Source organism: Pelobates fuscus, chromosome 4 (assembly GCF_036172605.1).
Source record: "Pelobates fuscus isolate aPelFus1 chromosome 4, aPelFus1.pri, whole genome shotgun sequence".
NCBI lineage: Eukaryota > Metazoa > Chordata > Amphibia > Anura > Pelobatidae > Pelobates > Pelobates fuscus.
Genome location: NC_086320.1, coordinates 66,231,506 through 66,303,594, shown reverse-complemented (window position 1 = coordinate 66,303,594; position 72,089 = coordinate 66,231,506). Strand labels below are relative to the sequence as shown.

Below are 72,089 nucleotides of genomic sequence, written 5' to 3'. Positions count from 1 at the left end.
GAGATTCCTGGCAGAAGTGCCGTTAATTGTTAGTACTAATAAATGTTAGAGTGACTCATGCCTCCTATCATATGGTGATTCATGCACTGTTTTAAAGGTCAGGTATAGCTATTAACTGGCACATCCCCGGTGGGATTGTAGTTTCAGTGTCTGCAAATTGGGGCAGTGAACATTCACCAATGGCTTAACTAATAAATGTGCAAGAAAGGTTTAGAATGACTTCAAAGTCAACATACTAGTCCAATAGTAGGATTTTCAACAAAAGGGGTTACCAATCCATGGTACTCGTACCCCCAAGGGCACAATCCAGTGGTAGAGGTGCACCTACACGTAAGGGTGCCACCCTGCAGCCCTCTTAGCTGCATGTATATATTTGGGAGTGAAGGAAAAACTCCTTGGTTTTGCACCCCTCCCTGTCACAGGTCCCTCCCTGTCATTGTTTGTGCCTAGGTGAGGTGTTTTTAAATAAAACTATTACATTCTGTAAGACTTGAAATTGCTGTTTAGTGAATGAGTGAGTGCTCTGGATTCTATATTTTGTTTGGTTATAAATTGGTCCCATCAGCACCCTTACAAGTATGCATGTTCATATGAGTGCAGCCCTCTGGGTTTCATGTGTATATATGTATGTGTGTGAGTGTGTGTATCTGTATGTGTCTGTGTGCCTGTACTTGTGTGTCTGTGTATCTGTTGTGTTTGTATGTGTCAATGTGTATATCTGTATCTGTACTCCTTTATGTGTGTATCTGTATGTGTGTCAGCTTGTATGCATATCTGTATCTATGAGTGTCATTGTTTGTATGTGTGTCTGTTTTTACTGCATGTGTGGCACTGTTTGTATCTGTGTGTCTGTACCTCTGTATGTGTCTTTGTGTGTATCTGCATGTGTGTCTGTGCAACTGTATCAGTGTTTGCATCTCTGTCTGTGTATCTGCGTGTTTGGAAGTGTTTGTATTTGTGTGTCAGTGTGTGTATCTGTATGTATATCTGTGTGTCTGTATCTGTATGTGTGTCAGTGTCTCTATCTGTGTATCTGCATATGTGGCAGTATTTGTATCTGCATGTCTGTACATTTGTATGTGTGTCAGTGTGTATATCTGTATATGTGTCAGTATGTGAATCTGTGTGGATGTGTCAATGTTTCTATCTGTGTGTGTGTATATCTACATGTGTGACAGTATTTGTATATGTTTATCTGTACATATGTATGTGTTTCAGTGTGTGTATCTGTATGTATGTCAGTGTCTGTGCAGCTGTATGTGTGTTTGTCTTTGAATCTGTATATGTGAGTATTTGCATCTGCATGTGTCGGTGTTTGTATCTGTGTATATGCATGTCTATGCAACTGTATGTGTGTCAGTTTTTGCATCTGTGTGTCTGTATATCAGCATGTGTGGCAGTGTTTGTATCTGTGTATCTGCATGTGTGGGAGTGTTGCCATCTGTGTGTCTGTGTATCTGCATGTGTGGGAGTGTGTATCTGTATGTGTGTCAGTGTTTGCATTTGTTTCTGTATATCTGCATGTGTGTCAGGATGTGGATCTGTATATCTGTATCTGTGAGTGTGCCATGTGTAAAAGCAGGGAAAGCCTCGGGCAGAGACATAGGGGAAGCCTGGGGTGGAGGAGAAACAGGGGACATGGGCAGAGAAACTGTGGACATGGGAAGAGAAAAGGGGGAGATGGGGCAGAGAAAAAGGGGAGATGGGGCAGAGAAAATAACAAATTTGAAAAAAACCAAAAACATTTTTGCTAATATGAGGGCTACACTTTATGGAAATGAGCTACCAAGTGGTACTCCAGTGAAAAAAGGTTGGGAACCACTGCTCTACAAAGCTAAGTAGAGATTACAAGAACCCCTATAGCTGGTAAACAGAATATGTAGCACACTTTGGGAGATATATATTTTAAAGTCTAATTTAAAAAAAAAAAAATCATCTGGGTGAGTGGATACAGGGCTGCCATCAGAAATGTTGGGGCCCCTGCCATAGCTCAAGGTTTGGGCGCCCACCCTGAATCTGCCAACAGTGACCGCCCCCGAGTCCGCCTACAACTATTTAGTGTGTTTATGTAGTAGGATACAGTGTGTTTGTGTAGTAGGATACAGTGTGTGTGTTTGTGTGTAGGTTTTCCTCTAGACTAATTTCTTTTAGATTTAGCACTATATTGTGCAATATAATATATTGTGTGGAACTGATATATACAGTGAGGGGAAAAAGTATTTGATCCCCTACTGATTTTGAATGTTTGCCCACTGACAAAGAAATGATCAGTCTATAATTTTAATGGTAGGTTTATTTTTAACAGTGGGAGACAGAATAACAAAACAAAATCTGGAAAAACGCATGTCGAAAAAGTTATACATTGATTTGCATGTCAATGAGTGAAATAAGTGTTTGACCCCTTCGACTTAGTACTTAGTGGCAAAACCCTTGTTGGCAATCGCAGAGGTCAGATGTTTCTTGTAGTTGGCCATCAGGTTTGCACACATCTCAGGAGTCATTATGATTTCGAGTCTGACGTTTCGCAACTCAAACCTTCAGCTACCTCTACAGATTTTCTATGGGTAGGCGACACCAGGACCTTAATGTGCTTTTTCTTGAGCCACTCCTTTGTTGCCTTGGCTGTGTGTTTTGGGTCATTGTCATGCTGGAGTACCCATCCACGACCCATTTCCAATGCTTTGGCTGAGGGAAGGAGGTTCTCCCCCAAAATTTGACAGTACATGGGCCCCTCCATTGTCACTTTGATGCGGTGCAGTTGTCCTGTCCCCTTAGCATAAAAACACCCCCAAAGCATGATGTTTCCACCTCCATGTTTGACAGTGGGGATGGTGTTCTTAGGGTCATAGGCAGCATTCCTCCTGCTCCAAACACAGTGAGTTGAGGCCAAAGAGCTTGATTTTGGTCACATCTGACCACAACACTTTCACCCAGTTCTCCTCTGAATCATTCAGATGTTCATTGGCAAGCTTCAGACAGGCCTGTACATGTGCTGCCTTGAGCAGGGGGACCTTGTGGTTGCTGCAGGATTTTAGTCCTTCACGGCTTAGTGTGTTACCAATTGTTTTCTTGGTGAGTGACTACGGTCCCAGCTGCATTGAGATCATTAACAATATCCTCCAGTGTAATTCTGGGCTGATTCCTCATCGTTCTCATGATCATTGAAACTCCACAAGGTGAGATCTTGCATGTAGCACCAGACCGAGGAAGACTGACAGTTATTTTGTGTTTCTTACATTTGCGAATAATCGCACAAATTGTTGTCACCTTCTCACCAAGCTGCTTGGCGATGGTCTTGTAGCCCATTCCAGCCTTCTGTAGGTCTACAATCTTGTCCCTGACAGCTCTATGGTCTTGGCCAGGGTGGAGAGTTTGGAATCTGATTGATTGATTTGCTTCTGTGGACAGGTGTCTTTTATACAGGTAACGAGCTGAGATTAGGAGCACTCCCTTTAAGAGAGTGCTCCTAATCTCGGCTCGTTACCTGTATAAAAGACAACTGGGAGCCATAAATTTTGCTGATTGATAGGGGATCAAATACTTATTTCACTCATTGATATGCAAATCAATTCATAACTTTTTTGACATGCATTTTTCTGTATTTTATTTTTTTGTTATTCTGTCTCTCACTGTTAAAATACACCAATAAAAACAAATGTTTTTGTTAAATCTCTTTTTCTTTAATTATTGCAGACATGAATAAGATTGAGTTATAGGCACGCATGCTTCAAGAAATGCACACACATTTATATGGCACACATATACATCTAATGCAAGTCCAGACAGATTTTCGTATTTTCCATGGTTGCTGATGTTTTTGTTTTTTTGGTTGTTTTTTTTTTCACCAATACAAGACAATTATGGTAGTATAAAATGCATAACATACCTACCATTAAAATTATAGACTGATCATTTCTTTGTCAGTGGGCAAACGTTCAAAATCAGCAGGGGATCAAATACTTTTTTCCCCTCACTGTATATGTGCAAATTTGGAATATGGGCCCCAGGGTGCCTGACAACCGTCATGCTTGCCATCTCTGATGGCAACCCTGGGTGGATAAATAGATAATTGATTGTTAGTTAGAATTAGCACTTTGCCAAATCTAGCTCTCTGCAACTAATTTCAAAGTGCTAAACTCATGTTGAAGGTTATGTGCCTGGTTCAATCACAACATGACAGCGCCTCATGATTGCGAGAGCCTGGGAACATACTGTGGCGAAACCAACTTCGCCACTGTGAACTGGAGAAGCCTGGTTGCTAGCCTCCTGCCCTGCGACTATGGCCCCTGGACATATTGCACTGTAAAAACTATATTTGGGCATGTAATAGTTTATATTACTGCTACTGGGCCTTTAAGGGCCATCCGTGGACCTATTGGGACTTTTGGGATACTGTACCTTTAAGACTGTGGAGCATATTACAGTAATACTGCCTTTAGTCCTTTAATATCATGTATGCATTTATGTGTTCAGTTAACCTGGGTTATATGTATGCAGCATTCATCTGATTGTTCGGTAGAATCACTCCATTCAGTATATTGAGTGAGACTACCAAACAACCAGACCACCCAGGAATAAGTGTGCCTCCAATTACCGTTTGCAACAATGTTGCAAACGGGTAATTGGCAATCAGTGTAATGTATTCTTTGTCCTCTGGGTGGCCGCCATTCGGGAAATGAACACGTGGCGGCGGCCATCTTAAACTCCCGAACAGCGGTGTTTTGCCGTCGAGTGTCTGGAACTAAAATCGGACACTCGACTAGGCAAACACCGCTGAGACCTCCATACTTCCAGAAATTCGTATAGAAATTACCGAATGGCCCGCCGTTCGGTAGAAAGAACCCCACAAACAAGGGAATTCATTCAAACCCTCTCCAGGCTCTATAACACAGGCAATTCGTCTGTTTTCATTCCCTTGTCTGTGACCGACCGCAGGGCCAAAATGCATGGAACTGTTTTCGGATACTTTACCCATGCGGTCGGTCAAATCTTTGGAACCCTATATCTCCCGAACCGTTTATCCGAATGAACTGATTTTTGGATATGTTGTCCCCCTGAATAAGGGCTATCCAGCATCGCTGGTGGTTTAAAGGTGTAACCCCTGTTTTTGGGGTACATCCAGAACTTGGTTAAAAATGTGTACTGTATAATTGGGTTTACTGTTATCTGAGGGGAGGGGATGTGTGGGCTGAACCATGTATGTGATTGGTTATTTTATGCCTCCCCCTGGGTGTGGCCTGTAAGTGTACAAGTGTAATAAAAGCCAGGCTGGATGAGCCAGTCGATAGTTCCTGTTTTACCCTCAAAGTGAAGTATCGTCTCATTATTGGGGGAAGGATTTATTGCATGCTGTTCCAGTTGACTGCTAGGAGTGTAAGCCTATTCGTATGGTTCCTATTCAACGGTCTACAGCATTCCTCTGCTTAAGAAGATTCATATGCTGCATCGGTTCGGTGATTGTGGTGTCTGCCAGAGTGCTTGGAGTCCTCAGGAAGCACTAGGAGCATCCTTTGACGGAGGTACCAAGTCGGGGTGCCAGGCGATCCGTTACACATACCAGAGACACAAATGCCTTGTTGTGAGTAAAATCATTATCTCTATGAAATCTGCTGAACATATTGCTAGAATATCCAGGCGAATGTGGAGTTAAAAGGGACTCTGAAGGCAATTCAAGAAAAATACTTTAATGCTTCTGTCCTAACATATCAAACCTATCACAAATATTATTATTGGACCTGACGTCTATCCATTAAACATACATAAGACTCCCACCAGCCTGAGCCACCACTGGAGCCACCACTGGACCACAGGGAATGTCACCCTCCTGCACCTAAAAGGTAGGAAACAGGAGGGTGACATAAATATTTTGTATATATGTGTGTGTGTGTGTTTATATGTATGTGTGTCTGTCTGTATCTGTGTCTGTATGTATGTGTGTATGTATGTGTGTGTGTCTATGTGAGTGCCTTTGTATGTGTGTGTATGTCTTTGTATGTATGTGTGTCTGTCTGTGTGTATGTGTCTGTATGTATCGGTCTGTCTGTGTTTATGTATGTGTGTGTGTCTGTCAGGGGGAGAAAGGGGAGGTAGGGAAGGGAGCATAGGAGGGGGAGACCCATGGATCAGTTTCGCACGGGGGCCCCATGGATTGTATGTATGCCACTGGCTTCAGAGGAGTCTCAATGAGAAGCCTTTGGTAGTCACTTCCAGGGAATAACTGGAGGTATTGCAAAGGTGGCAGAACTGCAACTTTTGAAAGAAGATATACTCTAAGTGAATACATGTTAGAAAAATGCATATATCTAGTCATTGGGGTAAATCTAGTAAATAGTGATTTTTTGTGTGGAGTGTTTTAGTGTGGAGTGGTACTTTAACTTTGGTGACCTTATTCTTTATCTGTAAGCTTGCAAGACCTTACTCAAGATCCACGACCAAGCATACAGCTTTGTATTCCTGACGCAATAATATTCCTTTAAACAACAGGTTTAAAAGAAACATGCTAAAAAATATATTAATAGCAATATCACCATAACTCTATGTAAATGTACATAAACCCATAGAAAAGCAGTGATACTGTTTGTCCATTTATTTTATTCTATCAGAATATTGGGTGTCTGGGGGCGGGGGGGGGGGGGGGGGGACAAAACACATACTTAACACTTTGTCATGAAGACATTAGTAAAGATTTGAACATTATTGAACATACAAACATGCTGGAAAATGGCCAGTTGCTGCTTATAGTACGTCTCTCAACAAGGCAAACTCCTGCCACCAAGTGTTCATAAGTGTCATTGCACCTGTCTTTCACAAGCTTAACCCCTTAAGGACACATGACGTGTGACATGTCATGATTCCCTTTTATTCCAGAAGTTTGGTCCTTAAGGGGTTAAAGGCATTTCCGATAGTGATATTGATATCGCTACATATTATATATTATATTTCATATGTCAAATGTCATTGAACGCTTTTAATACAAGTGTCATTGTACAGGCACCATTTGCATGACTAGTTCCAATGTAAATTTACTAAGGCACATGATCACAACAAAAACAGACATTAGGTGAAACTGTGCAAAATGTTTGTGTTCTAATCTTAATGCATAATTTATTCCATGTAAACATCCCATATTATTCCATCGTAAACCTGAAAAATGGGCTTTCATCGCTTGGCTTTGCAGAAGCAATATTAACCCCTTAAGGACACATGACGTGTGTGACATGTCATGATTTCCTTTTATTCCAGAAGTTTGGTCCTTAAGGGGTTAAACAACCTCATTGAGAGTAAGTGACCTTCCATGCCTGATAATACCAGGTACTTAGTCAGTACCGTTTAAAATACCTAAAAATGTAACTATCTAAAACCAGGAAAAGATGCAAGTGTTTGGCAGGATTGGGAGATTGTACTGTCCTCAGGGACCCGAGTAAGCAGTTCACAGAGGGCCAGGACATCCACACCAAGGTCCCCGTGGGGAACTATTTGCAAAGTATTACATTAATTTATAGCTCCTACAAGTAAAAAATCTTAAGGATACTATTTACTCTATCATATATATAAAAAAAAAAGAATAATAATTTGCTGTATGTCCCTATAAACTGACATATGTTTCTGTGTTATACATATTAACATGATAATATGCCTTGATACACTGCTTGACTTACAATCTTAATACAAAAATGATTGTGAAATAATAATGTATAGCTCCTAAACTACTGCCACAAATACAGGATAATAAGTGTAGCCGTTATTAAACCTTATAGTGCTCCGTCATTAGAATAAAATGTAATAAAAAAAAAATCTATATTAATAAAGCTGGTAAAATTATTTCCAGCTCATATTTGCTTTGTATAGTACACATTGTATCACAGTTTAATGAATGTTTGCCTTTTCCTGCGCAGTGCAATGTCTGCTGGTGGCACTCCAACTTTTTAAAAAAAATTAGAAATAACTCCCTGAGTGTTTTAAAGGGGACACTATATGTACCAAAACAACTTTAGGTAAATTAATCAGTTTTTTGTGTATAGATCATGTTTGTGAAGTCTCACTGCTCAATGGTCTGCCATTTAGGAGTTAAATCACTTTTGTTTATGTTCGTGCAGACCTAGCTATACCTCCCCTGGCTGTGACTGACACAGCCTGCATGGAAAAAAAGTTTTATTTTTCAATTATTTTAACGGGACATACTTAACAGAATGCTGGGATGATGGGATGATTGGCTGCAATGCTCAGTACTTTAATTAGATGTCACTATACTTTCCACGAAAGAAGAAAGGACCACAGGCACTCCAAATTGAAACCGTATGCAGATTTATTAGGAAAAAATGCAACGCCAAGCAACGTTTCGACCAACAAAGGTCTTTTTCAAGCTGACACCACACAGTGAAAAATGTGCTTATATAGCAAACAAATAACAAACAGGAAATCAATCCATGATTTAATTAACTAATTAACAAAAGTTGTTAATTGATACAGCCAAGAGATTTTTTTAAAAAAAACATCTATCAGAAAAATATATAAAGCAAACACAAGGGAAAATTCTTTATATCAAATACAAGATACATTAATATGTCAAACACCAATTTAAAAAATCAATTGCATAATTGTATAAATAGCTAGGGATAGTATGAGGTATGTATAAGTAAAGAGAAAACCCATGGAAACATCGAAGGTAAATGATTGTACCCAGATGTCTGCCCAGGTGGCTTACCCATAAGTGCCCAGGAGTAGAGGAGAAAAGGAACAGCCTCAAAGTAAACAAAAAAACGAAACAAACGGAAAAAAATAATGTATTGGAGCCACTATCTTCTGGTTGCAGCTCACTTCCGGGTCTGTGGAACGCAAATGACGTCACTGGAACGCAAACGCGGCAGTTCCTTGAAAACGGATCGGCATTAGGTCCAAAATAGTGTGACTTTGTGTCAAAACATATACACAGCACATAGGTAATGTGCAGGACCTGTCACAAGGACTCCATGTGATCCCTAGATCACTAAACAATGAACTTAAAAATATAATCATACATAATGCCTCATTCCAGCAGTTAAAGTATGAGTAAATAAATCTAATAAGAACAAAATGCAAAATAAATAATAAAATAATAATAAATGTAAAATAAATAAATAAATAGATAAATAAAATAAATAATAAAAAGAAATAAAAAATAAAAAAATACAAAATAAAATAAAAATAATAATACTAAATATAAATAAAAATAACAATAATAATAAATAATATAAAAATTAATAAATGAATACAAAAACTAAAGTATGAAAATAAAAATAAAAAATAATAAAATTAAAAATAAAATAAAATAAAGTTAAAAATAAATAAAAATAAAAAATAAAAAAAAATTATAAAAAATAATAAAAAATAAAAAATAAAATAAAATAAAAATAATAATAAATAATAATAAGTAAATAAAAAAGAAAACAAATAAAAATAAATATAAAAATAAAAGTAAAAATAAGAAAGAGGACATGTTCTCATCCTCCTAGGCACAAAGGGGCAAAATATATAGTCAACTATTTATCCCAGCGAAAACACACTAAAAAAATATACATCCAAAAAATTTTTTACATCAAAAAAAATACCGAAGAAGAAATAACCCATTAGTGTACATTCATCGGATATAAATCAATCTTACCTATATAGGAAACCGGGACAAAGTGAATATCTAATGTGCAAATACATATGTATTAAATGCTAGAGTACAATTAAAATCACTAGCATATTATAAGTGTACTTAAAAGTTATAAGTGTACTTAAATAAAGTGCAGATGAGCAAACATAAAGTGCAAGTGCCTGCAGTGAAAAAATATAAGAAATAAAAAAATATAGTAATCATACTGTGTATCAATAAAATACAGTAACACCATAATTATATACATATATGAAAAGTGTTGGTAATTATACACAACTATAGTGAAAGGTGTTAATTAAATGTAAGCAAACTACAGTGCCATGACAGAAGAATAACTTCAGTCCATATTTAAGTAGTCCCTGAAAGTTCCAAGGTTTCATGCCATGTAACAACGGAAAAAGAAGGGTGTCAAAGAGACCAGCACCAATTATCTAAAGAGTCCTGAAAGACAAAAAAATATTTTTTAAAAATTAAAAACATACAATATAAAAACAAACAAACATTCCCTATATGAGCATAGATAAATCATATTCACAATTCAAGCCCCTTGGGTATAATGTGTCAAGTTCCCGTATCCAAAAAGCCTCACGTAGTAGAAGTCTCCTGTTCCTGTCTCCCCTCCTGGGTGGTTCAATAATTTGTTCCAAAATTTGGAATCTAAGTTGTGAAACACCATGTCTCGCCTCAACAAAGTGCAACGGTATGGGCAAATCAGTCAGTCCAGTCCGAATAGTGGATTTATGTTTAGAAAATCTCATCTTAAATTTCTGACTGGTTTGTCCAACATATAGAAGGCCACAAGGGCACTTCAGTACATAAACCACAAAATCAGTGTTGCAAGTCAAATGTTGTCTAATCGGATACTTTTTACCACTGTATGGGTGATAAATAACATCACCCTTAATCATAGAATGACAAGAGACACAGTTATAGCAGGGAAAATTTCCTTGTCTCCCAGCAATTGGACCACTCTTAGGTTGAGGGACCAGAGTTTTAACTAACCTATCTTTAAGTGACGTGCCTCTTTTGTAGGCAAACATCGGCTTTTGGGAGAATTCCACTATATTGGGGTGGCACTGAGAAAGAACATGCCAATGTTTATATATGATCCTCTGCAGATCATCTGAGTACCTCCCAAATTTGGATACAAATTTTAACCTCTTATCATTTCGTTGGTGTTTATGAGAATGAAGAAAGTATTCCCTGTTCTGATCCTTGATCTGGTTAAGTTGATCATTCAACAGTGACAAAGGATAACCCCGTTCCATAAATCTAGTGGTCATCTCATTCAGACGTCTCCCAACCATGTGCTCGTCAGAAACAAGTCTCCGAACACGTGTGTATTGACTCTTAGGGAGGGCTTTAAAGATAGCTGGAGGATGAGCACTAGAGAAATGAAGAAGTGTATTTTTGTCCATTGTCTTCCTATATAGATCAGTAGCAAGTCTACCCTCATGCTTTTTAATCAAAATGTCTAAGAATGGTATTTCAACCATATCATAGGTCATCGTGAATTTGATATCCTCAGAGCATGTGTTCAGAAACGTAAAGAATTCTCTAAGGGACTCCAATGTGCCAACCCACAGCAGCAGCACATCATCAATATAGCGCCATCACCTAGTGGCAAACTGTTGAAATAAAGCGTGTGGGTAAATAAGTTTTTCTTCCATCTCAGACATGAAAATGCTAGCATATGTGGGTGCCACATTGGAGCCCATCGAGGTACCCTTCAATTGCAAGAAGAATTGATCTTGAAACAAAAAGTAATTCTCTTTCATAACAAACTCCAACAATACCATCAGAAAATTCAAGACATACTATACTATATATACTTTCTTTCCACACACATACCTGGTAATGATGTAACTCAAAGAATGTTGGTAACTGCTGCTCCTGTGCTTGATACAAAGTAGCAAATCGTAGTTGCAAATGTTTAAAGTCTGGATTTAAAGTGACAGCCACTAGAGGCGCTTCCGCAATTCTCACTATGAAAATCACAGTGAGAAGACGCTGGACGTCCATAGGAAAGCATTGAGTAATGCTTTCCTATGGGCGGTTTGAATGTGCGCCTAACCCCTTCAGCCCAGCGGGAGGGGGGCCACGAGGGTGGGGCGGGACCTAATAACCTTTATATGGGGATTATGGATGGAATATCATGTTTACACATGCCAATGAACATATTTAACCTGTTTCTGATGTAATCATAGGTGTAATTAGTTTTCTAAGGGTATTATAGGTGAAATATCATATCATGTGTACACATGCCAATGAACATATTTAACCTGTTTTAATGGAATCATGGGTATAATAATTATTTTATAATGGGATTATGGGTGGAATATCATGTTTACACGTGTCAAGGAACATATTTAACCTGTTTTATTGGAATCATGGGTATAATAATTATTTTATAATGGGATTATGGGTGGAATATCATGTTTACACGTGTCAAGGAACATATTTAACATGTTTCTGCTGGAATCATATGTATAAAAAAATTCTATAAGGGGTTATGGGTGGAATATCAGGTTTACATATGCCAAGTAGCATATTTAACGTGTTTGTGATAGAATCATAGGTGTAATTATTTTTCTATAAGGGGATTATGGGTGGAATATCAGCTATCAGAAGTTTACACATGCCAAGGAACATATTTAACCCCATCCCGACCTCGGACGTACTTCCGACAAAAAACGGTCCTTAGGGACAGCGGACGTACCTGATACGTCCACGGCTTATTAGAGCACTGGAAGCGATCATGATCACTTCCAGAAGCTCTAACTGTTTTGCAGCGATACCTCGATGTCAAGGCATCCTGCAATATCCACCCTCACTGGTGGGCCACCGGGTAATCGCTCCCCTAGCGCGATCACTTCCGGGTTTCCCGGCAGTACGGCAGTTTTTTTCCACCTCCTCTATTTATTTGGTGACTTACTTGGGTGCAAGCATACCCCTAGCCCATGGGGTGTTCAATGTCTCAATCCATGGATGCCTCAGGACACCTTAGCGACCATGGAGTTACGTTGCAGTGACCCTATAGTTAGCAGCTGGATGTGCCAGACCTCCCTGAGCTGATAATTCTCATGTAAGGTATGTCTACCTGATTGTGGAGTCCTGGGGTATCTTGGCTTTCCCATCCATGTTGGCTGTCATAGAGAAAAGGAGTACCATTGACATTGTAATATAAAAAAGCTTGTTGCATTTTATTACCCTTTTATAGGCCTGCTGCTGGCCTCCTTTCCTTTTATTCCTCTTTTTAAATTTGTGTTTGTGCTTTTTGTGCTTTGTTCCATAGCGTTGGAATGCATGCCAATATTCGTGCATGTGTGCCGACGATCTTCTGGTCTCTCCTATTTATGGTTCCCGAAGTTCTGGCCTATCTTGGCTTTTGCTCTGGTTGTGGAACTCAAGTAGAATGAATGCCAGACCAAGGTTTGCAGGTTGGATTGTTCTGGTTTTCCAAACTTTCAATTCATTATTTCAAGAACTGTCTTGGCTCCTTAGGGCTCTTGAATTTTACAATGAAGACACAACAAGCACCTTAAATGTATAGTGGTCTTCTAATTTCCTGCAGTATTTTGTATCTTTGTCCTTTGGCTGCAAGTAAGTGTTTTATTTTATCTTTCAATTTAACCTCCCTTCTTGCTGTTAATATTTTATTCTTCTATTTCCTCCAGGGATTTTTTTCATAATTTGAACTTTTAGAATGAAGTTCTGGTATGCATTGCTAAATTATTGCATATAGCCTTTGGATCATTATTAAATTCTTTCTGGTGGTTATTTTTTGTGTGTATTTCCCTTTCTGGACATGGAAGCTAGAAATGGTCTTTTCATTTTCTAGCTGCCCATTTCAAGATGCAGTCCCCTGGCCATTCTTCAAAAAAGGTCGCAATCACTTGTGCTGCTGCATATATACACACAAGACTTGCAAGCTGTTACGTACAATTGATCTCCCTTACTTGCTGCTGAGCGCTCATATCATGACCCTATGGCTTTGACAATCTTTTCGCTCAACGCTAAAGGATTAAATTCGCCCCATAAAAGGAGACTGGCTCTAGAGGAAGCCAAAAAATCGAAAGCGATGGTGGCCTTCTTTCAAGAAACTCACTTCTTGAACTCCAAGCTGCCCAAATTCTGGTCCAAATACTACCCAACAGGCTTTCATTCTGGCTACACCAAAAAAAAAAAGAGGGGTCTCAATACTAATCCACAAAGATGTAACCTTCTCATTTCACAAGAAACTAAGAGACAAAGATGGCAGATTTCTGCTTCTTCAATGCCTCATTAATAACGAACAATATACTTTTATAAACATATATGGCCCGCATGACAACCAGATATCCTTTCTTAATAAGATCCTAGCCCTAGCTGACAACCACAAATTTGGCCACCTGATTATTGGGGGCGATACAAACTTCATACTGGATAGCACCTCAGACACTTCCTCCACTTTACAGGTCTCCCGCAAAACATCCAACAGACGTAACATCTCCTCCGGCGCCATTAGAAAAGCGCTACATGACTCGGGTTACGTGGACATCTGGAGAATCCTCCACCCCACTGAAAAAGACTTCACATTTCATTCACAAGCACATAACTCCTATTCAAGAACAGATAGATTTCTCGTACACACGTCCCAAATAACTAAAGTTCAAACCGCACACATAGGTCTTATACAATGGTCGGATCATGCACCAATCACCCTTACTATATCGACCCACTTCCCTACTAAAGGCCGAGGCTCCTGGCGATTAAACGAATCGTTGCTAAAGGATCCCCAGATCATAGCACAAATTAAAAGTGAACTAGAAACATACTTTCTTATCAATACCACAGAAGATACATCTATAGAAACCATTTGGCAAGCTCATAAAGCGGTAATTCGCGGCCTACTAATCAAACATGCCAGCTATGCCAAGAAATTAAGGACACAAGCGTACAATGATTTAATCTGCCAGATCACGACACTCACACACTCTAACAAAAATAACCCTTCTCCTGAACGATACGACAAGCTGAGGGCCCTACATGCCGCACTTAAGGAACTGGAACTAGATAAAACCAATTATATCCTGCAGAGGTTTCAGCATAAGTTCTTTGCTCACGGGAACAGAGCAGGATCCCTGTTAGCATCCAAATTGAAGGCACGCATGACCAACTCTAGAGTTGCGTTCCTTCTCAAACCAGACAACACGAAAATTATGAATCCACAAGACATAGCGGAAACATTTGCACACTATTACAGTTCTCTCTATAACCTCGGGAGCGACCCTACCTCACCCCCACCATCTAAACCACAAATACAGGAATTTCTGAACACTGTAACCCTCCCAACCTTGACCCAATCAGAACTAGACTCCATCACCAAACCATTCACAACAGACGAAATAAGCAAAACAATCGCACACCTACCCCCACACAAATCACCAGGCCCAGATGGTTTTACGAATCTCTATTACCAGACCTTTTCTGACACACTTAGCCCAAACTTTACAATACTTCTTAATAAATGCTTTAACGTCGGGGAAATGCCATCTGATATGTTACAAGCCCACATTTCCACACTCCCGAAACCGGGCAAATCACCAACAACCTGCCAAAATTTCAGGCCGATCTCGCTACTTAATTGCGACACAAAGATTTATGCCAAGATCCTGGCAAATCGCCTTACACAGATATTATCTCGAATTATACACAATGACCAGTCAGGTTTTGTCAAACACAGACAAGGTTCTGACAACACGAGGAAAGTCTTAAATATATTGGCACATATGGAAACACATCAAATGGAGGGCCTTCTTTTAGCGCTGGACGCGGAGAAGGCCTTCGACAGGCTCAATTGGGTCTATATGCAACAAGTACTGCTCAAATTTGGCTTCCCCGACAGCTTTGTAAAAGGCATAATGGCACTATATTCCAAACCATCCGCTAAGGTTACAAGCGCAGGGTTTATCTCACAACCTTTTTCAATCACTAACGGCACACGCCAAGGTTGCCCACTCTCGCCCCTTTTATTTATCCTTTCGTTAGAACCCCTCGCATATAAAATTCGGAACCACGCAGATATAAAAGGAGTTCACATTAATAACACTGAATATACACTGTCAATGTTTGCAGATGACATCCTTATTTCCATAACGCAACCACACCGCTCCCTACCACATCTCATTTCTACCCTAGAGGAATACAGTAAAATTTCATATTATAAATTAAATCAAGCAAAAACCCAGGCGTTACCGATACGACTACCTAGGGCGGACGTCATAACACTTAGGAAAGAACACTCCTTTGACTGGAGACAATCGTACATTACATATCTAGGAGTAAAAATAGCGGCCACATATAGGAGTATTAACAATCTTAACTTAGCCACCCTACCGCAGATGTGCAAACAAACACTACATAAATGGAAGGATGTCTTGTTGTCATGGCTCGGCAAAATCAATGCCGTAAAAATGATTATTCTCCCGAAGCTGCTCTATATTTTTCGAATGCTCCCGATACCCCTCTCACCCACACTGAGCAAACAAATCCAGACTATGATCTCCAAATTCGTCTGGGAAAATAAGAGACCTAGACTCCCTATATCTCTCCTCCAATCTCCCACCAAAGACAGAGGCTTGGGACTACCCAATGTGGCAACCTATCAAAGAGCGGCACTCCTCGAAAACGCGACTAAACTACACGCACCAAAACACACACTGCAATGGGTGGATATTGAAAATGAATATGACCCACACAACTCCGTGATAAACTATATGTGGACACCCAAACATTTGAGAGACAAACGAATGATACTGTTACCACTCACTAAATTCACAGTACAGTCCTGGGACTATCTCCACCGCTTCCAGGCAAATAACTCAACCTTTTCCACTTGGGCACCCATAACAGCCCTTAACTCTATTTCCCCATGGCTGTCCCTGCATAAATGGAAGGATCTAGGGATTTCCTATATTAAAGATATTTGCTATCAAGGAAACATTTTATCTTTCCCGGAATTGCAAGACAGATTCCGGCTACCACCAGCCTTTATTTTCCCATACCTCCAATTAAAGAGTCTGATTTCACACAGGGTATCGGGCCCCCTGTCATCCACACGTGTCTCACACCCCAACCTTCTACTCCTATATAACCGCTGCCACCACGCACCAATGAAGAACAAATCCCTATCTGTCTGCTATAACATACTGAGAAATCAGACGATGCCTTTAGACTACACATATCGCACGCAATGGACAAGAGAGAGTTCCTACGCGCCCACAAATACTCAATGGTTAACTTCACTTCAAGCTCTAAAGGGCATCACAACATGCTACTCTCACACTGAAGCTCACAAGAAACTAATTTTTAGATGGTACTACACACCTGCCAGACTCCACAGAATATACCCTCAAACTACCTCTGACTGTTGGAGATGTGGGGAAAACAAGGGAACGATGTCACACATATGGTGGGAATGCCCAATTATTAACCCACTGTGGAAAGAAACACAATTGATCTGGGAGCTTTTGGGGATAGCACTACCACCGATTACACCCACACTAGGCCTATTTTTACTCTTCCCAGATACGCTCTCTCATGCAGATAGACAGTTGACAATTTTATCAACCTTGGCAACAAGGAGTGTTATTGCATGTCATTGGAAACAAAAGGAGTGTCCGCCGACTACAATGGTATGGCACAAGACTAGGCAATTTCTTAGATACGAACTGCTCTCTATTACTTCCGAAAAACACACCGCTACCACTAGATATAATTGGCAACGGTGGTCCGAACTAGACAGTAACAGGGATGTAACCCCTGACATTTAGACACGACACGTCACTTACCAATTGACCTGCCTGCATCCCCTCATCTCGAGACGCTCGCTCAGGGGAGATGCGAATACACAGGCTGAACAACCATGCAACCACGTAGATTCCACCGCTTAATATATAAGACGCGACTACTGTGGTACCAAGATCACCATATAGCTACATTAGCTATCGCAATATCAGTAAATGTGACAACTCTTTTCTGTATTCTTTAGACACAAATTACCGACAAATATCACCCCAAAATTGAACGACACTAGATGCACCAACATAGCACAGTACAAAACCTACACATACCGTATTACCGTATAATGCTATTGGGATATAACGTTGTATAAATGTGTGTTGACATGTTATGGAAACGCTGAATAACTCCATGTTGAAAACATGGAGAACACGCCTAGATTGTCTATACCACAGCCGTTGTATATAACTTATTTGTGACACGACAACTGTGAATGTATGAATGTGTCTGATATGCTTCACCTCCCTTCCCTCCCCTTATTTTCCTTTCTGTACCCCTTTTGTGATGAAAAACTCAATAAAATACAACTTGAAAAAAAAAAAAAAAGGTCGCAATCATAAGGTTCTGAGGACATCATCTTCCATTTCTGCTTTGGTTATGTGTATAAAAAAAAAAGTGCATACCTCCTATCTGACACTTGGTTTCTCAGTTCTGCTCACAGTTCCTCATATAAAAAGGACAAGACACCCTTGTTTTAAGCCTATGATGACAAAGTGTTGTCTGGAAGGAGACCTTTTATGGCCTGTCTTATGTAGAGCCTGATCCATATGCCCTCTCCTATATCCATCAAGCCATTTCAGACAGTCTTCAACAAGCAGGAAAAGTGAGGAAGATATCTCGAGTGGGGTCAGTAGGTCCAGACTTTTGGACTCCTTGAACAAATTCAGGTTGGCAATTGATTTCTCATCTGATGCTTTGATCAGTTTTATGCTGGTTTGGTCCATCTCAAGAAGCATGGTTCTCTCCATAACATCAAGATGCACTCTTTGGCTACAAAATTGGGTGACAGACTTCTCTTCAAAGAACACACTATGTGCCCTTCCATTTCAAGGGGATATGTTCTTTGGAAAACACTTAGATGATGGTATAAATAGAGCAGTTAAAGAAAGTAATCCTTTCTTCTCCAAGATCGATGTCCCAAGCGGTCCTTTCCTCAAGAGAGATGGTCCTTTCGAGACAAAGATTTCAGGCTTTACAGAACGGGTAGATAATTCTCCAGAATGCAGACATTATTTTTTCTTCTTTTTTTCTTCTCTTCAAAAGCTAATCGCGGCAAAGGAGGATCATCTAGACAAGACAAGCAATTCTGATGAGGCGCTAGTACAGTTCTTGGGGATAGGAGCCAAACTTTTCAATTTCTCCAAGGTCTGGGCTCAGTTCATGTCAGAGAAGCGGGTCTTGAAAATTCTCCAAATGGCTATTTCCTGGAATTCACTAGCATTGCTCATTCCCAATATCTCCCTATTCGTATTCATCAAGACCCAGAGAAGGCAAGAGCTTTTCACATTTTTACTCTCAAAAACTCTTCGCATTTCCTTCTATAAGAGAGTAATCTGTCAAGTTCCTATAGGCGAAAGAGGTTTAGGGTATTGTTCAAGACTATTCCTTACTCGAAAGGCATTAAGAGAATGGAGGTCAATCTTAGATCTTCATGAGCTCAACAAGCTATTATCAGTAAGAAGATTAAAGATGGAATCAATTCGTTCCATTATAAAAGTAATCTTTCCAGAGGACTGGATGATTTCTATAGACCTTCAAATTACTTTCATGTCTTGATTGCCCTTGCTCACCAGAAGTTTCTGAGGTTTTCAGTGAAGCATCAACAGTTATAATTCTGGGCCCTTCCCTTTGACGTCAGCACAGCTCCCAGAACCTTTTTAAAAATCCTGATATCTCTAATTGCATTAATTCGATTAGAAGACATTTCTATCTACCATTATCTGGACGATATTCTAGTTCTTTTTAACAAGAGTCTTCTCCTTTCTCACCAAGAGTGAGTACTTCACCTTCTCCAAACGTTTGGATGGGTCTTTAACTTCAAGAAGAGTCAGCTTTCCCCATCTCAGTTGATGATCTATCTAGGGGCAAAATTTGACACGAACAGATCTATTGTGTCCCTGTCCCTGGAAAGGGGTCAAAGTCAGTCCCTACCAGATAGTTCATGAGCCTTCTGGGGAGTCTTTCATCAAGATAGGGCTTACAAGATGAGCACAATGGCACAGGAGGATACCTAAAAAGGAGTTATTTTCTCAGTCCACAAATTAAGATCTGAACCAAAGGATCCTCATATCCACCAAGGTCAAAATGATCTATCTTAGTAGCTGGGAGACCACAATCTTTTTTGGGGGGATTTCATCTGGGACAAATTCCTTGGATAACAATAACAACAGACGTTTGAGTTCTTGTTACATCAAGTGCCTATGGAAATACAGACCTCTTCATCTTTCCTCCAATGTTCTGGCAATTCAAGCAGTGTTTTTTTATACCTGTGTAAGTATGTAGATCATTATGTGTGTCAGGGTGTGCTTCTGTGTATGCGTATACATGTCAGTGTGTGTGCATCTGCGTGTCAGGGTGCGTGTGTGTGTGTCACTGTGCATGTACCTGTGTATGCATACATGTCAGTGTGCATGCATCTGTGCATCAGGTTGTGTATCTGTGTCAGGGTGTGTACATGTGTCAGTGTGTATATAAATTTGTGTGTATGTGCCAGTGTGTTTATGTGTATGTAAATCTATGTAAATATGTATGTATGTGGCAGTGTATGTGCATACATCCAAACAATAAAACACCAACACAACATGCAAACACACTCCTGAAATCGAACACAGACATTACTTTCAAACACATCCCTGCATTCAAACTTGAAATGTATATACAAACGCACCTCTTCACTCAAACACCAATACTACACTGTCAGGATATTTATATCGGCAGACATTTTGTGCTATGATAGAAATTAAAAGTGTATATTGCCAGAGTCACTCAGAACAGAGCAGACTCCATTTTGGATTTTCAGGCTAACAAAGATACATGAAATTTCTATCCTTTCTGTAACACTAACCACTTAGCCGGAGCTACGGAATGTATTATATAAACAAGCCAAGTGATACAATGACCGTGGGATGGAAGGCTCTGTCTAGATGTTAATGGAATAGAAATAATTCTAAACCCAGACATTAGTGACAGAGAAGATTAGTAATTAATTTTACTTTCTAAATTTTACAAGATTCCCATTGTAAGTGAAAGGTGAGACTGAGTTTACAACTGTCATTTTAGAAATTACAGCAGGAATTGTCGACACACTGTCTGGAGAAGACCCAAAGAAACTCTTTGAACTGATAAATAAACTTAAGTTATGGCAGCCATATAGATAAGCCAAATTACGTCAAAATCGTCATCAGGAAAAGTTAACTGTTTCCTGGATAGGAAAGTTTAGTGAGGCGATACTGCCCTCTATGGACAAAATACCTAAACTGCAATCTGCAGGTTAAACACACCTTCAATTTCTTATTGGCTTATCAAATAATGACGAACAAAAAGTCTGGCCCTTTAAAAATCAGGATCACAGGCTAAGTGAGAGAGAAGGAAGCAAGGAGTCAGAGAGAAAGCAAGTGAGTCAGAGAAGAGTCTGTTGGAGTTTGGGCCTCCAGATTCGGACATGCAGAGAGGCCTATGACAGACATTCACTCTTGGACTCAACTCATGAAACACTTAGAATTTTACTCTTACTTTCTAAGCAACACTATTTTTCATTATTACTTACATACTTCCATACAATCAATCACACACGCATACAACCAATCCTGGGACTACCTATTCATCTGATGAGAATATCTACTTAACTGGTAATTATGCTGCTTTTATTTAATTATTCTAAATTAATTACAAAATGTCTAATAGCATGATATATGACTGGATAAATCACGTTCAGATTTCGATATTTAGAAATCTTAGTTAACTAAAGAATATATAGTTATAAACATTCCATTCTGCAGGTGGAATTAACAATAATTATATATATATTAGTGTGATATTATCACATGTTAGCATACCGTTGTATTTATCCAGGTGTATTGATTTGCTCTAAATTAAGACAAGATATATTTTTAGGCAAATTAAAATTCGGCTTATAGAATATGGTAGATTACTCTTATTGGATGGTTCCAGGAAATGATTAATGAGCGAGTTTAAATGTTATTTTAATTAAAATTAGGTATTATTTGCTTAGGAGGATCTAGCCAGCATTGAACGGGTTATTAGTTAACTGTTAGCCAAAGTTTTATGGCCTTTCGCTGTGCTGTGTGAAAGACTTTCTTTCTCTGTGAAGCCCCTCATAAATCTTGTCTTGACAATTGACTGTGTTAACCATTGGAATGTGTATTGTCATTGTATTGCATATTCATGTTTTTCTAAATATTCATTGATTATTATCACGCATGTTACATATTATTATTATTTAAATTGTCACAATAAATTGTATCTATTTTTATAACAAATTGTGTTTTTTTATATGGAATACATTTCACTTACATGATAACGATCTTTGGGATCTAGAGAGTTGAAATAGTGGGAAATTCTCAACTGTTTACTATTATCATCCCATAAATATCCCCACAGCACAAACACACCCCTACATTCAAACTGCAATCACTACAGAAAAATATACCACTGCATTAAAATGAAAACAGTACATACAAATACACCACTGTATGCACACATACTCTATAAAAAAAACGAAAAACATTCAAATGCACAAACACTACTCACAAATGCAACCCCGGAAGCATGGGCAAATGGTAGATCCGCAGCTGGCTTTGCATCGTTGGAGTTGTAAGTGGACATGTGCATTCATTTTCGTCCAAAAAAGAAAGCAACCAATCAGAGGGTTGTGAGTCAAATTACACAGCATGGGAAAATTCCAAAGGACTTTCCCACGCTGTGTAAAATGACAGAGCACTCTGACTGGTTGGATTTCATGCCAACCAACCAGAGTGCTGTGACAGGTAAATGTAGAGACTTACCTGTCAGTCTCCTCATTTACATGTCAGAGCACTCTGATTGGTTGGCTTAAACCAACCAATCAGAATGCTCTGCGCCTAATTGCAGGAAATGCAAAGGCTTTATAAGCTTTTCCCTGCCCTGCGGAGCTTATTCTGTGCCGTGCCCTTGCTGGGTGAGGAATTATTTTTTAACCGTTGGGATTTTTTTTCGATTTTTTTCACTTTTATTTATTTATTTTAACAGTTGCGACGGGTATTATGGATTTTTATTTGGCCTTTTTTGGGGCTAAAGAAAGAAAAGAAGTAAAAAGACATATAACGGTAAGTAGGAAAATGTATTTTAACCCCTTAAGGACCAAACTTCTGGAATAAAAGGGAATCATGACATGTCAGACATGTCATGTGTCCTTAAGGGGTTAAAGGGTTAGTTTATTGCTCCCCCCTCACTATAGAAACATAGAATGTGACGGCAGATAAGAACCAGTCGGCCCATCTATCATTAGGTCCCCCCCCATTATTTAATTAGGATTCCCACTCGCTGAACATGAGTGGGGACCAGGGGTGACATTAGGTCCCCCCTTTAATGAGGGTTCCCACCCACTGCTCATGGCACATGCCGCACATGCTTATTCAGCCAATAACAACGAAGGAGGAGGAGAGTCCCCAGCGCTGGAGAAAGGTGAGTGTTTAACCCCCTTCCTCCCCCTTCAGCCCGGCGGTAGTGGGACCCTGAAGGTGGGGGCACCCTCAGGGCACTATAGTGCCAGGAAAATGAGTTTGTTTTCCTGGCAATATAGTGGTCCTTTAATAGCCTCCACCCGCGGGTCATGGGTGGAGATGTGGGGGGGGAGTTGTGTTCCCCACCATCGGGGAACAGGGGGACCTGTGCCAGGCTCCCCCTTATTGCGCTAGCGACTGGACAGCAATAAGCAGCACAGGCACTAGTAGTTTTAAATGACAGCTCGTTGTTTAGGCGACATGCCCCTTTTATCAATATGGGGGTCATAGTGACCCCCATACTGATTTATTTTTAGTTTTAAATGACAGCGAGCAGCTGATAAAAGGGAGGATAAATCCTCCCGCATGCCCCAAGTAGGGGCATGTCGCCTAAACAAATCTAAAGCTACTAGTGACTGGGCAGCTATTGCTGCCCAGTCACTAGTGCAATAAAGGGAGACCTGGCACAGGTTAAAGTCGTCCGCATGCCCCTACCTGTGCCAGGTTTGAGTTTGTGTAAAACAAGTATGTCAAACTCAAAGTGTGGCACGGGCCACATAAACAAGGTTTAACCCCTTAAGGACACATGACATGTGTGACATGTCATGATTCCCTTTTATTCCAGAAGTTTGGTCCTTAAGGGGTTACGTTTATGTGGGCCGCGCACACACACATACTCACTGACACACACTCACTGACAAACACACAAACATACTCACAGACACACACACACATGCTGACAGACACCCACACTTTTCTTTATTGCTCCTTACCTTAGGGAGCCGATGTGGGGCATCTCCCTGGGGTTCTCCCTGCTCCTCACTGCTCCCGTGCGCATTTTTTAGTGACCCCCGGGTGCCGGAATATGACGTCATATTCCAGCTCCCGGCTTCACTTCAGTCGGCGCGCGAGGGAGCAGTGAGGAGCAGGAAGGCTGAGCTCCCTCGCTGCCGCCAGAGTCCTCTCCTCCCCGGGCGGGTAAATGAGCAGAGTAGGAACCTGTAATATGGGGAAAGCAGGTGCCTACTCTGCTATAACACTGAGCATGCACTCGCGGCTCGCTGTGCTGCAAAGATGGTGCATGGGGCCCGCGAGTTTGACATGCTTGGTGTAAAAAGTAGCTATTTAGACCTAAATAGCTAATTTTTTATATTGCAACATAGGTTTTGCTATAACTTTTGGTTACATGTACTCTTACCTTAGCTCTCTATCACTTCTATATAAGATACTGATTTTTATATCCAGTTTTAAATAAAATAATTATAAGTTTAGGCAACATGCCCCTACTACAAGGGGAGACCTGGCACAGGAAGGGGCATGCAGCAGGTCCCCCCTTATTGCACTAGTGACTGGGCAGCAATAGGCCCCCATAGCGTGGGGAGGGGTAGGAATGGTTTCACAAGGAGGGAGCGGTTAGTACTGCCGGCTTTTTTTTTTATCAATTTAGTTTGAAAGCGAATGGTTTGCGGCCGAAATTTGGGATTGACAAATGAAATTTTTATTTATTACAAAATCATTCGTATGAAACAAAAATGGCACTGGTGCACATGTCTAGTTGTAAGACAGATGGTAATCTACCTTTTGGACACTTTTGCACTAGAGAGGGGACTAGACAAACTTTCTTGCACCAGGGCACTCTCTACATTAGCTCCGCCACTGATAGAAGGTGTTTCTGTCCAATTTAGGAATGGAAGAAGCTTTACACATCTGTACTGCTGCCATGGCCTACATCCAGGAAAAATAAGATATTAGTAAGTATGGAATATATTTTCTATTTTATACCCATGTTTCCATTAGAAAAAGGTCAAATATGTTATTGGCATGTGTAACCATAATATTCTACCTATAATTCCCATATAGAAAAAATATATATTTTTAACCATCATATTCCACCATTAATCCCCACATAGAAAAAACATTATTCCCATGGTTCCATCAGAAAAATTTTAAATATGTTCCTTGGCATGTGTAACCTGATATTCCATCCATAATCCTTTCATAGACAAATAATTATAACCATATACTTTTAACACACAGGTTAAATATGTTCCTTGGCATTGATACAATATTCCACAATATTCCACCCATAATTCCCTTGAAAAAAAAAAATTATACATATGATTCCATGAGAAATAGGTTAAATATGTTCATTGGCATGTGTAAACACGATATTCCACCCATAATCCCTTCAGGAGAAAAATAATTACGCCTATGATTCCATCAGAAACTGGTTAAATAGGTTTCTTGTCATGTGTATTGGTCCATTTTCTATTTTTTTATGTAAATTACTATAATTGCCTTATACAACTGTTTTTATATCAGCAAGTGAATAGTTTAACTATTCATTTGCTCAATTGCATGTGTTTAACATTTGCAATTAAGTTTTTCTACTTTGTATCTGTGGTGTAACACCAAATTAATATAAATATTACACAAGGTTCGTCTACATTAAAAGGTATTTATTTAGAAGGCAACACACAATACTATAAATATATCACAAACACACAGCCCAGACCCACGGAGCAACAACCCTTTTAAATCTATCTATCTATATAGTAATCCCTTTCCCCACACGTTTGATCTCACCCACGGTTAGGCCTTCACCATCCACCAAGGAAGAAAAGGAAGCAATAGAGTATAACAGGGTTCACCAAGATAGCACGTGGCGTCTGCACACGTCTGCTCTGCAGCAGAGCCAAAAAGGAACAGAGAGAAATGAAGATAGAGAGGAGTGGCTATCTCTCTCCTGACTTGTAAAGGTATTGAATTACCTACTTAACATATCAAAGGGTAAAGCTTATCCCCCTGTAAAAAAGATCTACATGAACTTGATCACATGACCCCTGGTCACCATGTTAGTTTGATGACAGAATGTCACCACAGTATCAAGCACAGGAGCAGCAGTTACCAACATTCTTTGAGTTACATCAGAATCATTACCAGGTATGTGTGTGGAAAGTATAGTGACACCTAATGAAAGTACTGAGCATTGCAACCAATCATCCCCCATCATTCTGTTTAGTGTGTCCCATGTTAATCTCTCTCTCTCTCTCTCTCTCTCTCTCTCTCTCTCTCTCTCTCTCTCTCTCTCTCTCTCTCTCTCTCTCTCTCTCTCTCTCTCTCTCTCTCTCTCTCTCTCTCTCTCTCTCTCTCTCTCTCTCTCTCTCTCTCTCTCTCTCCCCCCAAAACACCATAAAACCTGTACATAGGGGGTACTGTTTTACACGTGAGACATCGCTGAATACAAATGTGTATTTTATTGCAGTAAAAGCAAACAGTATTATGACATTCACAGTTAAAATGTCATGCAGAACTAAACGTAATTTCTCACTTTTGTTTTAAATTTTATTCATATTAAATTATGTTTCATAGCTAAATATTTGATGTTAAATGAAAGCCCTATTTCTCCTGAATAAAATGATTTATAATAAGTGTGGGTGCACTTAATATGAAAGAGATGAATTACAGCTGAACAGACAGTCAAATTCCAAGTTTTGATTATGTTTTATTTTGATCAAAACGTGTACATTTGGCTCACTCCTTAAAGGGACACTCCAGGCACCCGGACCACTTCTGCTCATTGGAGTGGTCTGGGTGCCAACTCCCACTACCCTTAACCCTGCAACTGTAATTATTGCAGTTTTTCATAAACTGCAATATTTACATTGCAGGGTTAACTCCACCTCTAGTGGCTGTCTATTAGACAGCCACTAGAGGTCACTTCCTGGGTTCTAGCACAGGTTTCCTGTGCTAGAGCGTCGCTGGACGTCCTCACGCTGTGTGAGGACCTCCAGCGTCGCTCAAAACCCCATAGGAAAGCATTGAAATTATTTTTCAATGCTTTCCTAATGGGAGACGTAATGCGCATGCGCGGAATTTCCGCGCATGCGCATTAGGTCTCCTCGGCCGGTGAGCGAGATTAGTCTCGCCCACCGGCCGACGTAATCACTAGGAGGAGCGTCGCGGAGGCGGAGACAGCGGCGAGGGACATCGCCGCTGTCCCAGGTAAGTGACTGAAGGGGTTTTCACCCCTTCAGTAACCGGGGATTGGTGGGTGGGAGGGAGAGGGACCCTCCATTGCCAGAAAAACTGATCGTTTTTCTGGCACTGGAGTTTCCCTTTAAGGGGTTAAACACACTGTGCAATAAAGGAAGTTTAAACATTAGAGCTCTCTTTACAGGAAGTGTTTAGGATAACTGTAAGTCACATGCAGGGAGGTCTGACTGTGGCTGCATAAACAAAGTTATTTAACTACTAAATGGCAGAGAATTCCTTAAAAAAATAATTGAATTATATTATTTTAAATTGGCACTCCAGGTTTAACTCAGTTCTTGTTATATACATTATAAAACATTAATCAGAAGTGAATTACGCACCATACTGTAGTATCTTTTTAAAAATAAGCATACATTTTATTGTAATATAATAAGCATTTTGGAGTACCTTTGCTTCAGTTTGGACAGAGGGATTTTCGGTGAACCATTTCCTCTGTTTTGGCGGTTGCCATTACATGGGGTTTTTTTTGGGGGTTTGGGGTTTTTTTTGGGTTTTTTTTTTTTAAATCTGTAATTGTCCCTGAGGCTGTAGTTGACCTGCATTCTGTTGTACGATATGTATATAACAGCACTTGGCCGAAATTCATTTTATCAGATTAGAGGAATGAAAGGTGTGGTGAGATAGGAACTGCAGTATAACTGCTATTAATTTACCAACAGCTTCATTCATGGTTTTCTCAGTGGAACTATGGATGCAAGTAGTGGTTCCCAACTTTTTCTGGACTGTGCCACATTTCATTACCATTTTTTTCAGGGAACACGTGACTAATTTCTCATTTTAATATCATCAGCAGTATATACATGGCATGTGCATTTGACTCCTCCTTAGCTTTGCCCCCTCTTCTCATTCAAGCATGCATAGTGAGTGCCTGCAAGAGTGCTTGAATAGAAAGAAGCATAGGCTCCCTTCTGTGCTATCCGAGTTTGGGTACAGTCCTATAGCTACAGCAAAGTTGGCAAACAAGTGGGATTATACCGTTTAGCTATATCGGATTCATGCTTCGCACTGAAGACACTACGAGCTGTTTAAAGAAAACAGGACTATACAAGAATTAAATTATATAGTGCTTGAAGTGTGCCTTTCATATGTTTGGATTATTGGATTGAAATGCATTTTAATAAAATTTAAAAATGCCCAAACAAACCTTACATTTGTTTATAGGAGAAAAACCTTTAAGACCAAAAGAAAATATGAGAGCCAAAGGATCATTACTTTACTAACCGAAATGTAAGAAATAGTACATGAGAAAGATTTGTTTTTTTTAAACACAAAAGCACATTGCTGCAAATTTTCCAATAAACATTGTTGATAAAAGTGTGAATTTTTGTCCACTAACTCTAAAAGTTGTTGCAATGAGAACTCACTTGCACAATTTGAGTTACACTTTGCGATTGTGTTCAACTGCCACTGTAGTCGTTTGAAGCAACAGCTTAGTTTGGTGAATAGACCCCAGTAAGTATGATCTCCTGGGATGTTATGTACTGCCTTTTAAGAAGTAAATTTCTAATTTTTCTGTGAACTTTATTACAAATATATACAATCTAAAAAAAATCAGGGTTTATTAATGCCAACACCCATTAGCAAATAAGACTGTGCAAAATATCTTTGTTGTCTAACATTTTGAGAGTAGATCAGTTATTGGTACCGCTATGAATTCATATGAGAAAAATATATTTGAATTATCTGCCTAGGAACAGGAAATTGTTCAACCATGACTTCCTGTTTCACATGGGTATTAATATAAGGTAACACATAAGTCAAATTCCCTTAGTCATTCATCACAATGGGTAAGACCAAGCAATATGGCTGTGATGTGTGCAAAAGGTTGTGCCTATTTCCACCATCTGGGCATTATTAATGTTCCACGTTACAGGAAATGTTCTGAATTATGTAGGACGGCGAGTTTCTATATTGTCTCAACACACTGTGAAGAGGATTGTTTGATGATCAAAACATTTCCAAGGATCACAACTCGAAAATTGCAGAAGTTGAGTCTTGGGGTCAGAAAATCATCAACACTACAATCCAACATCCCCTAGATCACCACATGTTGTCTGTAGGAGTTTAAAGAAAAATGCCTCTACTCTCATGCAAACTCAAGCATTTTCAGGTTGCCGATACTTTTGGAACTTCAAATAAGATCGGTATCTATGGTCAGATGAAAAAAAAGAGCTTCTTGGCAGTAAACACCAGAGGTGGGTTTGGAGCAAAATGACAGGTATCCATATAGAAAAATCTCATGACCACGGTTAAATATAGTGATGGCTCTTTAATGTTTTGGGAATGTTTTTCTGCCAGAGGACCTGGATATTTTTTTAGGATACATGGCATCATGAACACTATTATATATCAGATATTAAATGACCACCACCACTGACTCTGCTAGAAAGCTTAAAAAGGGACAGCGGTTGCATCTTCCAGCATGAATATTATCCACAAAATCAAGGTCCTGTCATAGCCATCCCATGCCCTGACTCAAATCCCATAGAAAACCTGCGGGGTGAACTGAAGATGAGAGTCCACCAGCATCAGCCTCAACATTTGAAGGATCTGGAGAGAGATTCTGAATGGAGCAACGGTCTCAGATCCCTTGCCATGTAGTCTCCAACCTCATCAGGCATTATAAGACTCTTATTGTAGGGGGGAAAGGGAGGTAGCACAAAGTATTGCCAAAAAGGGTGCCAATAATAATATATTAAAAAAAAAAAAATATATATATATATATATATATATATATATATATAATATGGGTTGGGTTTGCAACTGTTAGATGTCCTTGAAAGAAGACTATTTTTGTATAATTTTTAAACAAGAAACTTCTTAATTGCTTTGCTTATATTCACCCAGAGTGCCAATATTAATGGAGGGCACTGTACATACCGAAATACTTGATAGTCATGCAGAACTTGAACACAACAGTTTATTAAATAAACTGGGCAGTGTGGATTATTGACAAGGGAATTGTCTTTTTTTTTTTTTTTACAGGATAACTGCAAAAATGCAATATTTCCAATTCTCATTGGTCAGTTTTCCACAATTCTAAGTTAAGCATATAAAGCCACGTGTCACCCCATCAAATTATATATTCTAGAAATGCCTGTTCTAGCAGTTATGTAAAAAAAATAAAAAAAAATATATATATATATATATATATATATATAAATTAAATTTCACACACACAGACTGTAAAACACATTTTAAAAGCAATTTGCATAAGATTTATTTAAGGAATTTCAATAATTCTTATATAAAACTATGATCGAAAATACATTTGAACCAATGTCCCTTCTTAATTGCACAAGTTACAAGCAAAATTACACAAATTAGAAAACATTGCCAATAACTATCATCTCAGATTCAAAGTGCTATGCACCATACAAATATGGTGAATTGCACAACCGTTCAAAGGGTTGTTTCATACGTATAAGGAAAAAGAGGAGGGGGGAGGGGGGAGAGATCATTTATTTTCCTTTTCTAAAGAATGTTACACAATGGTAGACAAAAAAAAAGTTGAGTTAAAACCAGACATGGACAATTATTTGCACCTTTCCTACAAATGTGTGCAACCCTAGGAGTAGTATGTATGGGGAATAACCGTAAGATGTCACTTTAATAAGAGGCCCCATTATGTTCTGTCAGCCATATCTATCGTATTGGAAGATGGCAGACTATACTAGGGCTTTATACAAGCAGAAATAAAAATGGTTTATTAGTAATAAAGTGTTAAGTCCACATTATCACCTTCTATAAAAGGAAGGCGGTTTTTGCTTAAAGACGTCTTTGTCATTCACACAACATACAGATAATGTCAGCTTTACATAGGTATAGAAATTTAATTTTTACATTGCAATGGCATAATAACCAGATGATCTATAGGTTAAAAATATATTCTTATCTGATTCCCAAGATGGCCACTTCTGCCATCTTCAAGCGATAGTGGGCTGGCTAGGATTACTTAGGCAATAGGAACACACAATACAGATTACATTAGGATATTAAAGGGGAATGGTACTAACCATTGCTTCAGGTTTTGCTCTTTACCCCTTTCAGTTGGCATAGACTAATAATTGACAGAAGAGGAGAAAGAGAAATACAGTTTTCGGTTTTTGCTCTTCCAATGCTTTAAGTTACTGAACTGGATTGTGATGTAATTTGCCAAATCTTTAACAAAAAAAACAGTATCAAGTGAAAGTCAGAAAAAAATATATATGTTAAAAATTTTTGATTACATTTCCCATTGAAAATGAAACCGTCTTACCAAGTATGGCAGTCTCATTTATAAAAGTGTACATTGATTAATCGGGACATTTTATCAGAGATGTTCTAGAACAAGGATAGGCAACCTTTGTCAATCCAGATGTTTTGGACTACACCTCCCATGATGCTTTGCCAGAATTATGGGTGTAACAGCATTATGGGGTATGTAGCCTCCATCTGGAGTGCTGAAGGTTGCCTATCCCTGTTCTAGAGTGGTCCATGATATCCTACCCTCTGTGCTCCATATACGAAAAAAAACAAAAAACGTTCTTCTCGAATGCAAGAAAAAATAATATATAATAAAAGTATTGAACAAATTAACATTTGGACATAAGAAGTCATCAATGCCATCAATGGGTTTTAGAAAAACACTAAAGAACCAGCACATAACCAGAATGAGATACATACATGCAAATGACATTTAGAATTAGTAAAATGAGCCATGTCAGACGTAAAGCGAACACTGCTAGTAATGCAGTAAAAGGCACAAGCCAGAACAGAGAAGCAGCAACTGGTAAACAAAGTTGTATTTCTAGCACTATAATTCCCCCAAACCAATCCTTTGTTTAAAAAAACACAAACAAAAAAAACCTTGTAACAATTACCCCAGGGAGATTTACGCTCCGCCTCCTCAGACGTCATCCGATGGGGCAGGGGGACTAACAAACATGCACATATTTGAGTCGAGCACAACTCAAAGCTTTTCTATGGGGATTTAACAGACGTGAGGCATGTGTCAGTTAGGCGACCAAAAGTCCGGTAGAATCTCGGAGGCGCCTCTAATGGCTGTCTGGTAGAAAGCCACTAGAAGCTGTCTTAGTACTGCAATGTAAATATTCTCTAAAACTGCAACATTTCACATTGCAGGCCTAAGTGTGACAGAGACACTGCACCAATGAGCTGAAGTGGTCTGGATACTTATAGTGTACCTTTAAGCTGGTAGAGGAATAGCACATTTAAAGACATTGCTGATTAAGCATGGAACAAATCTCTGTAAAACAAGTGAGACAAAAAGGTACAGAAGAGGGATGTTAAAGGTTAACATGCACTTTGAAAAAGGTTAAAAGTTTAAATACAATAGGGTTGTGAGAGGCGCTTAAGATACAGAAGGCATGTGTATAGGTGGCATCCATGAGATGTTCATGAGCTTTGTTAATGCTAGCTAATTTTAGCGAATAGTAAAAGTGGACCAGTCAGCTAACATATCAGTGCTCAAAATTTCAACTAGCCATTGGCGATAAAAAATTTGGCCCTGGCAAGTAGAAATTAACCCTTGGTGAGTGAGCCATGGACCCTCCGGACTTGCAGTGACAAGTTACATAGTTACATAGCTGAAAAGAGACTTGCGTCCATCAAGTTCAGCCTTCCTCACATATGTTTTTGCTGTTGATACAAGTAGCGTAGGACATGAACATTTGAGACAAAACAATGTAATATTTACACCATGCTAGTGAAATTGCCACCAAATGACATGCATAGCTTAATGATACTCCAGAGTCGATGCAGTTACATAGATGTATATCATTCTACAAAGGATTGTGATGAAGTTCCAGAATTCTATGCACACCGTTGCAAACACAGCATCTAAGGCTTTATCACAAGAATAGCAAAATGTGTACGAATATTTGAACACCTCACTGGTCAATGCAGTAGTAGTTTGTACAACTAAGAATTAAAATGTAATTTACAACAAGCCAATTCTATACATTTGCTTGCAATTAGACTTGCACAATGTACGCATGAAATTAGTTTCCCTCTGCATTAATTTTGCAAGGTACAATTTAAGTTATTCATTAATTTCTAATCAATTAGAAGAAGTTTATGAAAAATAAAATAGGATATATATATATATATATATATATATATATATATTTATATCCTATTACACAAGCTTTGAAAATTGGACTTAAGCAACAATATCCTTAATTAGAAGTGAAGCCGAGCCTACAAGGTTTTTGCAACATTACATTCTACAAGTCAAACAAAAAAATTAATATTGTTCCATCTTCCAAAATTGGACTGCAATCGATAATAAAGTAAATTCACATTTTGGAAAGTCCTGAGTTGAATTGGATTTTTATGTCCCGACTAATTTTTCATTCAGCTGTTATCGTCCACGATAAAAAAAAAAAAAAAAAAAATAATAATAAGCAAAATACAGTATAACATACAGTACGGTACTTTACAAATTTAAAAACACAACAAACCAAGCAAATATCTGTTTTATGTTCAATTTAAAGCTTGTTTTCAAAACATGTGGGAAGAAAGAAAAAAAAGAAGAAAACACATAGAAAGTTAAAGGCCACTCATTAGAACTTGTTGCAGACCGTCCATCATTAGCAGGGATATTACCAAGAAAATGTACAAATATACAATCACAAGCATTGTATCGTGTATGTACGTCTAATGCTATTGTATAAGCCTAAAAAGCAATGAATATAGACAACAGAATTCTATAGAATTTGTACACATGAGACAAATCCTATTGCTATGTATGTAGAAAAATATAGATACATTTTAAACACCCTAATATTGCTGCTATTAATGGAAACCTAGGAATTCTCCAGACAGAGCGTTCACCTGTCTTAATTTGACAAGGGGGCGATCTTTACCCAATATTTAATTTTATATATTGCGGCCTCCAAATTGCTGGTAAGTAAATACAGTATATCTCCAGTGGCATCGTTCTCAAGTACCCTGGGTAATCACCTAGTACTTGAAAATGAGACCATACCTTATGTTGATTTGTAAGCCTGTTCGGCATTGTCAATCATTTCAGAGATTTAGCAAGCTAGGCTTCCCTTGCTGCACAGGGACAATATTGACCAAAGAGAATACATATAAACTTTTTTCTGTACACTGGAATGAGGCGGGCTACAGGTCATTTCAGAGTCTGTTTTGCCATTGGCATTGTTTGCTTTTTTTTTAAAATCTAGTAACAGTCTTATAGAGGGTTTTAAAATTGTAATTTTGAAAGGCCAACCTTCACAGTGAAAACCGATCTGATCTTCAAGTGATACTTATATCTAAATTAACTGTAGCTGGGTTTGGATGCTAGAAGAGGAATCGGTTTAACCCCTTAAGGACACATGACATGTGTGACATGTCATGATTCCCTTTTATTCCAGAAGTTTGGTCCTTAAGGGGTTAATTAGCAAGTTATTTAAATTATTAACACAGAAAAGATTTTTGTGACTAGTCAACGTAAAGCTAACACTTCTACGCTGGCCCCATAACCTACACACAGGATAGCCAAAAGGGGCGTATTTGCATCTGCCGCAGCAACACCCATATGTAAAATGGAGCATCACACCACCTTACAATATTACTAGCACAGTATATAGACGTTATTACTTGCTTGAAGTGATCACCTGCAATTTTTTTGTGGTAATATTACCTTGAAAATCGGGGGCTTATTAACAATAGGACAGAACTATCAATTTTGGAGAAGGCGCTTCAGGCTTGCCTAATCACTAAGTTTACCAAACAATGAAACCATAAAATATCATCACTGGTCTACACCCAATGCACAACCAGCAGACATGGCTTTAACATACAGAAATCTATCAACTCCAGATTATCATCTCCGATAGCACAGTTTAAACAAAAACAATCTGGTTTAAGAGCACTTTGTCCCACTAGTCTGGGTTTAAGTTTAAATTGTCTCCCTTAGAAGAAAATGGTCCTGTGGTTATACAAAAAAAAACACTGTCTAGGTATCACTAACAATACAAAAAAAAAAAAAAAAAGAATCACAACACAGGAACACCTTAAAAATTATATACATAAGTATATGCAGTAATAAATAAAGAGGCCCAGAAACAATTCATTTTAGAACGACACAGGAAAGTACTATGCATCGGTCTTAGAACACATAAGATAAAGTTGCAGAAATGCTTCCAACTTGCTGAGATGTTTTCATCAATGGAAAATGTGTACAAGTTCTCTGGAAATGTTTTTGGGAATAACATGCACTCCCATCCAGGAACAGGAATGGTGATCTTTAGAAACCATGATGTTGGCAATTTTATAAAAAAAAAAAAAATGAATTAAATTATAATAAAAGGCTTAGAACAACCTAAATGTTTAACAATCATACAATATTGATTCCTCCAGAAGACAGCAATGTCCTTTTGTTGCAGAATGCTGGTCCGTTGCCATTGAGCTGGCTGCCTTTAAGAGATGTCTTCAGTTCCATTTCACAAGCTATAATGGCTGCATTCAGCTCCACTTGAGCTCGATGGACAACATAAAACATAAGAGCTATGCTTATAACAATCTGTGGATAAAGACAGAAACAAGTTATTAGCGTTAAATATCTGCCGTTAAAGACAACTATTCAGCATATTGCAAAGCTATACAATTATTAATATTATTATTATTATTATTTATTTAGCGCCAGCAAATTCCGTAGCGCTGTACAATGGGTGGACTAACAGTCACGTAATTGTAACCAGACAAATGGACGCACAGGAACAGGAGGGGTTGAGGGCCTTTCTCAATGAGCTTACATACGCAAGAGAGTGGGGTATAGTGACACAAAGGGTATAAGCAGGGGTAATAAAATAGGTTGCTAAAAAAGTATTCAATGAGAACTTTATTATTTATTTTTGACAGTTGCAGGAGAGGAGGCACATATTAAATAATCAGTCAACTTCTGCAAAAAACTCAGAAGGTAACTGTTCCACTTGCATTATGGTGTCCATGGGGAGCAGGAAAGGTAGATTTAACTTCTCTTAACCTGTCCCTTGCAGGAATCACCATATTTTTTCATGAGGTCCTTTTCAGCTCCTAACACTTCATCTGTCAGGAGCCAACTTCAGCGCTATATTGTTGCACATGCATGAGAAAATTTTAGAGAAATTCCAATACAAACTTTATGAGCATTTTTACAAAGATGCAATATTTTTTTTTTAAGTGGCACAATTGATTTATAGATTTTTTTTATTTTTTTTTATCAATTTGCATAAATCTGATAAAAGAACAAAAAAAGTGAACAAGCAAGCGGAAACACATCTTTTATTTATTTCACACCCTTACACTATGGTCTCTCCAATATCGGCCTGGCAGTGATCCGGATAAATACATTTATTGTCTACACAACACTACCAGCTTGTGCAGCGTAACACACTACTTCGGCCTGTCCTCCACCCCGCCTCTGGTCTTCTTTGATTTGCCCTGCATAGGGACGCTTCTCCAAGCAGGGCAAACCTTCGCAATGACGCTAGCATGTCACTCTGTTCTTATACTCCCTAACCAGTGCTATAAGCATCAGCTAGGGTGTTGCCATAGCAACTACAGTGCATGTGCTGTGGTTGCAATGCTCGGAAGAATAGAAGGTCCTCATGTGGGAGGTCTTTTCTGCTCTACCTCAGCATTGACAGAGCAGGGAGGAAAAACAAAAACATTTTTCAAATGTCCAAGTAGCAGTCATAACAAACGGTTAGTAGCCCTTTCTTCTTTTACTGGACAAGTAGCATTGAATAGGTTAAAAAAAAAAATAAATTAAAAAATGCAGTAACCACCCTCAGTTTCCTCCCCTCCTAGCTTTATAAAGATCAACTCCACTGTGAGTCCCCACCAAGTGTTTGCCTTTAAAGGCACAGGTGCACTTAGAGGCTCCATATGTCTAAGGCACATCAGAGTTGTGTTGCATTTAACATAGAGATTGCAGAGTGCTAAGCACATGCGCAAAGCGATCTCGGTGTATGGTGCCATTTTTTCATAGGGATCCTAATGTAAAGATATTTAAACCCAGCGCTATCGGACCTCCAGGTGCAATTCTAATTAGTTACCAGTGTGCGCTCACCAGTCTTCTTGCACACTAGAGGCAAATTAAGGTTAAACAAGTTTCTCCATAGTGCAAGGCCAAGGGATGCGGAATAGTAATCAAAGCTACTTTTCATTGTTTAAAGCTTTGTTTTTAAACAGGTTTTCAGTTTCCACACATTTTCATACATAGTTATTTTATTAATAAAAAATGATAGTAACTTTCATTTGTACATTTAATGTTTATGATGTAGTCACATGGTGATGACGTCATGTTGGCGCAAAATTCAATATTGGTATGCTTGTATTTCTTACACACACACACACACACACACTTACTTGATAAAGTCCTGTGTGGTGAAACACATTGTGGATTATTTTAATACTATTTTAGAAAAGGGATATTGGCTACTTTTATACCGTGAGTGTGTCACGTTCCTTTTTACTTCAATTTGGTCCTCATTTTATATTGTTTGGCATCACCAAACAATTAATTCCAGGTTTGCCTGCTCAATTAAATAGTAGTAAAACACCTATATATTACTCCTGATTTATCCTATATAGAGAGAGAACTATTGTTTTTTTTCCTGTGTTTTATGGCCACCACGCTGCTGTGATATCAGATTACATCTTCACACATATCCTATAAGTGGGGATAATTACCACTGTATGCCAATTACACTAGAGCTTGTATTAGTTCTGGAAAATGGGAGTAAGACTACATAAGATCTACAAACTATTACAATCTATATACTTGCACAATTTCTGATCTGCTCCTTCTACTTTTACCGTTTCCTTTTTTTTTTTTATTCTTTAGTATCTGTTTTTAATGAGAGTATGTTTACTTGTGGCATTCAAATATTTTTGGCACAACCTTCCTTTATTTTGTTGTATTATCCTATAACTGTAGCCCAGCATACAGTATGTCCAGAGGTGTAGATTTTGAGGTAAATATGTTTAGGTATCCTTTAAAGGAATAATTCCTGCAAACATGCATTTAACATGTGTTCCAAAATATGATACAGAGAAAAAAAAAGAAGAGGGGCATCGCCTGACTAACATTCATCTGGAACAACAGGTACTCAAGAGTAAATAGCCCCGGAGATCATGCTAACCTGACAACATGAGCACTTCATGACATGACAGTTTTTTTAAAGCACTGATTAAACCGTAGACAGCCGTCATAGCATGAAACAAAAAATAAATTGCTACCAATAAATTATATCATCTTTTTCATCATCTGTCTGCAAAAAGGTGTAAATGCCATAGTGGTATAGTTTAAAGAGGCAGTCACTCTAGATTTTGTGATCACTGAGATCAATAATGTGATTAGAAATATTATTCTGCTTCTGCCAACAAAGTCACAGGAATCAACTAGCCATCAGAGAGGAGTGAGTCTGGAGACTGTGTGTAATCTCTATGGGGCTCTACTACACGAGTTACATGTACACATCATAGAAGCCTACCTTCCATATATAGCCTTTACCATTTTGAGATGCATGCATGCTCGCTGGCAGAGCACCAAATATTTTAATGATACAGTCGTTTGTCTGAAACAAAGTATAGATCTGTGATGTTAAGAATTAGTCACATTCCATAGGTACCTAACCTTGGACCACGGACAATTCCGACTACAATGCAGTCTTTGGTCACCTGTTGTCAGATTGCGGTACGTGCTGATGACAGATGTCCAATATACACAGAACTGACATTCGCCTGCCCAGAACTCTTGTTCCAGGCTGGCTTATGACGCTTCGTAGTGGGAGTGAAGAGCTTCATATTTGTAGCATTTTATGGTGAAACACTGCAGTGATTTGAAGTGGTGATGGTGCTTGGAGAGTACCTGAAGTAACCCTTTAAATATAATCAATGTTATTTTTAAACTAATGCAAACTAAAGAACACTATATATTAGAGCTTTACTGAGCAAACACGCTCCTACAGCACATGATTAAAATGTAATTAAGCAGAGTCTGATGTATAGTGTTGTGTTACAAAGAGGTGCTAGATCCACTCATGAATTATAAAACAGGACATACACTGAATGTACACTGCATGTGTTCAACAAGGAAAATGACACTTTAAATAATAATGAGACCTGCGTACTTCCTGTTATGTGATAGAATAGCAACGATAAAACCTTTTTTTGGGGGGGAGGAGGGGAGAGGGTCTTGAAGGGCTGAATTTTTTCTATGCAAATAAAGAAATTGAAGAAAATATCAAACAGTGATCTAATTTATCAGAAACTGTAAACTGAAAATGTGTTTACTTAAAATAAATAAATCCAACATTTGTAGTAAAGATTTAAAAACAAAAAATCAGGTAGAAAGAGGAACTTTTGACTATATGCCTATTTTTGTGTTATATTTTACAATGTACATATAGGTCCATGTATCTGTAAGTATTCTCCAACGGATACGATTTTGGAAGATCATGTACCAAAATAAGTGTTCCCAATGCTAATTCAAAAATAGAGTCGAATAAGCTGCATGCACTGGGCAATCGGATGAGCAGCATGTACTGTGAGTCGTGTCTGCTCTGCTCACAAAACGTGTTCTATAGCAACTTCAAAATCCTTGGTTTTCTAGCTATGGTAAGCTTAGGAGGCCTTCGCAAGACCAGCAGACAATTATGGTAATTACAGACGAACAAAACTGGCTAAGTGAAAACTTCCTCCATTGAAAGCCATACGTTATTACCTCTTCCAAGATAAGCTCTGCAACGCAGGCGGAGTACATTGGTTGTGAGCTTTAGCGGATCATTCTCAGCCAGTGTAATAAACCCTTAACTTCCAGGCATACCTCAATGCAGAGTTTCCTGCTCTGAAAAGGAGGACACTGGCAGACTACAGGTATGTTAAACCCGTAGCACTAGGGCATTCCTGACCATTAGAGCGCACTGTAGTTGTTATAGTGCCTGGATGTTCTATTACATTTAAGCCAACAAACGCATGTGTCATATGCCAAAAAACACACCGATTACAGTAAGAGAGAAAAAAAAAAAAAAAAAAAAAAAAGATTGTTACCTGCAAGCTGAAAATGAAATATCCACTAACACTTTGTTCAGCAATGACATCCTCCATTGTACGCAATGTTGTTCCCAAATAGGAATTAAGCAGCTGAGTAGGAAACAGGCCCACAGAGGAAGCAGCAAGATAGTTGGGTAATGATAGGTCTGTAATCTGAAATACACAAAAATATAAAATGCTGTTAATGCAAACTACGTCCACGGATACCAATTGATGAAATGTGAAGACAAATATTGCCATGTAACAATGCCTGCCATAGCAATCTATGTACTTATGGTGCACTAGGTAAACATTTATTGTTTTAGATTTTTGAGCTACATTATATAGTGTGCACACTCCTACATATTCCCATGTGTGTCTGCCTATAACATCATATTCCAGAGAATCACAATGTGAAAAATGTAAGAAAGAAAGAAAAAATAATTATAAGAAGATTTAGTCAGAATGCTTAGAAAACCATTTTTCGAACTTAATGGAATCTGGTGCAGACATACTTAGTATAATTCCCAACAGAACTCCTTCGGTATACTTCGGAAACATGAAAGACTGAGTTTGCCCAACTGATCCGGAGGTTTCTTAGGTCCTACTGGTGGTACATTAGTCAATTGAGTGGTTACACTAACAAGAGATTATTTTTGTGCTCTTCACATTTAGTAGTATACTATGTATATCATGAAATAGCATATTAATTACCATCTAGACCATTACCAGGATGTGGACTGCAATTTTTTTTTTTTTTGTAGTAACAGTAATTATGGAGGACACTGCAAACTTTTGAACAGGACCTCCTTCCGTATTATTACAGTGTTGAGCTATATTTAGATCTAATTAGCTATCTTGAGACTCCATCAATTAGTACCACCGATAGCAGAATAAACTGGTCCCTATTATAATGTTAAGAGTCAGAACACTTGGCCAAAGATCAGTCAAATGCTCAGATTCAGGTTGTACCTCAGCACACAGACAACGCGTGAGTACTTGGCTATGTCTCTATTGATACTCTCACTGTATAAACATTTGTAACAAGTATCTATATACTTTGTGTTATCTCTATGGGTATTAGTTACTATTCTGTTCTCTTGCCTATTAGGAACATCCACTTATTAGGCTTTATTTTGTATTTTCTTTTCTTTATTCCTTATATATTATTGAGCATTAACTCATTTTGTGGGTACCTACACAACTATAGATTTTTTTTTTTTTTTTAATTTTTTTTTTTTTCAAAAAAATTTATCACAATAGACAGTACAGGACAGTACAGGACTTATTTAAAAAAAAAAATATAGACAATAAAACAATAAATAAGTTTCGACAGTACTAGCCCTCTAAGATACTGAATCTTTTAGTTTATTACCCTTAATTATAAATTGGATGACATACCAAATTTAGTATCTTTACTTCAACTTGAGAGAACCTTAAATAGCTATTTACTGTCTATGATAAACCATGTAAGCATAAAAACAAAACAAACAAAGTCACACACAACTATAGATTTTAATCATACTATTAAAGGTTATATTTTATTAGGGCACCGATTTCCCCTCCTTTTTGTGTTTACTACTTTTGTAGTCTCTCTTGGGTTAACCCCTATTCCAGTGTATCCCCTAAAGCTTCCATTCCTTTTCTTTGTTTGTTCAATACCATGAAATAGCATAAGCATCCAAAACCATCCACATACACTAAAGAACAATAAATATTTTGTCAAACCATAATGCTCAAGATTTAAATTGTTAGATGTGAAAAATGTTGTCTATTCTATTCAAGCTGACAACATGATTTTCGGTAACTTATTTTATTTAATTATAAAATATTTTACCAGGATACATTGAGATTTCTCTCGTTTTCAAGTATGTCCTGGGTCCACAAAACATTGCATTGTTACAAAAGTGTACAATACAAAAACAAACTATGACATTATCTCTCTCCAAACATCTGATCAATTACATTACTATGACCGTTAGAAAATGTTACTTTTGACACCAAATCCTAGTAGATGATAGAGGCACAGTTTAAACCGCATAACCCCCTTTGTGATCATGGTTCTAATAGGTTGTAAGATATGTCTATTGCTACAGTATCAAACCTTTATCATCCACAGTCAATGTGTCTAAAGCATTTACTGGGGTGAGGTTGAGAGGAAAAGCCTTCAGCAGAAAGGAAGCTTGTTACTCTTTATAAGGACACTGGAAGCACCCAGACCACTTCAGCAAACTGAAGTGGTCTGGGTACAGTGTCCCTATTGCACTTAGTGCTGCAACATAAAACATTGCAGTTCCAGAGAAACTGTAATGTTTACATTGCAGCCCTAAGTCTGCCTCCAGTGGCCGTCTATAAGACGGCCACTAGAGGGCTTCCTGGGTTAAAACCGACCTTTGAGGTGAGCCACGAGGGGGCGTGGCCTGACTACAGAAGCGGACGGTCGCAGGTCTGCTGAGTTCCGGGCCTAATAACGGGAGAAATCCACTAAAATCCCTTGTAAATCGACCCAAACACGACCCGAACAGCCCCAGCTGCTTCACCTACCGAGATGGGGCGGAAAGCGAAAAAGTTGAAGCCTGAAAAAAGCAAACCGGGCACACATTGGCGAGCTGTGGCGGAAGGCCCAAGAAGCCTCTACCCATATCATGGCGTCCCTCCATGGGGGATGCTCAGACTTCTATAGCGATTCCTCAGATGAGGAGCTTACACAGGCCGCACTCAAATCGCCTCCGACCCGGCAACAGCCCCCTCCACCTGCCGCTGCCCCTACCCCAGTGAGCATGGAGGCCATCAGAGACTTGATGGCGGATCACCATAAAAAAATATCGGAGGAAGTGGCCTCCATTCGAGACACTCTGACGGGCCTCAGCGGACGACTCGGGGCTGTGGAGCACACCGCGCAAAACCAAGACACACAAATCAGGGAACTACAGCAGGTTAGAGCGCTGCGGAACCGGTCTACGCAGAATGACCTACGATATGCCGAGATGGAGGATAAGCGCCGGCTGAAGCACCTCAAGATCAGAGGCATAGCAGACACTATCACGGACTCTGAACTGCCCCATTTTATACGAAGGCTTCTTACGGTACTACTCAACCCAAAGCAAGCCAAAGCGACGGCACTGGATGAAATGTTCCGCATCCCAAAACCTGCCAAGGCCCCAGAATCGGCCACCCGGGATGTAATCCTGCCGTTTCAGACTCAAAAAGACAGATCTGCAGCCCTGACAGCAGCCAGGGCCCAACCGACCTACCCTTTCGAGGGCATGACGTTAAGGTTTTATGCAGACCTCTCGGGGGCAACGTTGGCCTGGAGGAGATCCCTGCACCAGCTCACTTCGCTCCTACGGGAGAAACATATCAAATACCGCTGGGGCCCAGCTCACACCCTGCTGGTAACGAAGGGCGATGAAACGCACAAACTACACAGCCTGCAAGAAGCACCGGCGATCCTGGAGCTGCTCGGCCTCCCTCCGATCATACCAACCCAGCCAGCACCCAGGGACAAACGTCCGAACCCCCCCAAGTTGGGAAACTGCCAGCACCGTCGACTTTGTGCCCAGAAGACAGGCCGGAACCACCGCCACTGCCACAACCTGAAGGACAATTTGGGACTATGTGAGTTCCTGGGACATTGCCCCACCATAAAGGACTGCATTTAAAAAGACTGCCTCACAATACCCTGCTTTACCCAGCCGACTGACCCAATTGTTTGCACCCCACCGATATGTTTATATCACCAGAGTTTTAGGTGGTGATGGTGTCATCTTGTCATACCTGAGTACTTCCACTGAGCTTGTCACTGGGACCGGCTTGCGCCCCCCCTGCGCTAGACGAACTCCCTCACCCCCTGACACAAAAGGCAGCATCCTGCCAACTTGCTATGATGCGCACGACCCAACTCTGTCACACACCACATACTGCACACTTGAAGAGCAAAACTTAAGGGAAAAGAAATGATATCACACGACAGGTACAGGGGTGACGGAGAGAGAGGGGGGAAAGAATACATAGGATATAATGTGACGTAGACGCTTGAACCCCTAGCTCTACCCTCGTGCAAGTGTAGTTTATTCTTTTATTATCTGTTATTTTAGACGGTTCTCACAATGCCTACCGAATGCAACTTAGGATGTAAGCTCAAAACTCGACTTAACTGACAAGATGACTACCAGAAACAACTACTGAGTATAGTTCTTGATATATTCATGGGAGATTCTCACAGACATAACCTGTCTAATGCGCATACTACGCTTTCAGAGCTTTTCAGCGTAACGGCCACACAAGCTGATCGCACCTCCCTTTACAGTTTTTATAAGACCTACTAATCTTAACTGTTTAGGCGAGCAAGGGACACATAGCGTAGACTGACTGCCCTACTAACCACACTCTTCGAGACTGTCTACCCAAAATGGCCCATGTGAGGGGTTGGCAGATCCAGGACTGGAACTGGTACCACCGTCAGGGCAACATCAGCGGACATTCCAGTCCCAAGACAAAACCCACACTGTTTATCAAATGTTATAATTTGTTATATTATGTTTATTTAGACGTGCTACCATTTTTATACCTAGCAGCCTAATGCTTGAGGCCACATCCATACACTAGGCGACAGCCTACCGCCTTCACTACTTTCTCCACTTGCTCATAGCTCGGCAATAGAGTGCAACCCAAAATTGTATTATATTATGCATGTCTACCCTGACAACATGGTTCAGTGCATAGATAAGCTAGATCAAAACGTTGCGCATGTATCTATCTGCCTACCCTACACAGTTAGCAAGAAACCCTCGTGTCTGCACTATCCCACGCTTTAATTACCTGCCTTGTTTTCCATGCAGACAAGCGTGAGCCAACATTCATTATACAGCGATAGTGTTCAGCTAAGTAAACCTGATTCATCAACATACTTCATTACATAGCAGTCAATGTTCATCAATATTCGCAAATGTTAAGTTTGTTATACTGTTTGTCTCTCAAAAAAAAGAAAATGTGCATGTACTTTTGCCACTGCTCAATTTATGTGACTACATGTGTACGCTGCTGTGGCGTTTGAAATGTTGTATACCCACTTGCACAACAAAAATAAAGAATTAAAAAAAAAAAAAAAACGACCTTTGAGGGTCATCCTGCGTCAGATTTTTCCCCATAGGAAAGCATTTGTTCAATGCTTTCCTACGGGGAGGTCTAATGCACGTGCGGCAGAGCATTAGCGCCTGCTTGTCAAGGGATGTCAGAGGGGGCTGAGCTTCAACCCGATAATGGACATCGGCGCTAGAATCAGATAAGTAAGGGTTTTTAAACCCTTTATTTACAGGGGGCGGGGAGGGTGAGGGTAGGTGATGCAGCAGGGGGAGCGATAGTGCATTAATTGGAAATCAATGACAACTCTGTGGAAGTCTGGCAGTTGGTTACGGTTATGTTTGAACACTGAATTAGAGTATCCTCGGCGATAAAAAAAAAAAAGAAAAAGAAAAAAAAAAAGGCTATGTGTAAATGATGACATACCTAGGCGGAACAAATAGTCCATCAATCCTCAATAATGTGTCAAAATTCCAAATTTATTGGAACCCCAGAACAAGCAAACAATGTTTCGAGTTTTCCAAACAGGTCTTTATCAAACTTACAGCACTGCTCGCCTGTTGTGAGGTTCCAGTACATCTGAAGCAATGATAAACTACGGAGAAGTGACAGACCTATTCTGCAACACAAGCACAGCTGTGCATCTAAATATCATACTACAATCAAAGAAAGGTGACATTTTCCCATGGTCAATGCAGTGTTATTAGATACTTTAAAAAACATCCTATAGGCCACTACCAATAAATGGAGTTTACAATATCAAACTAAAAAGTTTGAAAAATGTTTGTTAGAAGTGTTATTAGAAGAATTTCCAACTACACTTCTGTTTCATACAGATTAGACACCAGGAATGAAGTCTGCATTTTTGGTAAAGGTAATATCAATGGTAGCTAGTCCTCATAAAGTTATAATAGGGAGGAATAAAAATAAGGAAAGTTCGCACATAAAAATACATTTTTAAATTTTACAAGGCCTACTTAAAAATCACCTATCTCAGCAAACATACATGAGGATTCAGCATTATGTATATATGGAATGCAAAATGAATGTGATAAACGCAATTTAAAAAAAAAAAAAAAAAAAAAAGTGTCATAACTAAACAATGTGTGTGTGCAGTTCCTTAATCTATATTATGCATAAATGTGGTCACTACGGCAGCACCATTCCTGCAAAAAGCAGGTGTGCACCCAACTCCTTTTTGCCTTTACTAAAATAGGGATGTAAAAAAACAGATAAAATTCATATCTTGTAATACTTTTTTTATTGGACTAACAGATTTTTTTTTAATTACAAGCTTTCGGGAGAACCTCCCTTTCTCAAGTCTAAAGCATTTCTGAGCAAGACGACACATACATCACTGGACTAATACGGCTACAATCTCTACTAGAACACTAACAGAGAGGAAGGCAGTCCGGGATAGAGGAAGAAGTTGGCTTACTGGTATGGCATGCCATGTTACAAAAAGAAAATCCTATATATTGACACCCAATACAATTGGTTTACCTACACGAGTTAAAAACTAAATGCTGTTCAAATGCATTTATGGTACTAGAAACTTTCAGTGTTTGTAACAGAATTTTATATTTTGAACCCTGATAGAAATGACATGCACTGAAGTTTTTCTGGATCACAGCTATTAAGACATGCTAGAAGGCGGCAAGACTAAGACCAGACACAGGCTCATGAAATATACAGGTTGATTTGTCTTATCAGGAGACACCTTATCAGTCAACCACTTAGATTTCAACTGCACTACTAACTGGCAAGTAAATATATTAAAAGGCCTTTTCTTTGTATCTGCCCATTTATAGAATGCCTCATAATTGTTGTGATCAGTGAAATTACATAAAATTTATATAAATAAAGGAACTGGTTTACACAAGGAAATTAGATCAAAAAGACTTCTCACAAGTTTTGTACTCTTTGAAACACGTTTTTCTCAATACTTTTTGTAAAAATGTTCCACTTGCGGACCTGATATTACATTACTGTCTATCTTTATATCACTTTTATTTAGTAGGTCAGATTTTGAATTTTTTTGCTTTACTAAAAACAATTTATTTAACTCCTATAGTGGTCCTTTAAAGTCGTTTGTTAAACTGTTAAAACAGATAGTTTTGTTTGTGACAGTCGAAGCACCATAACCACTGTTTATCAGTATCCTTTGCAGTGAGGTAGTAAAATCTGTAGTACACTGTTCTTTTTGCTCCAAGGCTGACTCCTAAATCTGTAAGACTGTAAATCCTGCTTGTAGTATGTTCTTTTTAAGAGCTTTATAGGAAACCGCATCCATTGCAGTCAGGTCGTGAGATCTGTATTTTTTTCAGTTTAGAACAACCAGCAACGATGAATTTGGACATCTGGTTAAAAAACAGAACTATCAAGAGGAAAAAAAAATACTACTTTTAACTGTTGGAATCAAGAAAACCGGTCTGAAATAGTTGAATCTGTTTCTCAAATAGCAGAGACAAGTGACAATTCATAGAAAAAAAAAAAGAAACGCACACACTGCTACTCCATCTTCTTCTCAAACAAAGAAAAGAAAATATGATGACAGCTACTTATCATTTGGATTCACAAGTGCCAGAAGTAAAAATATTCCTCAAGCACAATGCGTACTTTGCAATAAAATATTGCCAAACAGTTCGTAAGCACCTAAGTGACCGTCATTTTGAGCAAAACCACCCAGAGCACAAAGATAAAGACATTGCTTTTTTTAAACGAAAGGTTCAGGAGTATCAGAAGACTAAACAGTTTAGGAGGAAAAAAAATGTTAAAATGATAATGAAAAAGCCACTCATTAAAAAGGTTTGTGCTACAGCACAAATGTTTTTTGGGGGGTTCCACGATGTTGGTCTACTACTATGTCAAAGGGTTCCACGGGAAAAATTAATTGGGAAACCCTGCCTTAAAGTAAGCATGCACCTGGGAGCCCCCTGGCACCATAACAAATTCATTAAGAGCACTGTACATGATATAGGTGTGATAAAGGCTGCATAAACAAAGTGCTTAAACATGGAATTGTGCAGTGAGACTGCTAGGGCATGGTCTGTTCACCAAAACTGCTTTATTAAGCTGAAATTGTATTGGTACCTATAATGTCCATTTAACTTCAGTAACACCAAAGACATCTGCGTGAAACAAAACAAAACAAAAAAAAAAAAGATATACGTGCAGCCATTTATTACTATGTATATTTTCTGTTTACTAACAATGTTACTTCTAGTTTGATTCTGCTTGGCCCATACACTGAGCAGCTAGTCACCGAATAGAGTTTTTTCAAATGAGTTGTGTTATTTTTCTGTGGTCTGTACTTGTGTTTGTCACATTACTTTTTTCCTTAAATCGTAGGGCTTCTCTCAACCGAAAAATTCAGAATATCCAGACTAACTTGTACACGCTTAAATTCCAATACAATACCACTCCTTTAAAGAGTACAATAATTTTCATTTAGGGCTTAATCCTGTCAATAGTTAGCTATAGTTAAGTTGATAAGAATAACATACATTTGTACAATTTTAAACTTAAAGGAACAATACAGTGGCAGGAGTACAAACATGTATTCCTGACAGAATAGTCCCGATGTGGCATTTTAGGCGACTAGCCCCAATCTGATCGCTCTGAAAAGGTGATTTTTTTCCCCATGCAAAACTGGTCTTGCCGCACCCGGCTCAGCCTCCATGGCTGAGATCATCAAGCTTTATCTCAGCCAATCCAATGCTTTCCCATATGAAAGCATGTGGAGGCCATTGCGCATGCACAGCAAAACAATGCTGCACCAATCAGCATCTCCTTATAGAGAGATGTTATTCCCTCTATCCAATTACACACAGTGTGGAGGAAGGGGTGGCAACCTCTGTATCCAGCACAGACACACTGCATGCAGCCGACACGTCCCACACTCATTACACACTACAGGGGAGGACAAAGGGAGAGATACTAAATTACTAATTAAATCCAAATGGCAAAACAAAGACAAAAATAGAGAGTTCTGACTATATAGAGAAGTTGGAATTGTTTTCGAATCAACTATTTTTACCCCATTTGAATTTAATGAGGGAAAATTCAGAGCTTAGAGAATAAACCTGCCGATGTCGAACTTTCTAATTTTAAATTTTTTTGCATGAGGGCAAGTAGATTTGGCTATTACTTTAGAGATTTAGAAAAAGTAGATTTATTTGAATTTTATTTTTTTCCCCCAATACCCCTGTGGAGTTTTTCTTTAAGTATGATTTTCATTTTCGAATGATTCGTTAAGCATCTCAAATGTGCTTAAATGGTAGGGTACATAAAAAAGTACACAGGAAGCTAGGATTAAAATATATGCCTATTTGGAATGTGAACAAGCATGTTAATGTTGTGTCATGAAATGTACCTCCTTATATCAATCATCAAGTATTAAATAAATGCCAAGTTTACTGCTGCAGAAAAATGCTACACTGAAAATAGATTAACACGATTAGTGATGCCAAAAAGGCCTTCTTCAGGTTAAAATCAACAAATCAGATAGGTACTAAGCCGGCACCTGCCGAAAAAGGACATGTTTCTACAATACCAGCTTTAGGTGAACCAGGTACCTAAGTAAGACAATAAAAGGTCACCTGCTTTAAAGGAACACACGGATGTTATATATATATATATATATAAAAAAAAAAAAAAAATTAAATGCCAAAAGTGATATGGGGGCGATTTAGATTAACTTAAAGTAATTTTTCTTAACTTAAGTATCTCAGTGCATCACTATTGCTGCGGCCGTCTCTTCTCCCCTGGCTAAGATCATCATTACTGATTATTTCAGCCAATCATTAACACTACGTTAAACTGTACTGAGGTGGACATAATATGGTTTTTGTAATACAATGTACAAGTAATCTATGAAAAAAAAAAAAAATGATTTAACAATTTGCTTTTATGGCTCATAACAGGGTATTCGCTTATGGTAATCATAAATCACTTTAATGTAATTTAGATTGTATTCTCAGGAGGATTTTCATATATTTGAGATCAGCACAAAGCACTTGATTAATCAAATATATAATTAGCTTCAATTCATAAGAACTTTAAAGGAACAATAGTCACCTAAATTACTTTAGCTAAATAAAGCAGTTTTAGTGTATAGATCATTCCCCTGCAATTTCACTGCTCAATTCACTGTCACATACAGGAGGCTCTGGCAGGGTCTAGCAAGCTATTAACATAGCAGGGGATAAGAAAATCTTAATTAAACAGAACTTGCAATAAAGAAAGCCTAAATAGGGCTCTCTTTATAGGAAGTGTTTATGGAAGGCTGTGCAAGTCACATGCAGGGAGGTGTGACTAGGGTTCATAAACAAAGGGATTTAACTCCTAAATGGCAGAGGATTGAGCAGTGAGGCTGCAGGGGCATGTTCTATACACAAAAACTGCTTCATTAAGCTAAAGTTGTTCAGGTGACTATAGTGTCCCTTTAAACATTTTTAAAAATCTCTAGTTATATAAGTACCAATATAAGAAAAAACTTTTAATCCATAGATTTTAATTTGATATGATTATAACATTTTTGGTTATATTGCAGATCTGATATGTGCTTTGTGGTATCCATGCCTTTATAAGATTTGATGTAAAGGGACGAGATATATGTTTGGAACTTTGAGTTCTTATATCTCTTTGAGCCTTCTGGGCTCCATTTATTTTTGCTTCTTACCCTAGTTTCCTTTTCTGGCAAGGACACTATGGCCAAATGCGGACTGGAGGTGGAACGCAAATTCATTAAGTTCTCGGCGGAAATGGTGCACCAAGAATGACGTCACAGAACCGCTGGACGATTCAGAAAACCTGGGAAATCAATTGAGAAGATAGGATACCGCTGGACTAGAAGGATACCACCTCCCAAATACTCACTTTATTAATACATATACAACTGGTTCGTTATATTGCTGCCTTATTATTACACAGGGTTTCTGCAGCCACCATTTCAAATTCCTAGAATTATATCGCAGGTATGTGTAAGTGTATGGCACTTATTTTTGTGTTAAAGGGTTTACACTTTGCCTATGTTTATTTTTGTGCACTTAGTGATTAAAGACAATGAAGATTTGCAAGATTATCATCTACAGAGGCTTTTTGTGGCTAAGATTGGTATGTGAACACCACAAATAGGAGTAAGCATTTTTATTTTTTATATTCCTCACCAAGATTTTATTGGTGTTTTCACACTAAAAGAGATATATATCATTTTGATACTCTTTTTGTCCACACAACAGTTTTGTTTTCTATTCATAAATACATTTGATAAGGAAGAATTTCTAGCACAAGAGGGTATGGCTTATAGTGCTATTTATTTATTTATGGTGCGCAAACACTATTAAGATTTGAGCATGCAAAAAAATACAGCATATTAACAAGTCAAAAATCTAACAAATGCATTAAAGCACATGGGTGTTTAGAGTGTCCTTTTAACTAACATTCTAAGCAAGATCTTTAGTTAAAGGGTTATTCAAAGCACCATGACCATATCTGCTTTTAGAAGTGGTCATGGTGCTATGAATCTGTATGTGCATCATTTCTGCTCGAGATGCTGCACATCCACATATATAGGCACACGTCACTTGGGCATTAGCAATTGGAAGTTCTGGGCTTCCTAACAGGGCATTGTCAATTAATTTTTTAAAGGGATGACGCAAGCCTTTAAAATCAGGTGAAATGTCTGTTCAGATAAGGAGAGGAGATTGGAAGTGTGGGTTACACAGTTGCCCTGCTCTTTAAGTAAAAGCACACAAAGCCTGGTTACCGACACATGAACCAGGCTTCGATCTAATAACTTTAACATGGCCTTAGAAAATGCATTATAGAGAGGCACAAAGCTAGGGAAAAGGTTTCAAAAGCGATAAATTGTCTATAGGTGGAGAAAATGTAGGACTGTCGCAGTGATCTTTGCAGGACTCCTAAGGAAAGCAGCAAGAGCACCATATGCAATCCTGAAAGATGTGAGAATAAAATATATATATATAAAAAAAAACACTAAAGGTAAACAGCAAAATACCTTCAGAAAATTCTACAAACTGAGAAAGTTTTTGTTCAGGACTCCACTAAAGAAATCCCTACTGTCAAAAAACTCACAGCACATTGTGGCACTCCTCAAGTTTGCCCAAAACGTGGGAAAATGTGCTGTGGACAGAGGAGACAAAAGTTGAACTTATTAGCTTATTCTGCATGTTCAATGCAAAAGGGGCTCTACACACCAACACCAAAACCTCATCCCAACGGTTAGGCATGGTGGAAAGAGTATCACGGTTCATGCTGTTTTGTTGCAGAGGACCTGGACAGTGTATCAATATATTTTACAGGAGAATGTCAGGACCGTAGGTCATGATCTCAAGTAGAATAGACGTTGGGTGATGCAACAAGACAATATACACAAGAAAATCAACTAAAGAAAGTTTTGAAAGTTAGAAGATTTATGGTTTGGAATGGCCAAGTCAGAGTCCTAAGCCAATGGAGACGCTGTGTCGTGAGCTGAAGGAGTTTGTGCAATCAAGATAAAATGCATCCTCGTATGTGCAAGTCTAAAAATGAGGATCTGAAAGTTACTAAATGCAAGCGTTCACTTACTTTTCCAGCCTGTTACAGTAACCAATTACTCAATGTATTCAATAAAAATCTGAATCGTACAACTGTTACTAGTTAGTCAGCTATAATTGTGACTAAGGCAAAGAAAATACCATTTTTTTATTTGTAATCAATGCAGACATGGTAAGCCATTTATAGCAACTGTATCTGGAAATCTATACATTTGCTAGCAACGCTCTTTTAGCACAAAATATAGATTATTTTTATCCCAAATACCATGCCCGGTAGAACAACTTCTGTTCCTCTAACGTCCTGGCAATACCAGATTGTCAGTCACTGGATACTGTGAGGGAACTAGAACAAGCAAATGCCTATTCCAAAAGACCTTCGCTGTGTTTAATTTGTTAGACAAGAATGATAGTGTGCAAATCAATATAACAGCACCTGGTGACAGCTAGAGCTACTAGTTACGAAAGGGAGAGATTCTGAAAGCACGTAAAAGAGACAGAAAGATGGCAAGTAAGGTTCCTACTGTCTGTTACCATAGCGATCTGTACTTTATGGAACAAATTGCAAAAGGGAATAACCCACTCAATTACTAATATAGGGCTGTATCTTTCTATTTTGGCATAGTTCTATTGGTCGAGAAGCATTTGATCGTTACGGGGTTAAAGATCATACACTTTGTCTAGGTCTTGGCTTTTTTCTCAGTAGACTTTGAAACTTGCCCAGAGCTTGGTATTTACTAAACTTTGGATTTTTTTTTTTTTTTTTTCAATTGCATTGACAATTTGCACATTTACTAAAGCGAATTCCACTCAGAATTAGTTTGTTCCGGCTGAATTTGAAGCTATCGGCAGGACGCATTCAGTGTCTTGCTTTTTTTGCAAGTCAATTGATAATTTAAAGAACCATTTGTCCTCTGGGCAGCATTAGCAGCGGACAAATGACTAGAAAAAACCCTCGGAGGCACCATGGTTAATAATAGGGCAGCTGGATAGCACGTGGACGCCAGTCGCCACAGTGGGAAAAATAAATAAATAATAAAAGTCGGGGGAGTGGGGTGCAAAATATATATATATATTTTCCCTCTTTTCTTTCTAAGTTCTCCCCATAAAATTGCACTTTTTGTTTGATAGGCTGTAGTGAATGTTCTCTTAAATTCTCACTATTCTTATTTGCCTTTTCTAATCCACACATTACTCTGCATGTGTTATGCAACCATGATTGGCTTACATGCTCATAGAGCCATTACAGTTGTATTGTGGTACAAGCAGCGTCCATTGAAATAAGTAGCAAGCATTCTTGTGTATGCATTGTCTTCAGTAAAAATGTCAGCAGCTGGCATGGTAGGTGGGGAGCATAGGGACACTTACCTTATGGGGATATAATTGTCACCCCCTCCCCCAGCTTTTATTATTTATGAGATCACAAGCTATATCACATGGCTACAGTACTTTGCATTGCTGCATTGTCTCTGTGTGAAATTGATGGCAATTCCCAATTCAGGGCATTACCATCAATTTCACACAGAGACAATGCAGCCATGCAAAGTACTGTAGCTATGTGATATAGTTTGTGATCTAATAAATAGCAGTCTGTGAACACAGCAGTCTTTTAACGAGTATAAGTGGTCCTCCTTCAGCTACATTGTATAATAGGGCATTGCAGTCCTTTTTGTACACACCCTGCAATACAAAGTCAAAGCGCACACCTGTTTCCGAGTTACTAAGCCACCAAATATAGTGTAAAAACAACCCAGGGAAGGGATGGTGCAATAACCACAGTATACAATATTTGTTATTTCTAAAGTTCCTAGGCTCTCTGTAATATAATATAGAGAGTGAATGACATATGGAACCATGGCATAGTTTCAGTAATACTCTGTGTCAACAAGTATGTGTCATTATTTCATTCACCCAGTATATTGGCAGGCATGGTGTATAGACATTCATTTTAAATATGGCTCTGCACATGGCAGACGTGTAGGATTACATTTAACTCCTGCAATGTTTAATTAGGAGTTAAAGGACCACTATAGGCACCCAGACCACTTCAGCTTAATGAAGTGGTCTGGGTGCCAGGTCCATCTAGGATTCAGAGAAACTGCTATGTTTACTTTAGGGTTAATCCAGCCTCTAGTGGCTGTCTCACTGACAGCCGCTTCCGCTCTTCTCACTGTGATTTTCACAGTGAGAAGACGCCAGCGTCCATAGGAAAGCATTGAGAATGCTTTCCTATGGACTGGCTGTATGCGCGCGGCTCTTGCCGCGCATGCGCATTCAGCCGATGACGACCGAAGGAGGAGTAGAGTTCCCAGCGCTGGAGAAAGGTGAGTGTTTAACCCCCTTCCTCCACCTTTAGCCCGGCGGGAGTGGGACCCTGAGGGTGGGGGCACCCTCAGGGCACTACAGTGCCAGGAAAACAAGTGTTTTCCTGGCACAATAGTGGTCCCTTAACTACAATATGGAGATAGAAGCAGCACTGAACATATCTACTTTTATGAATTCCGACTCCTATAATCTTTATAACAATTGAGGGAACACGTTTTTCAAAATTAAGAAATATCATGTCTGGTTTACTTTCCAGCAGTGTATGCACTAAAAAAAAAAAAAAAAAAAAAAAAAATGTTCTTGGCAAGGAAGGGAAATAATAAATTAGGGCACATGTCTGGGTGTTGTGTGGCTGCCAACGTTACTCAATTTCTATGCTATACTTACATAGACTATATTTGGTCACATCATTATTTAGCTCCAGTTATGCAGGCTTCATATGATTTTTTTTTTTTTTTTTTTTTTTTTTTTTTTTTTTTTAAAGTGGCTTACATAGCACAGGTGGGCTTTCTGGGTCATATTCACTTCAGCAGCACACCAATTTATTTTGTATGTCTGTTCAGTCTTTTCGCTTGTATAAAAAAAAAAAAAAATCACAATATTTGTGGAAAAATAAAAAAAATTACAACATTTAAAATGCTGATGCCCAGAATCTCTATATACAGTATACAGTAGAGTCTGTTGGGATTTTGTGCCTAGAGTGTAACACTGTTCGGTCCCGGTCTACTTAAATAACGTAAATTAAAGCCATATCAATTAAATAAAATAAAAAATAAAAAAAAAATAAAAACACGCAGCTTACTAAAATATCTCCGAGCAGCAAACCTATTTTTGCACAAGTCTTTCCGCACACACCAGGTGGAACAGACAATATAATGAACATGATCTTTGTTCATCCACTTTTACAATGTCAAAGGTCTGCCAGTCACACATGTTTTATAGCAAGCAGACAAAGATCACATTAAAATGGATAGTTGGTAATTTGTCACTATGTCAACACATTGCACAACGAAGCAGCTTTAGAAATGCCTATATAGCTGGTTTACCTTACTTTACATTTGTAAAAAGAGATGGAGAACCAGTATTTAGTCCTCAGAAAGCTTATTTCCTTTAATCTTCTCAACATGGGTAGAGACAAAAATCTGACTTACTTTGATATTAAACAGAAAGCACGCAACAAAACCCACAGCACACAAGGTTTACTGTAATGACTTTACAAACACACGCACACAACATAACGAAACTAATTTAAAGGCATTGACTGGCAGAAACAAATTAAACAAAAAAAAAATAACCCACTATGAAGTCATGCCAGTGGATTGACCAAAAAGAAGATTCGCATTGAGAAGCAATCGTACTTCGCGATGAGTTGCACAACAGCTCATTGAGAAGTACTAAAGGCAGGAGTGCTCTAATCCATCAGGGAAACAACGGAACAGGGTGGCTGTCTAAGAAATGCAGAGTTTGTATCGGCAAAGTTTTATAAAAGTGCACATTTCTACTGAAATCGTCACTTTAATGCACTTCAGAAAGCTGATGTGGTTAATGTGTTTGGAGATTTCCTCCTTCAAATATATGTATATAAACAGCCCATACCAATACGCTTAATATAGGAGAGAAAATAAATAATGACTAGAAACAAACAAAACACTGGTAGCACTCATACTACCATAACTTGATAACTGACCTGGTGTGGTATCCTGGATACATGACAAATACATCATAGAAAAAACAATTCTCCACTCTTTCAAATAAACATTTACAATAGCTAGTTTGAGATTTCACATCTGTAGGTTTTACTGAAGGAAAACCAAGGTTACAAATACATATACGTATTTATGAAGTTCGAGTTCCTGGTGGCATAAAAGATGATTACATCTACTCTTTAGAAAGCAAAATAAACTAAAACTGACCACTTCTCCACCGGAGATCCAGTCTCAGCATGGCCACCACTTTGCCTTCTTCAGGATCATCTGGATTGATGGCTCTTGATCCAAATCAAATGCTTCTCCACAGAGAAGCATTGAGAGTCCTACTGCACATACGTGGCAATAGGATTCTATTTATGTAGAAGCATAGTGATACTTCTCTATATAAAGACTTAAAGGAACATTCCAAGCACCATAACCACCAGTGCCCACTGACGTGGTCAGTGTCAGGAGTGTGCTTCAAGAGTAAGAAGTAGTTTAAGAATTGTTTGACAACTTACTTGGAGTTGCTGGGAATCGGACACTGCCTCCTCTACAGCTTGAAGCTCCTGGCTGCACTAAGCCAAGCCCTCCAGTGCAATTTGAGCGATTTGACTTCTCACCTGGGGACTGCCAAGCCCCAGTTCCTGCCTCCACCACCGTCTGTTCCCAAGCATGAACTTCTGTTATCAATCTTGTACCAAGCCCAGCAATAAATGTGTAAGGCAGCATTAGGGCACCATATGCAAAGGCATTTTTTTTAAAGTCTTAAAGATTAACTGTCATGACAAATATAACAATCTTAAATGACTGAGAATCGAATTCCTACACAAGCAATGGCAGCATTGACTTATGGGGTTAGCTCTTCCCCTTACAGCAGAATGGACAGGAAACAGAGTAGTGAAATTAGTATAAATAGCACAGCCCACGCCTGGTCAGGAAGCCTTTTTTTCCTTGTCACGGACAGCAATTAGGAAGGCACCTGCTTTTAGATTTTATTGTACACAAAGCATACGGATAAAAAGAGAAAATTTATGTGAGAAAATAATCTTTCCTGTGATGTATAAAACATAAAACTTTACCTTTAATATACCTAGTAAAAATGTCCAATAAGGAACACAAAACCTAAAAAACTGCTAAAATATAGGGATCTCTGGTATAGTCCTTGAGACCCCCCATACATGACCATCTAGGATTGGCCATTGTACAAATGTAATCTGAGGGCGTCCTATTTAAACTCTCAAGCATAGTGTTTCTGTTCCCCTAGAATAGCCCAGTATTGGCAAAACGCATGTCGGGACATCTATTGCTCTTTGACACTCAGACTTCTAGGGAAGATTTTAGTCTATGGATTACATTTGCTATAACTATGAAGTCTTGTTGTTTATAATACACCATTATTGGCCGATATATTTAATATGTATTTACCCCATCGTGTTTAGACTGCGTGGGTTTTAGAGAGGGGTGCCTTCGAAGGCAGAGTTTAGGTGAATGTCTCTTAGTACCTATCAATACATTCATAGAATAGATACACTGTAGCTATGGTTTCAATTTAATCTTATGGATAATTGTTTGTAGACATACCCCTCTCCTCTTATGACAGGACTTGAATACATTTGTTTGAGGTTTTGTTATTTTGTTCCCTTGGGCCTCTTGTTACCTTTCCACTTAGACCATAACAGTAATCATCTATTAATACTTTACAGTGTTCTCTTCTATAGGGGCTTTTTGCCCACTCCCCCAATTATGCCTTCCACTGTTTATAGGGTGCCATCTACTGATTAGTCCGTTGCTATTTACCATCTTTGCAGATATTTAGTTGTGTTTCTGTTTAATATCGCAAATACCAAACTGGAGACCCCCATATATTAGCCATTTTTTTTACACTTTGTGTTCCTTATTGGACATTTTTAGTAGGTTTATTAGACGTTTTATATACATCACAAGTCTAGTTATTTTCTCACATTCATTTTTGTTTTGTATTAGTTTGCTTTGTGTGTGAATTTAGGGGCTAAGCCCCGCCCCCACAGGTTATTCCAGCCTGACACCCTGTCTCGGCCCTTTTTTGCTGTAGACTTTATAGTATGCTCACCCAGCCAAATTATATGGGGGAGAGAGAGAGAGAGAACACATGCAAGTTTTACTTACACAAAGTCAACAAAATGTTAGGGACTTTTTACCTGCTATAGGAAGCAAGCCTATGCAGGAGCGGTTTTGTCTTATAGCATGTGTAATACACACTGAAAACATGATTGATGCTCTCAGTAAGAGACAGGGGTTAAGGAAATAAATTAATAGGAGATTTTTACGGTATTGAGAGAAGAAACATTTAATTATAATGGTTATGATGCCAGGAGTATCGTTGCACCAGTTTCCTTCCGGGCTTTTCCTGGCCCCCTGCTGCTGTGATGACGTGCTTCTGCAGAACGGTCAATCCAATCTCAGCCAATGATTTGCACACTGTGCAAAATATAAATTGGCACAGAATTGACATTAGCTACGTGATTCTGCAGGAGGTGGAGTTAAACTTCCGACAGTGAAGCAGTTAAACTCTGCATGTGCAACGCTTCATCGTGACACGCTCCAGGCACCATGACATGGCTGTGATGCATAGAGTAACCCTTTAAGTAGAAGTGATTTTATGTGATGCTCCCCCACCTCCCCTCTTTAGGCACACAGACTGATAAATGTTAATCATTGTCGTTGCTCAGAAACAGCAATACTGACATTAGTCCGAGCACAATGACAGTACACAGTCACCAAGACTACTACATTAAGCTGTAGGGGTTTTAGAGCTGTGTCCCTTTAGAAAAAAGGGTTATGTATATTATCAAGTTACTTTTTAAAAGGATAAGCGCTATGAAATACAATTGTAAAACTGTTTAAAAATGGTGGATTTTAAAAAATAAAATAATATAGTTTTCTATTTAGGATACATTACAGACCAAAGGGTTAGTTATGTAGCATATATTAATGCAAAAGTTACCTTTTTTTTCCCCTAAATGATTTGTGTGACAGACCATCATATCTGATACTTCATGTAGGTCCCCGCATGTCTTGTCTAAATCGACCAATGCCCATTATAGGTGCAGGGTATGTTTTATTGTAATGTCATATGTATCCTGTCCTGCTGGTGCTCTTAAGTGCAACTTATGTGAGTATGGGATAGTCTTGAATGCAAACACAGAATTCCTGTCTGGTTTGTTTGGAGATTCCAGTAGGAGAGTTTTGGGACCCGCTTGCTGGCTGCACTATTGCCTGATCCCAAGTACATATTAAGAAAGAGCTAGGCCTGAGAGCTGCAAGTGCCTTTGTAAATGCAAAGACAGAAACAGCACATACTGAGGAGACGATACCTGCCTGGGAGACGAAAATAGCACAGGCAGACGGGTCCATACCTGCCTGGAGAAAGAAGGCACAAACAGAGGGTTCTGGGAAGATGTGGCAGACTCACATATCCGGTGGCTTCTCACCACAATTTCCGTTAAAGAAACACCAATCACCATAACAACATAATCAGAATTAAGTTGTTATAGTGAGAGGAGGCCCATGGTGCCTGCTTATCTTTAGGAGTTCGAACATTAACAAGTCAGACGCACTTTCATTTTCGTCCTAAACTGTTAGGCGGAGAGTGTAATAGCTCCCCATTCACAAACCAGAGATTAAAAAAATAAAATAAAAAAGGGTGTACGTTTCTCACTCAGTTTTCGGAATAGGGAGCTACTTATGCTCTCAGCCAGTAGTGCCCATGTACAAAGCTTCCTGATTGATGCCTTAGACTAAAATAAAAGTTTGAGGGCACAGCAGACCAATGCCGGAGTGAAGACTTTAGGGTTAAAATGTTCGCCGGCAGTAAACCCCTGAAAGTAAGCCAGTGCCAGGGACCATTTAAGTTGCTAGGCTGTCCGTGTATCCTAGTAATCCAAGTTAATTGAACTTTGTGTCTGCAGAGATAACATGTACATTTTATTACAGCAAAAAAACCTAATAAACAGGAGGCAGTGCAACTTGCAATGATTTCATAATTACCGTATATACTCGAGTATAAGTCGAGTTTTTCAGCACATTTTTTGAGCTGAAAAACCCTCACTCGACTTATACTCGAGTTAATGTCTGTATTATGGCAACTTACATTGCCATAATACAGACAAGGACCGCCGGGCTCATTACAAGCCCGGCGTTCCTGTTGGGGGGCTGGCAGAGAGCATTAACTTACCTTCCTGCAGCTCCTGTCAGCTCCCTTCTCCTCCGTGCAGCTCCTCTGTTAGCTCCCACTGTAAGTCTCGCGAGAGCCGCGGGGTCACCGCGGCTCTCGCGAGACTTACAGTGGGAGCTGACAGAGGAGCTGCACGGAGGAGAAGGGAGCTGACAGGAGCTGCAGGAAGGTAAGTAACCGCTCACTGTCAGCCCCCCCTCCTACACAGCCCATACACTGGACCACCAGGGAGTGAGAGCCCCCCTCCCTGGCAAGCTAACAAGCAGGGAGGGGGGACGAAAATTAAATCAAATATTAAAAAAATACAATAAAAAATATATTAAAATAAAATAAAAAACTTAAAATATTAAAATAAAAAATTTATAATAAAAATGCCCTCCTCCCACCCAGTACACACACACACACACACTCTGCATTATATACACACACACACACTCATACAAACAATCTGCATTCTACACACACTCATACAAACACACTCATACAAACAATCTGCATTCTACACACACATACAAACACACACTCTGCATTATATACACACACACACTCATACAAACAATCTGCATTCTACACACTCATACAAACACACACACTCTGCATTATATACACACACACTCATACAAACAATCTGCATTCTACACACACTCTGCATTATATACACACACACTCATACAAACAATCTGCATTCTACACACACATACAAACACACACACTCTGCATTATATACACACACACTCATACAAACAATCTGCATTCTACACACACTCATACAAACACACACACTCTGCATTATATACACACACACTCATACAAACAATCTGCATTCTACACACACTCATACAAACACACACTCTGCATTATATACACACACACTCATACAAACAATCTGCATTCTACACACACATACAAACACACACTCTGCATTATATACACACACACTCATACAAACAATCTGCATTCTACACACTCATACAAACACACACACTGCATTATATACACACAGTGTGTGCGTATATAATGCAGAGTGTGTGTGTGTTTGTATAAGTGTGTGTGTAGAATGCAGATTGTTTGTATGAGTGTGTGTGTGTATAATGCAGAGTGTGTTTGTATGAGTGTGTATATAGTTCTAAAAATCACAGAATTTCATAGCCCCAAGTTTTACCCTCGACTTATCCACGAGGCATAGCATATTTCACAATTGTTGGTCACAAAACTGCCCTCGACTTATACATGAGATCGACTTATACACGAGTATATACGGTATCTATGTATTTCTGAATATATTAATATACAGTTTCGATACAACTGTAATAAAAAAATATATATATATATATATATATAATCCATGGTGCACTTAATGGGTGTCCAAAACACCGATCCTCAAGGCTCTCAGAGCTCCAAGCTTAGGATCTTCCAGAGTATCCCAATAACCAGCAAAAAAATAATAAAAAAAAAGTGTAAGCAGGCCAGGTAAGTGGTGTGTTTCCAAAACAAGTACTTAGGCTTTGAAGGTAGATCGTGCGGCCCAGCTTACTTCTTTATAACCAAGGCTTTCTCAGCACACCTTAGCTCTCTGCCTCCTGTGACATCATGGATGAGTCATAGCTTCATGAGGAGCATTGGACTGGATGATGGTTCAATCCAATGCTTCTCATAGATGCTCATAGACTTGGGACCTGATACTGCCCATCCAAGCTTTCCATTAGGAAAGTATTGTATCAAAGCTTTCCTGCGTGGGCTTCCATGTCATGTGACAGAGTTTTACTCGGTCAGTCCAGCAACACTGCCTCTATCAGCGGTCAGGAAGACAGCCGCCATTGATAGATTTAAAGGGACATGCATCTCTCGACAATTCGATTTTTAAACTAGGAATCAAACAAACACTCTTAAAACAAACATAGAAGCCAAAAAAGCTAAAAAAAAAATATGGTATGTCATAAAAGTTTATAAAAACATACTACAAACTTGATCGGATTGCATGATTTGGCACACCTATCACATGGCATGGGTTAGCAGAATGGAAGAGTGTAAAAAAAAAAAAAAAAAAAAAAAAAAAAAAACACCTATAAACCATAAGGAAGCAATATATTGAAACGTATAATGCAGTTATTGTAAAACTAGATTAGATCAGGTTATACCAGCGTGTACACCTTACTCTTCCAGGTTTTTTCCCCACCTCCTATAAAATACTTTAGGTCTGTGTGTCATAATTGTGACATTTGTGGTCCAACAATGCAAGATTAGACACATGGAGGTTATAAATCAGAAGAGATTTAACTCAGCATAGATCCCTGAACAAATTAAAAATTATCAAGGTGTGGTTAAGAGTCACAATTTCCAGAAGAGAGAGCGAGAAAAAAAAACAAAAACAAACACTCAATGGAAGTATAGTTAATTTACTCAACTCTGATCTGTAGAGAAAGCTGAATTATAAAATTAGGTTAAAATAGCCAAGCACAGACTAAAGAAGAGTTGGAGAATTTTTACATCGCTATAAAAAAAAAATCAACATTTTGCCATTCAGATTTCAATTTGCTACAACAATATTGGTTTATGGAAGAAACTTTATAAATACATATAAAAGGGAATAGAGAAATAAAGAATTAAAGATGTTTTAGGCATTAACATATTAACAGATAAAGTAACTGCCTACAAACTAAATAATACTCTCATTTTTTGTGCAATCTTAAAGAGTGAAAACAAAGCATTTCTTGAGTGTAATTTTTTTTACAAATACCAATAGATAGGCAGATCACCTCTAGATGGGTAGCATTATACAACCCTTTTAGCAGTGGCTCTTGGCATTTTTGACAACATCTCAAATGATGTACATTGAGTTACCTTGCCAATCAATACCTTAATTGTAAGCCCATCTCAGTTACCTATATATTTTATTGAAACACATCTTAAAAAAAAGAAATTCATCAAAACACCTTAAAATTTTATTTTCTCTATAAAAAATTAAAAAATAAATAAAAATACAGTGTTTACACAAAAAGACTACAGGGACAGACTATAGACAGAGAGCCACTACATTAAAATGTAGTGATTCTGGTGATTACAAGGTTACTTTAAGAACAGTGGTTACCAAACTTTTTTTGTTTTAACCTTCATCAGATCAATAAATATCTCATTCATTTGAAGTATAGAGAGAGAAACATGCATTTTGCCAAATTGAGGTATAAGATTTAATTGCTGGAGGAAAATCCCATGTTTAATGCAGACACGTTTTCAGAACTCCATTCAACCTACAACAAGCCTTAAGTCATTTTGGGTTATGTGTCGCATTCTAAATTGTGTTCTATAGTATTTAAAAAAAAAAAATTAAAAAAAAAAGGTGGTACAATCACCATGGAAACCAGTCGGCACATTCCGTTGGTGACTGACCTTTCCACATCTTTGCAACACTTTTTAGAACAGACATATTGTATACACAGTAACCCCTGTGTGTTATTATTATTATTATTTTTATTATTATTATTATTGCAATTTATATAGCGCCAACAGATTCCGTAGCGCTTTGTTCATCGCACACAATTACACAAAATAAAAAAAGTGACATTACATTGCATTGTATCACTAATGTGGTGGGGGCTGCCTGAAAAACTAATCTATGTGGCTGCACCACTTTAGTTTTCAAAAAAAAATCATGCTGATGTGGCAGAAGGCTGATATCTACCAAAAGAAAAAAACAATATATAAGAGTTTGTGATTTAATCCTCCACGTGCCAGAGAACGCATTACTTCAAGACTGGTTTAACCCTACAAGTACCAAAACTTAGGAGGAGATGTAGATTAACCCTTTAAGGTCTGTGAAAGTGTGATTAAGCCCTGGTTGTGTAGGAGGATGTGCACGTTAACCATTTAAGGTCTGTGCAAGTGTGATTAAACCCTGGATGTGCACATTAACCCTTTAAGGTCTGTGCGAGTTTGGTTAAACCCTGGATGTGCACATTAACCCTTTAAGGTCTGTGCGAGTTTGGTTAAACCCTGGATGTGCACATTAACCCTTTAAGGTCTGTGCGAGTTTGGTTAAACCCTGGAAGTGTCAGAGGGCATTACTGATGTCTTAGTTAACCCTGTACACACCCTGTGCCACAAATGCTATCCCAAGATAGAGCAGAGTTTAAAGAGGACTCTGGCTAAGAGACACTTACCGAGAACACAGCATTCTGGAGGCCGAAGGGGATGGGGGTGAGCCTGGCCAGAGCCACCACTTTGAGCCCGCTGCCCCCCTCCACCACCCGGATGACCGCCCCCAGTCTCTGGCTGCCCCCCACCTTGGCCAGCACCCAGTGGGTGAGCAGCCTCTTGCACAGCAGGTGGGCGATGAAGGTGCCGATGAGCACGCCGACCATGACCAGCCCGATGCCCAGCACCAGGCCGTACAGGTATCCGGCGGCCACGTTGAGCACGATGTAGCCCCACACGCAGGGCAGGGAGACCAGGATGAAGCCCACGATGAAGAGCAGCACCCCGAGCAGGCTGTCCAGGCTCTCCACCCACAGTAGCACGTCCTGCAGGTAGTGCCGGCCCAGGGCCAGCCAGGCGCAGCACCCCGCGCTCAGCGCGCACACCAGCACCGCACTCCGGCACCAGCAACCCCCGGGGCACCGGCCCTCCGGCTCCGCCTCGCCCTCCGCCGGCTCCCGGCCCCGCAGCCAGCGGCTCAGCGCCTGCCGGCCATGGGAAGCGAGGCGCTGCAGCGCGGAGCCTGACATCCCGGCAGCGGAGCCTAGCCACACGAGGTGGGAGTCAGCGCGGCGGCTCGCTGTGTGCCCCGGCTCCGGTACATGGCGCTCGGCGAGCTCCGTTATACACACAGCGGGCTGGATACACAGCGGACAGCACTACTGGAGGGGGCGGGGCATCGAGCTGTGACAGACAGGCGTTACTCCGCCCACCAGCTAGGACGATACTGTGAGACAGGAGGCGTGGTTAGGCACTGGCCACGCCCACTACTCGTTGCTAAAGGGATTGTGTGGTTCCAGGGGGCGGAGGATTCCACCGTAAACACGCCTGAGGAGATTGCCCCGCCCCTTAATCCTGCTGAGGACACGCCCCTTAAAGAACAGTCATGCTCTGTGTGCTCTGCAGTGAGGGACCCAGAGCATGAATGGGAGCAGGAAGGACAGTTACAGGGTTACCTACCACAGTGACTGAACTGGGAATTATCATTATTATTTATATAGCGCCATCAGATTCCGTAGCCCACTTAAAGGACCACGGTCAATCTCAATCCTATGCTTTAAAAAGAGATTAGCTCTAATTAAAAATTTATATTTAAAAAAAAAATAAAAAAAAATATGAGAACAATTCAGCCCTATTTTTAATATATGAGTAACAAAATAGAAGAAAAGTCCAGGCACTCCAAGGTACAAACCAGGCAATTTTATTGAACACACTCCATCGCAACGTTTCGACCTACACGGTCTTTGTCAAGCTAAGGTCGAAACGTTGTGATGGAGTGGGTTCAATAATATTGCCTGGTTTGCACCTTGGAGTGCCTGGATCTTTCCTCTATTTTGTTACTCGGCATTTGGTCTCCGGTACTGAGACTGTCCGAGTTGCACCCACCTACATACTACTTAAAGGGACAGACTGCAGTTCCACACCCTACCATAACTATTTTTAATATATGTCACAATCCTTCAGCCATAGACATGCACCTTGGTTCGGACAGTGTTTGAATTCCGACAGTTAGTCTCTATGGTATTCCCGGCTTCTGTGCATGGAGTGAGTCTGGGAATACCATAGAGACTAACTGTCGGAATTCGAACACTGTCCGACCCAAGGTGCATGTCTATGGCTGGAGGATCGTGTCATATACTAAAGGTATTGATGAGTTTTTCTAATTTATTTTTTTTTGATGTACTTAATTTAACAAAAAAATCTATTTCCTTTCAAAACTCAATGAAAGGTTTATTCTATTAAGAATAGTTTTGAGGTGACTTCTTTCGTTGTCCTTTAAGTCATGAATAGGTGTGTTGAAAACGTTCTCACAAGTTAACGATGCTTCCTGTTCAGCCATTTTGCAATCTGCGTATGTGTCTGTAGAAAATGTAATGCTAATATATGTATTTTACAGTACTTACATGGCACTCTTAGCCAGAGCGCTTTACAAATTAAATACAAAGACATCAGGATAATCATGGTATTACAGTATGCAAAAATACAAGCTTTCCCGAGTCTTCTTCTCTCAGGTCTGAAGCATTAACAAAACCGTAACAATTGCTGAGTAGGAGAATTTTACCAAATCAATTATTTTGGTTACTTTACACTTTGCTGTTCAGAAGTTTCCTACAATTTGGAGTCTATGGAAGAAACCTCCTAGAGTTATAGTTAAAGGGGTTCTATAGTGCCAGGAAAACAAAGCCGTCAACAACATTCTAACACACCAAACTTTTCACACACAGTCTCATTACCATTTGCCTTTCTAATGACACATCACATGTTGTTAGAAAATAGATAGAACTTTGTGTCCATTTTCACACTTCTTTCACACAAACATGCCATAAATTCCTTTTCCGCACATAGACAAATTTCAATTTTCTTTACCCATACACAAAACGGTAGTCCTGAAAACAGACACACACAATTCCATTTTCTCAAATATTCGGAATGCCATGTATAACAAAGCACATTCTATATAATACAGTAATAACAATAATCAGATTTACTAATCAAATTGCCTAAAAATCAGTCATACTCCAAATATCATGTCTATTATCTTAAAGGAACACTCCATTGAATTTTATAAAACAATTTAGTAGATATATTCTTAAAGAAAACATGCATGTACATACCTTCTAATATTTTAAAGGGACAAAGAGGGACAATTAATTTTAGGGATTTGAATGGGGGTATAGCCAGCGGTGAATCTAGAAATTTTAGGTGGCTTACTAATAACAGTTTACAGAGCTAAAATGTAATTTAAAGCTGAATGATTCAATGCATCTATATGAGGAAATGTTGATTGACCAGGGCGATGTTTGGCTCCTCCCCTGACCAGCCTTCATGGCTGAGATTATTAGAATTGGTGATCTTAGCCAATCCAATGCTTTCCTGGGTGGGGCCAGAGGTGAGGAGCCCTGTGCTGCCGCTGGCGAAAGGTGAGTAAATCACCTTTCTAACCCGAGGTAAGAGGGGCCGTGGACCTAAATAGTGGTTTTAGAAATATATTGTCAGGAATACACATTTGTGTTCCTGAAACTATAGTGCCATTTTTACTAAACTGTTATTGTGGAGAAATGATCCAAGAATTGACAATATTAGGTCAGAGTAGGTGTGTATGGAAGTTAGCCCAGTTGGAGAATTATTTCAATCTGAGTTTCATATTTAACTTTGCACATTTGTCTAATACATTGCTCCAAATCATTTTCCATCCATACTGGCAATTCTATCTCACTATCTTTAACATAATAGAAGACAGAAGATTAAACGCATGAAATGTGATTGATTGGTGATGGAAGCTATGTTCAATATCCATCCTCCATCTTTGTAAGAAGACAAGTTTAACGTTTGCTTATTTGCCAAGAATCATATTCACTCACAAGATGACAAATGCTGTTCTTTAGCATGTGCCAAATGTATTGTAGATGTAAACATAGTATTTGGAGATTATTGTACCATAATTCCGTGAATGATGAGAGAACACCAGCCGCTACACTGAGACTGAACAGAGAGACCTGATTCAATTGTTCTGCTATATCTCAATCGCCATAAACAAATTATTTAATCTTCTAATGCTTCAGGCAAAACTGTTAAACTGGAAGAGTAATGAAAGGAACTGTTCTTGCAAATATTTAGGTAAAGCACGTCACAGTCTCAGTGCAAATTCTGTTCCGTTTTTTATAGACCCGGATGCAAGTTGTCAGTCCTGCAGTTAGTAAAGCTCACATACATGTCAACAATAAAAGGGACGGGATGAAACATACCAACAAGGGTCATGCCAGGGATGCTAATCTGGACCTTCATGACATGGAGTAACATTTCCGGGTTCGGCACTCAGCGGTGAGGAGCCAGACCCCGCTGGACCCCTCTGACACAGCTCTGACGGTATTTAGGGAGACTGGGCCAGAGAGAGGGTGCTTGGTGATTGATTGTGTGAGCTAACGAGTGAGTTGCCTCCGCGAGACCGCAGGCTCCACAGGCTCAGCTACTGGGAGCTACTTCCACCAGACTTACCTCTCCACAAGCTCAGACAAGCTGTTCCAGCCTTTGAGCAAATGCAAGGATTGCTGCATGCCATAAAGGATTACTGGAGAATGGATACTTTGCTACTTTACAAGTGGACCATATCTCTGAACTATTGGAGGACTACCCATATTAACCTTAAGTATATCTTTCAGCTATCTGTCTGCAATATCATTTATTAATGAACTAATGCTTGCTTACTCAAATCTTCATTGCTACAAGTTACTAATCTCATGAAGGACAACTCCCATCATGCTTATTCACTATGAACTGTTTCTTGCTTTGCAATTACATTCAGTGCTTCAAGTTACTAATCTCATGAAGGACAACTCCCATCATGCTTATTCACTATGAACTGTTTCTTGCTTTGCAATTACATTCAGTGCTTCAAGTTACTAATCTCATGAAGGACAACTCCCATCATGCTTATTCACTATGAACTGTTTCTTGCTTTGAAAATATTCTTAGCTACTTAGCTGATTATTGTTCCTATTGAAGATTATTCTCACGAACGAATGTTACTTATGCATCTCTGAAGAAATACTTAATAATGAACGTTGTGTTGTTGATTACTTGCACTTCTTCTTATTGGATTATTGCCTAAACGCAATTCATTTAAGTTTAACACTTACTTATTAAAACTTCGGTTGAATCAAGTTACCAGTGATTCTCTCGTTTCTTAAAGCTACAGTATTGATACTTAAGGATTCTCCATTTCTTCACTATTGTAATTAGGGAGATTACAAGCTGCAGTTGAGTTCCAATCCAAATCACCCCTAGTAGCGTAACACTTCAGCTGCACTGGTCGTCTTCATACAGGGGGCTCATGTGCAAAGTGATGTTGAACCACCATATTGTTGGCTGAATGGTAGTGTGCCCCTGCTCTGCTTGTTGGGGACATGGTCGCTTGGGTCTTTCTCAAGCAGTACACTAGAGAGCTCATATTCAGGAGAGTACAATGCGCAATAGTACAGCATTGAGGTCTACGGAGAAATCCGCGTGACCATGGGAACCTATATAGACAGAACAAATTATCTGCAGCCATCACTGGTGATGTCTGTCAGGATTGACCCAGTGTTTAAGAAAGTCAGGCGGAGGAAATATACAGAGACAAAGTAGTACCTAGGGGGGGAATGACAATGACGCTTCAATGTCACCAGAACCCAGAGAAGATATTGCTTACACACACTTACCATTATGTATCTTACATTTTATCTTGTATCTCTTTTAATTAATAATTCTAGGCTAATACTGGTGTGTTACTGGTGTGTTAGGGTTAGTGCTGGGGGTAATGCTCTAGAGTAGTGTAGGGGTAAGGGTTATAGTAGTGAAAGGGTAGGTGTTGAATATTGGGGTCACACTGAGAGGTTTTTGTTTAGTGCCGCTCAAGATTAGTGGTAAAAACACTCCAAGGCAGCGGCTCAGGGATAAACTGAATGAATAAAGGCCACTACTGCTCATAAGTATAACTAATTCCAGCCAGTTTAGTACCTGTTATCTTGGGGGTGTTTTATAAGGTCAATAACTGAAATGTTGATCTCTTTGTGTATATCTCTTATATAGAATAAAGCCACTGTGCTGATTGGATAAGTCCCAGTACTTGAGTCCTAAATTATCAGAGTATATGTATTTACAGTGTATATATTAAAAGAGCTAAACTGGCTATCGCTAGAATCCCGACGCACTCTTTATCTTTCCAGCCTTGTGCATAAGGGCATTTCTGGGATGTTCCCACCCTACCTGAGTAGAATGCTCTTCCCGGCTGTTCCCACCTCCTATTACCACTGATCCAGTATTAGCACGATATTTAACATACCCCAATACAAAAAAATAGTGGCTTGATCATCATTTTCCTACAGAGCACCGCAATTATGGAATAACCTCAGGGACACAGTCAAATCTTCATTCAATCTAAAATCTTGTAAGAGATCTATGGCAATATACCTCCGCACAGAATGCACCTGTCATGGCTGAATATATTTATTACCTGTTATGTATTACATTTATTTATATATATATTATTTGTATTTTGTATTTTTGTAATATTGTATCCTATTGTATCAATGCAATGTTTTGTGAACCCAGGACATACTTAAAAACAAGAGAAATATCAATGTATCCATCCTGGTAAAAAATATTATAAATATTATATATATATATATAGAGAGAGAGAGAGTTTATATATAACATTATTATTATTATTGCCATTTATATAGCGCCAACAGATTCCGTAGTGCTTTACAATATTATGAGAGGAGGGGATTTAACTATAAATTGGACATTCTCTGCGATATACTTGTCATAATTTTTAAAAATGTATTATAGCGCGTAAAATGATTAACTGTTATCCTTGTGCAGCTACTCACAGAACACTTACAATAGAAAGACATGTACTGTCAATCACTCGTTGTCAGTGGTTCCAAAATGTCATTGACAACTTGATGTAAACATTTCATGTAACGTTGTCCCATTCCAAACATTCCATAATGAACTGGGCTAGTTCTGTCTGTTCAAGTCTTGCAACAAGCAGGGTCATTCTGACCTATAGTCATTCATGGTTTGTGCCTGCAGGCAAATTGCTTAACAAATGCACAGGGAAGGTGTCATGTGGCACGATAATGGGTGTTCACAAAATCACATGGTAACATTCTTAATGATTTTATCTGGGTTATTGCTCCATTCAAATAAAAACCCTAAATCATAATAAAATGAAAGCAAAACAAAAACATCATCAACAAC

General features: G+C 39.0%; 1 protein-coding gene across 1 annotated transcript; it reads right to left on the bottom strand.

The window, feature by feature from the left end:
* Window positions 1-34,835: 34,835 nt before the first annotated feature.
* On the bottom strand, window positions 34,836-65,991 carry TMEM64 (transmembrane protein 64). Its single transcript, XM_063450331.1, has 3 exons — window positions 65,312-65,991; window positions 40,306-40,461; window positions 34,836-35,791 (listed from the first exon to the last, which is right to left on the bottom strand). Exons 1-3 carry the CDS (start codon window positions 65,873-65,875, stop codon window positions 35,606-35,608), a joined length of 906 nt encoding a protein of 301 aa, XP_063306401.1. The 5' UTR covers window positions 65,876-65,991; the 3' UTR covers window positions 34,836-35,605.
* Window positions 65,992-72,089: the final 6,098 nt, after the last annotated feature.

What these genes read in the sequence shown, in the direction of transcription:
- TMEM64 (XM_063450331.1), bottom strand. Translation starts at nt 65,875, where the DNA reads ATGTCAGGCTCCGCGCTGCAGCGCCTCGCTTCCCATGGCCGGCAGGCG. An exon ending in TCCAGAATGCTGTGTTCTCG is followed by an intron (nt 40,462 to 65,311) that starts GTAAGTGTCTCT and finishes TGTGTATTTCAG; the next exon opens with ATTACAGACCTATCATTACC. An exon ending in ATTTCATTTTCAGCTTGCAG is followed by an intron (nt 35,792 to 40,305) that starts GTAACAATCTTT and finishes CTTTATCCACAG; the next exon opens with ATTGTTATAAGCATAGCTCT.